Source organism: Ixodes scapularis, unplaced genomic scaffold (assembly GCF_016920785.2).
Source record: "Ixodes scapularis isolate PalLabHiFi unplaced genomic scaffold, ASM1692078v2 PGA_scaffold0__279_contigs__length_252992795, whole genome shotgun sequence".
Classification (NCBI taxonomy): domain Eukaryota; kingdom Metazoa; phylum Arthropoda; class Arachnida; order Ixodida; family Ixodidae; genus Ixodes; species Ixodes scapularis.
The window spans coordinates 106258886-106330974 of record NW_024609835.1 but is presented as its reverse complement, the minus strand read 5'-3'; the positions used below and the strand labels follow the sequence as shown (position 1 = coordinate 106330974).

At 45.5% G+C, this 72089-nt stretch overlaps 1 protein-coding gene and 2 pseudogenes across 1 annotated transcript; 2 read left to right on the top strand and 1 right to left on the bottom strand.

Annotated features, from left to right (window-relative positions):
- Positions 1-14146: 14146 nt before the first annotated feature.
- LOC115310439 lies at positions 14147-21800 on the bottom strand (annotated as a pseudogene).
- A 3440-nt stretch (positions 21801-25240) lies between these two features.
- On the top strand, positions 25241-54517 carry LOC8031074 (trypsin-3-like). The gene is given in 7 exon segments (XM_002404148.5): positions 25241-25298; positions 30099-30220; positions 41078-41187; positions 45157-45425; positions 48841-48980; positions 54315-54480; positions 54483-54517. Coding segments are annotated over 7 exon segments (900 nt in total).
- A 15073-nt stretch (positions 54518-69590) lies between these two features.
- Positions 69591-71410, top strand: LOC120845903 (annotated as a pseudogene).
- Positions 71411-72089: the final 679 nt, after the last annotated feature.

Below are 72089 nucleotides of genomic sequence, written 5' to 3'. Positions count from 1 at the left end.
CGGCAATGGCGAGAGTGGCATTGAAACGAAGGCAAACAGCGATGCGCCGGCGACGTATCCACAAGGATGATTAATCCTAAGCTGGATCGCGCTCCTCGGGAGGCTGTATACATAAAGAGGGGTTTGCTAACCTGCATCTGGATTCGGGCTTCCCATACGTCGTTGCTGTAAATCATTCCGAAGCAAGGTCCCCGCGTTCGAGACTTATCAGATGATGCACAGTCCACATTTATCACGAGTCATATAGGAGAGATACTAAAGGAATAGACATACGTAAGCGGCAGGACGCCCGGTTTTTCGTTTGCATGGTTATATTAATTATTGAGGACTTTTCTTTGTTTCAGGCGGAGTTATGTTACGTATCCTGCTTCATTTGTACGCTTATATAAGGTTAAGACATCTTCCAGAACTTCCGTAAACACGCTTGCGCGTCGAAGCAATTTGACGCAACGTTTTCTTTTGCCGTTGAAAGCAGTTTTACCTCGCTGCGAAAATATGAAAGTACAAAAATCATTGCTGTATTTTTTTTAATATTTTATAATCCTCTCATTTACGATTGCTATTGTTTAAAAAAAAAAGTTCGGAGTAAATTAGTTCCTGCAACCAGGAGTGGTGCGTAATCGATAGTCCCTGACAAGTTAAGAAACGCTGAGCTTGACCTGTCCTATCTCACTCTTATATCTTATTAGATCTTCTTATCCCTCCGCTGTCAATGAGACCATGGCATTGGCCGATAAGAACGCTGAGCAACAGATCACCGAGTAAGCAGCGCGACTGTAAAGACCCACGCCATGCGTTCATTAAACGGTCAATTATTATGCGGTGTGCAAGTTCGTCTGCTTCTTTTGCATGGGTTGTGATGACGTCAAAACGCCGAGCTCTGATTGGCTCTGATTGAAGTGTAGTGGGTAGACCTCGAGGTAGCTTGCTTTGAGGCCTACCCCTATCCTTCAGCCAGAGCCAATCAGAACTGGGCGTTCTGACGTCACCGCAACCCCTGCCAAAAAAAGCAGACGAACTTGCGCTCCGCATGGCGTTGCGTTTAAATAAGGAATAGTTAAACTACGTGTACCGGTCAAGCTTTTGTTATTAATCAAGGAACTAATCGCCTTAACCGGTTTAATGACTACGTTATGTGCAGCCAAATGTCATGCATGATAGTTGGCTGTGCATGATCTGCACAGTCAAACATCACGATGTGCATTCTGTTCATGAAGCGTACGACTGCAATCGTGAAATCATGATGTAACTGATTGCACAACCAAATACCGTCTGTGGTATTTATTTGACCGTGCAAATAATATGCACGATATTTGGGTGCCAATATTTTCAGTTTTTTCTTACCACTACTGAACCAATCGCGCACTGTGAATGCGACGCGATCCTGCACTTTTTTCTTACGCGTGATTGGCTTAGCCCGATGATACCAAACTCATAAAAAACAAAAAAAAAGACCGCCTTTGCGATGGGCTTTTTTTTTTTTTTTTGCTTGATTTACCCCATTCGATCGTAGCGATATGGTCAGCTTTGGAAACGGCGGCAACGTCCCATTTGTATCAGGGTGTATATATATGATATATGGCTGAGTCACGCCATAATGCGACAGTTCAACTTTCTCTTTGTGCGATTTTCAGAAATATGATGCAATCGTCAGCTCAAACGGGAACCAAAAATAACGGACTGCACAAAAATGACGAGCTCTGCTCCAGTGGTGTATTCTCGGCAGTCTTAAATGCGGAAATGAAAGAAAAGTTACGGATTAAAGTTACAATTATTTTATTGAAAAAGCAACTGATTACAGTAAACAATTACTGCATCATAAAAGTAATTGAAAAATTATCAAACAGTAATGAATTACTTTTCAAATTTTCTTTTACTTTTTACTACGAAATTAATAATGCACGCACATGTTTAAGTCATACTGCAATTCAATGCAAAGGTGCAAGCGAGGTGGACAAGAATGACGAAAATAATCCCTGGGGAAGGGGAACAAGAGGGACAAACACAAACAGAAATCCACTGACGCCTAACCTCTCCACTGGAAATGGAGAGGTCCCGGGTTCGACACCAGGAACAGGCGGATTTTTTCGATGGCGCACCAGTCAATTAGCTGTGTTTGGAGATTTGTGTTTGTCCTTTGTCCCTCTTGTTCCCTTCTCCATGGATTGTTTTCGACATGTTTCAAGTGGATACATTTTGTTTCGTTTTTCTCATTCACACCTTGTTAAACTTCAACAGCAGTTGTGGTTCTAAGTTCTCGTCAGTCATCGTCCCATGTTTCCTGGTGAAGATATATTCTGCCGCGACGTTGAAGCCATCTCGACGGATGTGCTTAAGGGAAGAGGCGGTGTTGTAGCGTACAAACACTTCGCGTACCAGTTAGGAGTTGCGCAGTTCTTCAACGGACCCTTTCGGGTCTTCTGGAAGCGAAGCGCATCACTGTTGCGACCTCCTGTTGCGACCGCCGGATTGTAGCGCGACCCGTACACACAAAAAAAAAGAGGCCCTCGACAGGTCGACAGTCAGAACGTCGCTCAGCTCCTGGGTGTAAGATCTATACTCCTTAGGTGAGGACACAGGCGCGAGGAACAGCGAGACGCGATCGACCAGGTAAAGTCCTCTCACGAGCGCATGCGCGCGCCCAACAGCCCGCGGCGAACTAGCGTCGCATGCTAACGAAACAACGCAACTCTACAAAAAAAATAATAATAATAAATAAATAATTTGTCGCGGGCTGTTGGGCGCCCACGTGCGCTCGTGCGATGACTCTATCTGGTCGATCCGCTTCGGGCAGAGTCTTCATTCACCTAAAGAGTATGTCCCACATCGTGCTGAACGCGTTGACGTTCTAGTCCTTCTGGTATCTTGGTATCTACTTCTTATTTTTTTTTATTTAGGGGTCAAAAGACGAGATACGCACGGGCAGATAAAGCGAATATTTACGTAAAAAAAACTTAACTCGACCATTTTAGCTCTTTAGGAAACATATAATTGATTACTTGGAATTGAATAAAAGAAATAATTTAATAACTGGGAACGTTACTGCAGAAAAAAGTAATTGAAGCGTTACAGGTTGCAACAAAATGTAATCGATTACAACTGGTCACTTATTGTAACTCGTTACGTACAAGTCAGGTGCTCAGCAAAAGCTGAATCGCTGATTATACCCTAAGGTACCTGTTGATGATAGCATTGTTAATACACATTTTAATAGGAATCACTCCGTCATTTCATTCAAATGTAATATTCTTTACGAACATATTATGCACCCTTATAACTAGGGTGTGCATTTTCCGGTTTTAACCGAAAAACACCGATAAACATCCGTCGGTGACGAAAATATAAAATCGGTTAAAACCGAAAAACACCGGTGGTTGGTTATTTTCGCCCTGGTTAAAACCGAAAAACACCGATCGTTGCTAGTTTCCGACCTAGCGAAACCCTTTCCCCATAGAGGTTCATCAAACGTGTTATCTCGTGGATCCTGCATTCTTCCAGTGTTTATACATGGCTTGCAGGTGGCGTCAGTCCGCCCTCCTTTCTGGGGGTCAAAAGCGTCTGGTGAACGCAGTGGAAGCTAAGCTCTCACACGCCTTTCCCCTATTGTGTCTCCCATGGCCCCCTTTTGTGGAAAAATTAACACAGTGGAGGGTAGGCTGTCACGTGCCTTTTCCCCACTGTGTCTGGCCAAGTGATGTCGGTGCAAGCCATGTATTCAGAGGTTGCTGTGGTTCCTGGAAGACACTGTCAACGTCCGTGTCGTACAGGAGCGTGCGTTTTCTTAATTGGCGGTTGCGAACCGCAAGGAACGCGCTGCCATGACGGCAGCACGTTCCTTGCGTGTAGATGCAAGCATGAAAGCATGCTTGCATCTACTATAATAACCAAGTGTGAGAAATAGTTGCTTCCTAGAGAAGAAGTGTATTAACTATGTGAATAAAATTGGAACTCTCTGTCTGTGGTCAATCGCTTTTTTTTCACCGATCATCACCGTTTTTAGCCTCGTCGTGAGACGTTCCACCGAAATACACCGGTGTTTTGAAAATAAATAAACACCGAAAAACATCCGCCGATTTTTCTCACAAATAAACACCGGAAAGTACACACCCTACTTATAACAAATATAACACCTTCAATTTTGTTCAAATTTTGAATGAAGGTGCCATAACGATGTCTATTGTTCACTCTCAGAGCCCTCAAATAACATAAAAAGAACTGTTAGTACTGGCACTAACAGTAGTGATACTTCTAGATTGCACTTTTGGAGGTCACGAAACGTCCATATGTTATACTAAAACAAGAGTACAAAAATACAAACGTTTCCACTTGTGTTCTTTTGAAGCTCAAAAGGGGCCGTACCCAAGCGATCTACAACGTGGGGACTTTCCTCGTGGCTGTGTAAACAGCTGCGTTCGGATCGAACCTTGGACGATTTTTTTTTTTTAATACATACGTAGTTTATTTTCTTTCTTTCGATCAGTTTTCTTTATATATATACCGTAACAAAAATTGCAACGATGAATCATAAGAAACGTAAAAGAAAATGGCGACGAAAGTGGTGCTTGTCCAGGGCCGGACAGTGTCATTACTGCCTTTCAATATGCTCTAATCTGTTTTATGGTCAAGTATAATTGCTGAGCAAGAACATATATGCACGTGGTTGTTGAAATATTGATATTTCATAGGTTTAAAAGATAATTAGAACGAACGTTACAAATCTTACTTTAAGAATTTCACACATTGACAATTACTTGTCTGTAAATGCGAGGTCGGTATTCCACCGACAAAACCGATGTAGGTGTAATAAAATTAATCGCTGTTCAAAAATATCTTTAAACACGACTACGTTAACAAAAGTGTCATTATCTCTTTGATAAAAAATCTAAAACAGTCATTTAGCGTGGTCAATGAAATGTATTGTTGCGCCATACAAAACTGTCGCGGGAAACGAAGTCTAAATGAAATTAACAGGCTATACAGTGCTACGCTGGGCGCCTAGTCTAGACCTGTGCATTTTTATGACTATTGAGAGTTAAACACAAACCCTTTTTTTTTAAGTTTGACAACATAATAGCGTTTCAAGACAGGGACGAGTGTAGGAACGAGACAACACAATGCCCTAACTTCAACTGGTTTAATCGTCAGAAAATCAACGGTATAAATACTCTACATCATCACACCATTCAACCAATCCCATGCCACGCCAATGCTCGCAAGAACTGTCTGTTTGTCGCCCAAATAGATCGTCGCCACGCTGACAAATCGATCCCCGTAGTTTTTTTTTTTTTTTTTTTTTCATTTATCAGGTCTGCCTCTATAATTTCTCTTACCGTCTTATCTCTATGTTTTCTAATAAAAGTACACAAATTAAATTTAGGTTTCCACCCAAAGTGATTACCGTGCATTGAAAAATTACCGTCACGCTGTCCGCTCACTTTTTGGTTATGTTCGCGCCAATTTATCATTTAGACATCTTCCCGTCTGTCCCACGTGCTTTTTACCGCACGTCAGCGGGATTTGATAGACAACTCTCTCTGTGCATTCTACTAGATCCCGCTGACGTACGGTAAAAAGTACGAGGGACAGACGGGAATATGTCTAAATGAGAGATTGCGCGAACACAACCAAAAAGTGAGCGGACAGCGTGACGATCATTTGACAATGCACTGCCATGACTATGGGTGCAAAGCTGAATTTAATTTGTGCACTGTTCTTAGAAAACATAGAGATAAGACGGTAAGGGAAATTGTAGAGGCAGACCGGATGAAAAGCTACGGGGATCGAGGTGTCAGCGTGGCGTCGATCGATTTGGGCGACAAAAAGACACAGTTCTTGCGAGCATTGGCGTGGCATGAGAATGGTTGAATGGCGCAGTGATGCAGAGTATTTATACTCTTGATTTTCTGACAACTAAACCAGTTGGAGTTAGCGCATTGTGTTGTCTCGTTCCTACTCTTCGCCCCTGTCGTGACGCGCTATCATGTTCTCCAAGTTTCAGTGCGAACTCGCCCAAGAATCCGCATTACTCAATCTTATTCTGAGACCGACAGTCCCATTGTTATCATTGGCAACTTAAGAGGCGCGGCGAGCCCCGCGCATTCTATTATCGCTCTACAGTCAATGAGATTGTCGCATTAGACACTAGGCACGGCGAAGAATGAACCGCTAACCAGGAAGTATGAACATAAGAAACCACGCCCTGTGCTTCGTAAGCTGTCACGGACTGTAGAAAGTGATTGTACAAAACGTGTTATGATATTAGTAGTCACTATAAAGAACGCTATTTACGAAATACCACGTTATTAACAAATTTAGTTTAACTGGTGTGTCGGTATTTCTATCGGGTTCTAAGTAACGATGCCGGCCTTTGGATCCACCGGACGTAGGATCGAATCTCGGCTAAGGTGCCCGGAAACTGACCGGGGGATATTGGGATGTAAGTGCGTTTAGTCGAGCTTTCAGTTGTGCGCTGAAGATGCCCAGCTATGTCGCCTAAATTGATCCGGAACTTTGCGCTGGGACGTGTCAGATTCGCCCCGTCCCCCTCCCCCCCCCCCCCCCCCCCCCAAAAAAAAAAAAAAAAAATTATGTTTTATAAAGTTTTCGATGAGATATATATTACAGTTGTGGATAGTTTCGTAGTTGTTTTATGTTGTAGACCTCGGACAGCAGTCGTGATCAATAACAGGTAACCAAAAATAATGTTTGAAAGATGAAAACAAACAATAAACTATTAAAACTACGGGTCTTCATTCCAACGAACGAGAGGTAACAAAAAATGGTCCGCCTTGTACAACCAGTGCTGTGCGAAAAAAAATGCTCCCATCTCACGAACTTTCTTTTCTTGTGTATGGATAGCGTTTTTCTACAAACACTCAGCCCAAGGAGATTTATGGCATTTTTAAAACCCCGTAATATGCATACATGATTTCGTGTTTTTCCCCCCTATCGACGCAAGCTGTTTCCGCATCTCTGATGACCTTCAAGTCCTAAACCTGTAAGATGATCCAATTTGCCGAGCTCGAAAATACCGGCATGTAACACCGTTGCTTGTTTCTTAGAACCTAGGGTCCGACCTTTGTAAAGCGACCTTTCTGCGTCTGTGAGATATTTGCACTCCCGCCCTCATACGCGAATATGAAGCCCCTGTCGGGCAGATCGGGCTGGAGGCCGCACAGGCATTAAAATATCATTATGCATCTACTTCCACGCAAGGTCAAGGTCACTCTCTATGAAAATCTGTGTAAAGTTCTATTCAAATAAAAAAAGATAACTTGATAGCGTAGCTTCGCAAGACGTGTCTTTGTACGGCAGTAAAGCTCTTTGTATAGTCACGCTCTTATAAAGCTGCAATGGACTCTTGAGATTAAATATTGAAAACACACGGCCCACTCCTTTCCGCCTTCCAGAGAACATTAATACGTCCCTCCGAGTTCCGGTGATCTTGTACTAAAACGAAGAGTTTGTAAGATTCTGACTCGGGAATATCACTCTAAAATAAGGATACCAGCATTTAGTCCCGCTCACAGCGAGACATCGATTCTCCATTAATATTAGGTTTATTGTATTGAAATGAAGCATCCGAATAGTCAATAATACCAGCTTTCTAAAAAAAAAAAGTTACCAAGCTGCTGGTTCACTTCCCATTGGAACAGATAGAAAGCCAATCAGAGAAATCTCCGAAAGGAACGGTGAAATGCCGGATCTGAAATCTCGGCGAGGAATGTCATCCGTGCAACGATAAAGATGATGGTTTTAGGTGTAATGTATTTTATTCGAGCTAAAACTTACGCGTCACGTTAATCTATTGATTCGCAATTGTCCCATGTGTCATGCCACAAAAAAAGCGCGACTTTGGTGCGGCATAATTTATGAGTATCTATTCTACTGCGTACTTATGGGTACGTATGTGTAACCTCGAAGGTCCACAGGCAGCCTATCGGGGGTGGGGGGAGGCTTTCGGGCCCGGCTTCCGCTGAAAGAGGACAGACACCTGGGCAGTCCGAAGCCATTCCTGGACTCTCTTCTAGGCAGTGCGGAGTTTGAAAACCCACTGTAGAGCCCCTCTAGAGCCCTCAGTGGTGAACAGCCTTTTAACAGTTTGCAGTAATGTCCCCTCTCAAGCTAACGCATCAAGTACCTGTGGACAACGTCATAAAGTTTTTAGATATCAGGATCACACTTTCGGAGCAACATGTGGGTTGGAAATACCAACCGAGAGCAAATAAGCCCCTGTTGTCATTCAATTCATCCCATTCGGAACTCGTTAAGAGAGGAATTGTGAGTTTGTGCTTTGTGAACGCCATCAGAAGGTTGTGTCATCATGCGATGCCTTCAGGTCTGAAGGAGCAGTCGGAACGCTTGGTGGCTGCCGGTTTTCCGGAGACGCTCCTGGTGTCGGTTGCACAAAACGTTTTAAAGAAGCTACGAGTAGTAGCAAGTCCAGACCAAGATATGGCCCAAAAGAAACAAAGAGTAGCGGTTGAGCCTTACGTGCACAAAAGCGCACACAATCTCAAAAAGATAGCAAACCGCGTAAATGCTCGGGTGGTTTTTTTCTGCACCGGAAAAACTTGCCAAGCTGTGCAAACTGACGGACCCTTGCCACAAACCACCTGTTGGCTGCGTGAAAAAGCATCGCGGCCCATTTGTAGAATGCGCAGAAGGAGTTGTCTATCAAATCCCGCTGACGTGCGGCAAAAAGTACGTGGGAGAGACGGGAAGATGTCTAAATGATAAATTGCGCTAACACAACCGAAAAGTGAGCGGACAGCGTGAGGGTCATTTGTCAATGCACTGTCATGACTGTGGGTGCAAACCTGATTTTAATTTGCGCACTGCTATTAAAAAACATAGAGATAAGATGGTAAGGGAAATTATAGAGGCATACCTGATTAAAAACTACGGGGATCGATGTGTCAGCGTGGCGCCGATCGATTTGGGCGACGAAGAGAGACAGTTCTTGCGAGCATTGGCGTGGCATGAGATTGGCTGAATGGCGCGATGATGTAGTGTATTTATACCCTTGATTTTCTGACAATTAAACCTCACCTAGCCAGGCCAGCATGCCTGAGCTAGGCTAACCCAGGTGACGTTTAACCCCAATGATCAACCACCACCACCACCGCAAGTAAACCAATTGAACTTAGGGCATTGTGTAGTCTCGTTCCTACTCTCATCCCAGTCTTGAAGCGCTATTATGCTGTCAAAGTTACAGTTCCAATTAACTCGCCCAAGAATCCGCATTACTCAGATTTTTTAAGGCACATTTTCACAACGGCGCTTGTGTACGCTTGGCCACTAAACGTAGTCAAGCCTATCAAGACGCGCGAATAGACCTCTAACTGTGCGCCACAATGCAGCCGATCAAGAGATTCTTAGTCGTTTTCGTTGCTTACGAAATATGGCGTTAAAGGACCGGAGAACAAAAATTTTTTGCCCTGGACGACATCTTAGACGTCTTTTGCTAAAATGTTTAAGACTTTTAAGGACGTATGGAACACACATTATTTTTTTAGTCTAGAGAGAACGTTTTTCCCTGCAATAGAGTCACAATGTTAACAAAGCGGAGATAAAAAAAATAAAAGATCAGTAAAATTGCCGGATAACGTGTTCGACACACGTTCCTCCTAAGTTTGAGAAAAAGCGCTGCTTCTTAAAACAGGGTTCAAAGCCGCAACTCTACTTCGGTACCTAGTTGTTTGGTTTTTCGGCTTTCTCTTTTTACTGTGAGACGTTCTTTGACTTTTTGTTGTTTTGTTTGTAGTTGCTCCGGATTTTGTAAAGCCGTGACCTGTGACATCACATGACTTCAGTTGCCCCGCTAGATTTAGCGGGAAAATTGACGTCATGTAACGTACACATAAATTCAGTTTACCCGCTAAATTTAGCATGAAAAATGACAAGTGACCGGCCACAGCCCGTCATTCGCCATTTTCTGTGGGCACATGCCGACACGAAGGGGAAAGCCAATGGGGTGGAGAGGAGTGGAGAGACCTGGAGGGTCAGCTCGGACAAGAAATCCCTGGAGGTTACTTTACTTCATTTCAGCGTAAGTCCATACACAGCCGAGGCTACGCGCTAATGGGACCAATGAAGCAGCGTCAAAAGTGCAAGTCGCTGGGTTTTTTATGTTTGTGATTGGTTCAGCAATGATAGAACACGTACCGAAACATGAGGAACACCATAGTGGTGCGCATTTGATGCTGTCTGATTGGTGCTATCAGCTCGTAGCGTTGGCTGGGTCTAAACATGAGGTGAAACGAAGCATAGCGCTAAACCGACAACGTTTCACGTACAACACAATAGACCGATCTCACCAGCCAGTTTGGCTGCGCCTCCGCTGCCGCAATGCATCGAGGGAACTTGAGTCTTTCTGCACGTACGACAACCCCGCTAGAGCTTTGTGCGTGTGGAGCACTAGACGGCACGAGCCCTCGCATGCATGGCCGTCTGCCCCCTGTGAACTACAGTTATGGCTGCGTCACGAACGCTTACCACTCATTCACACTGGAAGCGGATCCGCGTTCGCAAAGCGGTTGTGAACGCGGTTGTATAAAGATCCAGTACAATCGCACGCGCACTTGATGTCATCGAGTGCGCGTGCAATCGCACTGGATCTTTATACAACCGCGTTCGCAACCGCTTTGCGAACGCGGATCCGCTTCCAGTGTGAATGAGCGGTTAGGGAGATGAATCAATTGCAATGCGATTCACCGCCATTTTGTTTTTCCTTTGTTAGCGAATTTGATTAGTTTCATAGATCTTATCATGAGAAACCCGTAAAAAAATGTAAATATAAAAAATAAACGAACTCTACCCGTAACTTCACACTAACCAAGCTGCTGTCAGCCAGAACCACGGTGTAAAGGCCCGTTCACACTCTTGCAACCGAGTACGACCGAGAGAGACAAGACCGGTTTTCAAGCATCTTGCGACCTCTTAGGACCAGCTCCGCTGCATTGCATCCGGTCCTAAGAAGTCGCAAAAAGCTTAAAAACCGGTCTGGTCTCTCTCGGTCTTACTCGGTCGCAACAGTGTGAACGGCGCTTTAGACACACTATTTAAGTGATGACACGGCGGGGTTGAATGCGCGATGCGAGGAATCAAATAGCATTCGTTCAACGGGCATCCGAAAGGCTGTATTATTCCGCGGCCACCCTGCCCGCGGCTGACAGTGTGGCCGGCGGCCAAACGGCGAAGCTGTGCGAGAGCGAAAAAAATGATCTCGTTGCCATGACACCGCGGTACACCGTTGTCTTTCTGCACGAGCGACAACATCGCTGGAGCTCTGCGCGTGTGGAGAATGAGGCGGCACGAGCCGTCTTGTGCACTGCCACGGTGTAAGATACCCTCTTTAGGTGTGGACACGGCGGGGCTGAACGCGGGGCGCGAGAAATCCGATAGTGTTCGTTCGACGGGCATCCGAAAGGCTGCATCATACCGTTGCCACCGTGCCCGCGGCTGACAGTGTCGCCGGCGGCCAAACGGCGAAGCTGTGCGAGAGCGAAAAAAATGATCTCGTTGCCATGACACCGCGGTACACCGTTGTCTTTCTGCACGAGCGACAACCTCGCTGGAGCTCTGCGCGTGAGGAGCATGAGGCGGCACGAGCCGTCTTTGCCGTGCCCACGGGTCGACGAGTCATCTGCCGGCGCCGCTTCAAACCATAGTGAGAGATAGAGAAAGAGAGAGAGTGAAAAGCGAACTTTATCTGCACTGCGCGAGGAGCGCGCTATCCTCACCTGAAGAGTATTATCTTACACCGTGTGCACCACTGCCTGCCTCCTGCGTCTTACACCGTGCCCACGGGTCAACGAGTCATCTGCCGGCACCGCTTGAAATCATAGTGAGAGATAGAGAAAGAGAGAGAGTGAAAAGCGAACTTTATCGGCACGGTCGCGAGGAGCGCGCTGTCCTCACCTGAAGAGTCTTATCTTGCAACCCTACCTACACCGTGGCCAGAACTTTGCTAAGGAATCTATTCTATTGAACGAAGCCGAAAGGTTCCCGTACGCGTATTTGCAAAAACCTTGTGAAGTAAGTCGAGAGGCCAATTTCGGCAATCTGATAGGCGCGTTTCCACGAACGTCACATCCCCTGGTTTATGGTGTGAAAACGGAGGAAAGGGGGAGCAGGCGAGGCTTACGGTGAATTGCGCTTCGCAGTTTTGGAATGCCCCAAAAGCGCCCCTTATTCAATTCACAAATCTGGTTCAAGTGGGTCATCTTCCGCTCGTAGATCTGTGGCAGCGCAAGCTTCGTGGAGCGCTTCCGACCTCGCCGAAACCTCTCCGTCAACTTAGGGAGATCTCCCCGACAGCAGCGCGTCACTGGGAATGCGCGTCGCGGGCCGAGCATACCCGGTCTGGTCCAGTCTGTCATTGATCGGTAGTTTATGCGGGTGGTGACGGGCAGTGCGTGCGGTTTTTTTTTTTTTTTTTTGTTTGTTGGTTCATCGGTTCAACCCAGGAGGGTAAGGCAACTGTGAGCGGGCATTACATCCATACCAAGGGGTCCACAGTGCTTCTATGACAGAAAAAAAAAATAAAAACTTTAAATAACTAAAACCGGAACATAGATAAAGGGATAGCTCCCGTGGGAGAACACAAATCGAGTTAGATTCTACGCAGGTGGGCTTTGACGCTCTTGGTAGATTTCGAAGTGAGGCACTTTCGATTGGTGTTGAACTGGTGACTGGCACGGGGAGGGACCTCCAAAGTGGCACCGTACGGGGTGCGAAGGAGGGCGAGTGACGACGCGTAAGGGTTAAAAGGGGCTGCAGGCATAGAGATCATACATACTAACTCTAGAGGAAAAGGTCCGCCATTTTCCCATGCATTCTGGCTGCCGCAAGCGGCGGAGTATGCAGGCAGACCCTCGGGGTCCCACACATGGTTTCCAACCTGCCTACAATTTCACGAATATAATTATATCATCAGAGCAGTGTCATGAACTTCAACAATCCACGAACTTACCGGTGAAAAGATATTCGCGTTCCTTCCGAAGCTTTCTTTTTGCATAGCGCGCACATGTACGGCCTCCCGCCAAAACTAAACTAAACCAGATAACCGACTTCTTGGGTGGCTGCGCCTGGCCGCGCCCCAGGAATACGAAATTTAGCAACCACCAGATTTCCGAGATTTCAACAGAAGGAAAGTTAATGCAGCGTAATGAGCTATGCTGATTTTTATAAGCGTTAGAATAGCTCAGAATTTAGTTTACAACGTTAAATGATCACTGTCTATATTGATGAGAGTTTGCAGTCTTAGCGATTACCATTGCGACTGCCGTCCTTCAGCTGGCAACGTTGGTCTTTTTCTCTCGTGTTCTGTCGCTCTCTTTCGCGATCTTTTACTCGGGACCCAGGATGTGGGCGCACGCGATTTGCCATGATCAGATAAAATTAGCGCAAACGACAAGAGAAGAGAAAGGTAAGACAGGACAGAGCGCTACTCGCAACTCCTCCTCACCCACCTTTACACCCCTGGCTGCAGGCCACCCGTGCGGGTACGCCGCAGGGAAGAGGCAAAAGGGAGAGAGGAGTCCGGTAGCAGAAAAGTGGTTAGGAGCCGCGTGGTCGCTACTTGACGTCGAAGTTGGAGTGGGTCCCAGCCGACTGAATGGAGATCTCTAGGGTGCAGTTTTCGATAGGATGGTGTCCGGGGGCTAAGTTGGCGCCTCATTATAAGGTAGGCAGCACCGTTGCATTGACTCGACGGAGGCAACAAGATGCTTGTTTACCGGGTCCCAGACCGAGCAACGAAACTCCAGGATGGGCAACACCAGTGCTGTGAACAGTAATCTGGGCACGTCGGGACTGACTCCTCTTGTTCAACGAATGAAGAAACCAAGACGTCGCCTTGCCCTGGACACGACGTTTTGGACATGGCGATGGAAATCAAGGTGCTGGTCGATGATGACATCTAGGAGGTAGATATGCGTTGTTTTTAGGATCTACACTCGGCCCTGAAAAAGTGTTGGAGGTGTCGAAGGTTGGCATGAGGCAATGACGCGCATGGTTGCGCATTTGGTTAAGTTTAGGGGAATTTATCTTTTTACCAGAGAAGAATGCGATCTAGATCAGCTTGTAGGCGTGCGTCATATGAGGGGGATGTAGTGGGGTGGATAAGGGTAAGGGCATCGGCCTATAAAAGTGGGGTGGAAGAGAGGGAAGATGTGAAGTTGTTAATGAAAGTGTTAAACAAGGTGGGATCGAGTACGCTCCCTTCGGGTACTCCCTGGCGTACAGGTGTCGTGGAACAGCGGGCGTTCTGGTAGAAAACATGCTGGCTGCGTCCTGAGAGAAAATCCTGCAGCCAGGCATACAGGTAGCCAGATATTTCCATCTGCTTAAGCTTAGGTACGAGCAGGTTGTACTTTACAGAATGGAAGAACTTTCTGAAGTCTAGTTGCACAACCTCGCAAGGGAGTCGGCTGTCGAGGCTGGAGCTAAGCGTATTGGTGACAGATTCGAGGGCCATCTCACAACTCCTGCCAGGGCGAAAACCATACTGATGTGGGCTGAGAAGGTTCGACTGTGCAAGCTGGGCCAAAAGATGTTTATTTTTTACTCGTTCTATTGTACAGCACATTATTATAATAGTGGAGATTAGCCAGTAGAAGGTGATTTCAGACTTGGGGGGCTTCATGTCCCTTGTGCATGGGTGTTGCTGACGCAACTTTCCAAGAAATAGGCACTGAACAATTTATGAGGAAATTATTGTAGAGACGAGTAAGAACCGAAGAGATGCGACCAGCACAGGCTTTGAGAAAAGCAAGGTGAATGCCATCAGGCCCGGGGCGGTGTGAGGGGTTGAGGCGGGACAGGGCTTCGTAGGTTCCGTTTGGAAGGAAGTCTATGGAGGAGAGCATGGTTTAAGGGTGGTTTGGGTGAGCGATATTTAGGGGAGTGTGGGGGAGGGGTCCGGTGTAGCAGGGTCAGTTAGTGGGGGAGTAAGGAAAAATTGGTGGGAGTAGAGTTCGGCTATGTTGTCGGGTTTAAAGTAGGGTGTGCCATGATGTATGAAGACGGAGGCTTAAACATGTTCTGTTGGCGGTGAAAGTAGGCCTAGAAACGTTTGGGTTACTGGCAGCCTTTGTTGCTAATTGCTGCAGGTGGTTGTTGTGGGAGATGCGGAAAACACGCTTGACTCCCTATTGAAAAGACCAGCACAAGCTGGTCCCAGCAGCCCAGCTTCATGCAGGGTTATTGCCCCAGCATGCCCAGCTTGTGGTGCTGGTCCCAGCGCAAGCTGGTCCCAGCATCCTAGCCTCATGCTGGTCCCAGCATCCCAGCTTCATGCTGGGTTATCGCCCCAGCATGCCCAGCTTGTCGTGTTGGTCGAGCTGGTTGGATGCTGGGTCGTGCTGGGTGAATGCTGGGCAAATGCTGGGCCATGCTGGGTGAACTGCCCATGCTGGTTAGGCTGGCGTACTTCCCCACCATTTTTAACCAGTTTAGATTAATACACACGATAAACAAGTCAAACTCTGCAGAAAAGCCAGCTCGGCATCGACTTTATTATTTTCGTATTTGCGGTCTGCACATGAGCTCAGATGCTATACATTCACTGCGCTGACACAGTACTAACCGGCGCACAGATAGCGGTTCTCGGTGCAAAACAAACAATGCTATTAAAACTAGATTGCTTATCTCTCAACACGAAAAATACTAGACACACGCCAAAAACAGGCAATAACAATAAAAATACTACACGGATGAGAAAAGCGAACCTGGGTCCCACCCGTAATGGGGGCGAAGCGTCCTCTTGCGTAGTCGGCAGAGGCGAGGAAATCCGTGTAGCTTGGATGGCATTGGCGAAACTCCTCGGCACCACGGTATTCGAAGACACGAAACGACGCCTCCGTCGGGGCATCCGATTTCTTCCCGCGCTGAACGGACTGCCGCTCGCCGCCTCCCTAAATCCCGCTTCGCTTGCGCCGCCGTTCAAGTAGTCGTCAAGCAACGCGTACACAGCCGTCCCTTCGAAAATCTGTCCAAGATATTGAATTGAATTGAAGTCTTTATTTCTTTCGGATCAACCGAAAGGGGAACAGAGACTAAAGGCAGAAAATGCCTGACGAAGGTCTCTGTCCCCTTTGCAGTCCGTACATACGGTACACTGTATAGTAAACACTCATGCAGTTGTAGAACAATCAGCAATTCAAATAATGTCATAGCTTCATAATACATCATCATGAGGATCGCAACTAGTAATATAGATTGTGAAAGAAACTTTTTCACAAGTTCAAAAAATAAGAACCATCAAATTGTACATGTATAAAAATGGCTATAAAACAGTGTCACTGCCCACCAAGAGTGTCCTCAGCTCTTTTTTAAATTTAGAAAAGGAGTTATTATCAGCTCTTTTTTAAATTTAGAAAAGGAGTTATTAAAATCCACGAAGGTCCCAATTGAATTTAATAATTTGGTCACCTGATAATCTTTAGTTTGCTTTCCGTAATTTGTTCGAATCTGTGGGGGTCGTCTTAAAGAGTGCCGAAAGGTGTATCTGTGCTCTACATCACTTGTATTTTTATCATAAAGTTTCTCAGTTTTGATACGTTGCATTAACTTGAAATCATAAATTTGGTTAGCCTTGAGTATACCATGTTTTTTAAAGAGTGGCTCAGTTGGAAGGTCTTGCATATTTCCCGTGTAACTTTCAAATAACCGCAAAATTTTCTTCTGTAATTTAAGAATCTTATTGTAGTTTGTGAGCGTGGTGGTGCCCCATACTAAAATACAGTAGCATAACTTTGAGTAAAAAAGAGAGTAATAAATTTGTTTTTTTAACCATGTAGGAATCAGGTTTCTTATTTTATACAAACATCCAACTGCCTGAGAAAGCTCAGCAGTCAACTTATTTACATGTGCATTCCAGCTAAGCTCCTGGTTAAACCAAACGCCTAAAAGTTTTTGTTCGGGGACTTGCTCTATAATCGTGTTTTCGAAATACAGAGTTATTGGAGTATTATCATGTTTGTTTATTGGAGCAAAAATTATATACTTGGCTTTCTTAGAATTTAGTTGCAGTTTATTTCTATTGAGCCACACTGCTAATTCAGCGAGATAGCTATTTGCCATTGACTCTAGGGATGCTTTGGAGGCAGAGGCGAAAAATGCGTTCGTATCATCTGCGTATATAATCAGTTCTGGAGATCTAGGAATAGCAGTAATGTCGTTTATGTAAAGGAGGAACAACAAGGGGCCTAGGATAGAACCTTGGGGACACCATATTTTACTTCCAACGTGGTTGAGAGAGAGTTGTTAACTTTGACAAATTGAAGGCGATTTGTTAGATAATGTTTTATTAAAGCCAAAGCTACTCCTCGTATTCCGTACAGTTGAAGTTTACTTAACAAAATTTGGTGTTGAATCGTGTCGAATGCTTTTTTAAAGTCTAAAAAAACTCCCAGTGTGTATAATTTATTTTCCATGTTATATATTATTTTATCTTTCGTCTCAACAAGTGCCTGCTCTGATGATTTGCCCTTTTGGAAACCATACTGTGATTTGTTTATGACATCATGCTTTATAAAAAACTGATATAATCGGCTTTGTATAACTCCCTCAAATATTTTCGAAAATATTGGCAAGATTGATATAGGTCTATAATTTTGTAGATACGGTTTCCCTCCTTTAAAGACAGGGGTAACTTTAGCAATTTTTAGGGCGTCTGGGAATATACCCGATTCTAGAGTACAGTTTATTATATGGGATAAGATGTTACTTATAATTTTAGAAACATATTTAATGGGAGTGGGTTTTATTTCATCTACGCCAGGGGCTACATTATTTTTTATCTTATTTATAAGACCTTCTATTTCTTGTGGGGTGGTTGGTGATAACATTATCGAATTGGTTATAGAGTGCGTGGTCATCATGCCACCGCGTAAGGGCTCATTGTCGGATTCTAAAGGTGCACCAACATTTACGAAATACTCGTTCATCGAATTACATAGTTCTATACCGCTCACATGATTCCCATCAATAATCACGTGATTTGTATCCCGGGAATGACTATGCTTATTTGTTAAGGTGTTTACGGCTTCCCATATCTTCTTGGGGTCACTCTGAACGAGATAAAACAGGTGCAAGTAGTATTCTTGTTTGACATTTTTTAAATCAGAGGTTAGTTTGTTTCTATATTTCTTGAATGCGGCAAGAAGTTCTTGGTCTCTACACTTAAGAAAGTCGTGGTACATTTTATTTTTTTCTTTAACGCGTGTGTATAAATCGGGAGTCATCCAAGGTTTGCGAAATTTATTTCTCCGCTTGTTAATTTGTCTCAGTGGGAAAGCTCTGTCGTAACAATGTTGAAATTTTTTTAGGAAACTGGCGTACGCAAGATTCGGGTTTTCTTCTAAATATTCACTGTTCCAGTCCATGACAGAAATGTTGTCGTGAAACCTTGTCAACGATTCTTCATCTATTTTCCTGTAACTGAAAGTTTCATTGTAAGAGGCACCTATCTTTCTATGAAGAGCCGAGAGACAAAAAATAGGTAAGTGGTCGCTGAGATCATGTTCAAAAACACCTGATGAGACCTCATTAGTATTTAGATTTGTTATACAAACATCGATAGAGCTACACCGTTCAGAAGTCACTCTGGTAGGCAGTGTCACCGTATTTATACACCCACAAGCAGCCAAGACATTCTTTATTTCAATAGAGTCACTTTCATTTCCAAGTAGATCTATATTTACGTCGCCCATAACAAAAAATGGTTTAGCAGTCGAACCGAGAAAATCAAGAAGGTCTTCAAAAATCGAGAGAAAAACAGACTTACTTCCCGCGGGGGGCCTATACACAACACTAATAAGGACGCTTCCAGCATGAACGACGAGACACTCTACATCTGTGGTGATCATAGAAAACTCATCAAGTACGTACCACGATATATCATCATTAAGGTAAATGGCAACACCACCTCCTCTTTTATTTTTTCTTCCCAAGCTCGCACATTTATAACCAACAAAACCAGGCGGTTCTACATCTTGAGGGACCCAAGTCTCCGTACAAAGAAGGACATCAAAATTTAGACATAATGAATTGAAAAACAAATTAAGGTCATCTTGTTTGTTGATTATACTTCTCGTATTAAAATGAATTAAAGAAAAGGCATTTTTGGTATCTTGAAATGTTCGGTTAAATGATGACTCGTCATAGTAGACACAGCCTTCCGTAAAAGTGGAAGTCATGAGATAAGAGCAACGCTTATCGGAACTGTTTTGGGACAGTCCGATTACGCGATCATTTTTTGAATATCACTTTGGTTCGCGATTCTGATGACAGCCGACGTAACATCTTTCTTTGCATACACTTTCCCCCCCGCTGTCCAGACAAATTTCCATCTAGTCTCGCGCTTGCGGGCGATTGCCGCCCCAAGTAACTGCTTATTCTGCCTCGTCAGGTGCTCGTTTACATACATAGGATTTTCGGATCCCAGTGCATCAATATCTGAGGTCGTCAGTCGCTTTTTTTTTGCATTTTTCAAGCAACGAATTTCGCTTGGATCGCTGAACAAAGCGTACTATGATGTTTTTTTCATTTCTTTGGGTGGGAACCCGATGGCAAATGTCAATATCTGTGTTCTCAACAGGTTCACCCACCAGTTCACCGATTTTCTTTACGATGTCGATTGGGTTGCCCATTACAGGGGCACCTTTGATCTCCAAGTTATTAGATCTCATATACTGTTCTAGCTCTTCCACCTTGCTAGTGAGCTGACGGTTTTCAGTTTGCAACTCCCTGTTTTGCAGTGTTAGGTTTTGTATCTCCCTGCGTAGTTCCCTGACTTCGTCTGGTATTTTCTTCAAATCATCACAAAAGTTGACACTCTCCTTGAGTCCTCTAAGCTCAGCTCGTATTTCCCTACGAAGCTCATCTATGGCTTTAGTAAACTCTTTTACGTCTTTACTCATTTCGGATGGCAAAGTGGCTGAAACAGAGTTTGCACTATAATACCCACAGAACAAACGAATGCTGTGTTCGGCAGCAGTACACAAAAAAGTTTCGGGCAGATACTGACACCGACGTAATGTCGGACTCTCACCTGCACACAGGACGATAAAGTTAGAAGCGATGTCGGCGTGCACCGCTGCCGAACTGGATGAGTTGGGCCTTCGAAGTTCGCCTTTGTAGGTTGATGCGGCTGCAGACGGTGCTGATGTCAAAGACTTCGATTGGTCCTGATGCGACGCACGGCGAAGGACGAAATCGCTCCCGCTCGATGACAAAGGCCCGTCCGATCCGTTGCGTGCGTGGGAAACTTGAGGTTTTATCTGCACACAGGACGATAAAGTTAGAAGCGATGTCGGCGTGCACCGCTGCCGAACTGGATGAGTTGGGCCTTCGAAGTTCGCCTTTGTAGGTTGATGCGGCTGCAGACGGTGCTGATGTCAAAGACTTCGATTGGTCCTGATGCGACGCACGGCGAAGGACGAAATCGCTCCCGCTCGATGACAAAGGCCCGTCCGATCCGTTGCGTGCGTGGGAAACTTGAGGTTTTATCTGCACACAGGACGATAAAGTTAGAAGCGATGTCGGCGTGCACCGCTGCCGAACTGGAGCCAAACGTGTCTCAAATTCTCCGTTCCTACCACTCACTCTCTCTGCTTTCTCGCACACAAAGGAAGCTCGCAGCGTGCCTGAAGCGCCCGGTAGTCCACCAAAAACGAGAGGACAAAGAACAGGACGTGGCATCGTCCCTACCCCTGCCGACCTTGGCGCGCGCGCTCCCGGCAATGCCAGTTCGACAAGCTCTCGCCGACCTTGGCGTGCGCGCTCTCAGCAAGACCGGCTTGAACCAGCTTGGGCCAGATTCAGAACCAGCTTGAACCAGCATGACAAGCTTGAGCCAGCTCAAGTACCAGCTTGCCCATCCGCGATGTCAGCTCGAACCAGCTTGAACCAGCTTGACAAGCTTGAACCAGCTTCAGTACCAGCTCGAACCAGCTTGCCCAGCTGCAGTGCCAGCTCGAACCAGCTTGAACCAGCTTGACCCAGCTTGATTACTACCTAGACCAGCTCAACCAGCTTGAACCAGCACGAACCAGCTCGAACCAGCTTAAAAACCAGCTAAACCAGCTTGCCCAGCTTGAAATCCTTGCTGGTTTCTTCAATAGGGCTTCCCTCCGATTATGGTGGGCTCGGGAAAGATGGGCAGGGTTTTGGCTTTTCTCTGCTTTCTCGAATAGGCACTGCTTATGCCTGATCAGAGCTTCGATTTCGTTTGTCATCCACCGAAGGCTAGCTCGCTTCCGACTGGCACAGACATTCGCCTTGATGTCAGCCATTCAGCACATTCGCGCTGGATGGCTGACAAGATGTCAAGTCAGAGGTAGTAAGCATCATCAGTGGAAGGATCGTCAAACACAATCGACCAGGGAGCAAGATGGATTAGCTGATTAAGATGAGAGAAATCGGTTTGTGCAAACTGCTAGAATTTCTTGGCTTTAAGGATTCGCTTGGGTGCTGAACAGTGATGAGGGCCTTATGGTCGCAGCCCGAGAGGCTGGGGATGACTGTGCAGCGATGTGAAAAGGTAGGATTGTTGGTCAGGGCGAGGTCTAGGAAAGAAGTGGAGACACTACGGGAGGTGTAGAACGGGGTGTCGCAGTGTTGAGTTAGACCAGCTGTTTCGAATACCTCAAGTAACAGGTCGTCTAGTGGGTTGGATGGGAAAGGAGTACCAGGATCGTTCCAGCTGATGTGGCTATTTAAATCCCCGAAGATGAAGAATGCAGAAAACTTACTGCGGTCAATTTGGAGCAGGCTGTCTTGCAGGAGGGCATAAGAGTGTTCCCGGAGCGAAGATGGACAATAAACACAACGAGGAAGTAGCCTACCACGCTTGCTAAAGACTTCGAGACAATTCGCTTCAAGACCCTGTGGGTCAGGTGATATAGGCGTCGGCACGGGTGCTGTTTCGGTATTGCTAGTAGGACGCCACCCCCGGTTGAGGGTCGATCTTGCCGAAAAAGAGTGAATTGTACGGGGTAGATTAATTTTCCATCTAACACAGGGGTATCTCACCATGTTTCGCAAACGGCAAAGATCGTGTTCGGGAGGGAATTCGAGTAGTTTGCTTTTTAGGGAACGTACGTTTGAGAACGATACGGAAATCGCACCGGAAGCTGCGGGAGTGCTACCAACCACAGAAGCATGGTCAGGCGAACTGGGAAGACCGTCGTCGCATTTGTTTTTCTGGGAAGGGTCGGGCCGTTGCTTGGAAGGGCTGATAACCTTATCGGGGGAGGGGGCGGGGGGGGGGGGGGTAGCGGCAGCGTATTGCGTGGAGGGGAACAGGTCGTCAGCCAAGGGTCGCAGCTGACACCCCGCGCAGAGCCACTCTGTTGTTGACGAAGACAGGCGGCAATACGAGGCGAGGGAGATGCCTTCAAATTTGCTGTTTAACCCCAAATCGCAGCGGTCGCATTATATGGCAGCGACATTGTCGGGCGCTGAGCGGGAACAGCGGGGTCAGGTGGGGCGAGGGCCGGGGTTCCGAGGAACACCACCAGCGATAAGTAGCAGCAGAATCAGATGCGGTTGACGGCGTGAGCGGCAGGCAGGAACCGGCCGATCACTAGGCCTCCGATTACTAGGCCTAACACCGGTCGTCCACATCAAGCTTGCGCCACGGACGGCGATGCCTAACGAAGTTACTCCTGACCACGGGTGGGCCACCGAATACTTACTTTTTGTTGAATCTAGAAGACACCTTGTCTAGCACGCTGCTACCTTGCGTGGTTCAGGGGGTGCAGAAGCGGCACTGGAGCGTGGCAAATCGTAAGCTTTGGCATCATCGATCCAAAGAGGAAGAACGAGAAAGAGCAACACAGAAAATCTGAAAAAGAAAGCAGTCGCAAGGCTATAGGCGTGTTCAATTTTCCGAAAGGCGGCGACCGTGCAAGTGATGGTTTGCTACCTCTGTGTGCTTATTAACGTCTTACATACGATCTGATCTCCGTCGCTGGTAGTCACTGCGTGCCCCGCCGTACCAGTGTGGCGAACGCGGATCTATTCCTCCCTGTTCGCGACATGGACCCTTTGGTTTGGCGCTCGACCTGTGTCGGGTATTTCTTCTGCTGGTGGACAGCACCAGTAGTGGTTGGTCTTCGGAAATTTCATTAAGCTCGTCAAGTTACAGCTCAGGCAAGTTCAAGCCGCGGCCATTTTGAACCATCGGCTGTCTCCGGCGGTCGTTCCAAAGATGTGACTCCACTTTCCGCTCGTCGATTCGGAGCGTGTGCCATAAAGTGGTTTTTCTCCTCCTTCGCAGATTTTGGAAACTTGAAGGGATCAAAATATATACAACTGATACGATGGGATCGGTGTGTTCTTTTTTTTTTCTTATTTAATTGCACGCAGGAGCACCTAAAAAATACTAGACGTTTATTTTACATCCCGGTATCACGGTTCGGCCATGCTTGAGGACCACGTGGAACAAGGTAGACGTGGCAAGTTTGATTGCCTAACCTGGTCTTCTCTGATAGTTAAATATTGCCTTTAGCAAAACAAACATACTTCTTCCCAAGCAGCCTAGGAATCCAATACCTGTTGCAGCATAAGATCTGGATGAGAAACCCCGCCTCCAGCATGCGCGCCTTGCCTTCGATTGTGCTTTGGCTGCGCGTGCGCCTAACTGTTATCGAGCATATAAGGGTTGTATCGTATCGATATTTCTTAATATACCGATCAGTTAGAGGTCTCTACATAGGCTCATCCCTTTCACATACTCCCCCTGGAGCCAAGCGCATTTTCTCCATTGCCATACCCTGCTCTAACCACTTTTTTGTAAAATGCATCGCATCTACGACCGGGCAGGTGCTTCTAGTTCATCGATGATCACCAAATGATGTCCTCGCAGCGGTCTTGCAATAGTTTTGAGCGGGTTATAATTACTTGGGGCAAGGCCGGGCAATACAGATTCACGACCAGTAACCCGAAATATCCTACGACGCGTCGCCATGTGACCGAACTCAACAAGGCGCCTATCAAACATGACTTCGCGTGCAATTTCGTGATGTCGTGATTGACCAGCGCCTGGTCGGGTAGCGCCATTTTCCGACCCCTCGTAGGACATCTGGGTGTTTAGCACAGAATCTCGATGCAGAAATACAGATACTCGGATGTATCTCTAAGATGCTATCACAAAATATCTGTATATCGATACTTCCCAGCACCGATAGTACATTCAAAGTAAAGAAGCTTGATTTGAGCTGGCATATGTCGTACCTCCGTATGCATAGCTTTTGTTTCTTGTGTTTTATTGTATTGTCATTTTGTTGTTGTTATTTTTCTTATACTTTGACTCGGTCAACTAAGTGTATTTTTTTCTGGGCTGCAGTCGTTTTACAAAACCAGGTATATATATTGATTATATTTTTTCGTATTCAAACAACTTTTAAGGTTTTTGGTTTTTCAAATAACATATCCAAAAAGCGATAGCTGACGCGCAAATCAAATAAATGAATGAATTGGGTGAACACTGTCATGGCAGCCGTGGCAGCAAGCTACGTTTCACGTGCATTCTACGAAGGTTGTTCAAACCTTCACTGATCTGATATCCCTGCACCATTCAACTCGCAGGTAAGCTAGATATATCTTATATTTTTATAAATTTGCTGCGCTTATCATTGTCTGATATAAATATATAAGTGCATTCCTGAACAAAAATGTGAAACGCATTCGTCAGTGGACCGGGACCCGTGATGAGGTTGACCCGCCAAGAGCGAAGCTTCCGCGGAATGAGTGTCACTTCCCGCATGCCTAAACGATCGCAACCTTGCACTCTAAATATTCAGTGAACAGAAACATATCTCCGGCCCTTCTTCCTAACCCAGCGTAAAAAAAACAAATGCCAAGAGGACGCGGAAGCTCAAGTCATTGAATGATGTCACCCCGACATCGTGTGACGTTCATCTTTTTGAGAACCCTCATTGGATGTTTTGACGTCCGACATGTTTAACCGTGACACGAAAACACAAAAGTCGTCCGCGAATGACGCAAATGTCGAAAGAACGAGGCACAGACAAGCGTGATAAGCGATGCTTGGCAGCAGAGCACCCCACGTTGCCCTTTTCGAGTGCGCGGTAATCTAGATGACGTGAATTCACGTAAATGAATCTGACATTTTGCCATGTACGCGCGCGACTGAGCGGTATATATAGTGAAGCTTTCTGCGAAAAGAAAACGTTTCTCGTCGCATGAAACACACTGACCTCGAAAGATGTGGACACGGCCGTTCATGCTCCTGGGAACATTGGTCATCACAGCGGAAACAATGGGTAAGGGACGCTTTCTTTGTAATGCCACTAGGCTTCGTTATTATCCCCTTTTGCTCCTTTTTCGAGCCACATATTTATCTGGAAGACTTCCGAAGCGTGCCCATTTTATGAAGAAATCACTCGCATATACCTTTCAGTAATGCCTATAACTAGCTAATTATTACTGTATGCGGAGCGCAAGTTCGTATGCTTCTTTTGAAGGAGGGGAGGTGACGTCAGAAAGCCGAGCTCTGATTGGCTCTGAACGAAGGATAGTGCGTAGACCTCAAAGGCAGCTGCCTTTGAAGTCTACCTGCTATCTTTCAACTAGAGCCAATCAGAGCTCGGTGTTCTGACGTCACCTCCACTCCTGCAAAAGAAGCATACGAACTTGATCTCCGCATAGACCAACGCGCGTCTTTGGCGCATAGGTACTGAGGTGGCGCTGTTGTTCGGCACGGCGCATGCGCACGCAGTTCAATCGAATCTGGTTTCTACGCACGCGCCTCGCCCATACCTGCTGTGGTAAAAACGCAGGCTTGTTTGTAAACAACGTGTTGGCGTACAGGAAAGAGGCACCGCAGATGGCGAGGCTATACGATAACGTCGGGGTTCATAAATAGTGTCTGCCTTAATATCTTGAACAGATTAACGTCCTGCTCAATAACCTCTTCCGGAGAGTTTCTCTTTTTAGAGCGCAGCTCTTAGGCGCCCGTTTTCGGCTTGAGCGGCGCCGCCGTCGGCGTAACTGTGCGGTGCATTATGGGATGCGTGACGTCACTGATGACGTCATCAGTGACGATGCCAATGCCAATGACGTCATCAGTGACGATGCCGATGACGATGACGTCATCAGTGACGTCACTGATGACGTCATCAGCGACGATGCCGATGTGATGACATCATCAGTGATGATGACGTCATCACGTTGACGTCACACGTGGCGTCACTGGGGACGTCACTGATGACGTCATCACATCGGCATCGTCACTGATGAAGATGGCGATGTTCCTCCCTCCGAGCCACGGCGACGCCGGTCGGAGGGAGGAATAGCAGACAGAATTAGGAGGTGAGGAGGGAGGAGGAGTACACCCTCCCCTCAGTACCCTTCCCTCCTTTTCCTCAAGAGCTGCGCTCAAATTCGGCGTTACAGCGAGTTGTAAACGTTCTTTTTTTTTTCTTTTTTTTACATTTGCTGGGTTTCGTCTATCAAAACGATGATCCATTTCCGAGTAAAGACTTTAAAGCTATAGAGACATTTGCGCGCACAGCTAAGTCTTATGAGTCGTGTGAACTCTTATTCCAAGACCGTCAGTCCCGTTGTTATCATCGACAACTTAAGAAACACGAGGCATGGCGAGCCTCGTGCATTTTATTGTCGCTCCACAGTCAATGAGATTGTCGCATTAGACACTAGGCACGGCGAAGAATGAACCGCAAACCAGGAAGTGTGAACATGAGAAACCACGCCCTGTGCTTCGTAAGCTGTCACGGACTGTAGAAAGTGATTGTACAAAACGTGTTATGCTATTAGTACTAAGTCACTATAGAAAACGCTATTTACGAAACGTTATTAGCGAATTTAGTTTAACTGGTGCGTCGGTCTTTGTGCCAGGTTCTAAGTAATGATGCCGGCCTATGGATCCACAGGGTGTAGATTATATTTTATAATTTTTTCGACGAGATATGTATTAGAGTTGTGGATAGTTTCGTTGCGGTTTTATTGTTGTAGATCGAGGACAGCAGTTCGTGATCAATAACAGGTAACCAAGAATAATGTTCGAAGGATTGAAGCAAAAAATATTTAATGAAACCACGGATCTCGATTCAAACGAGCGAGTGTTAACAAAAAATACAAACAGTGACTGCGCGAAAAAAAAAATTCCCACCTTACGAACTTTTTTTTTTTTTTTTTTGCGCATGGATAGAGTTTTTTTACAAACACTCAGCCCAAGGAGATTTCCGGCATTTTTAAAACCCCGTAATAAGCATACAGGATTTCATTTTTCGTTCCCCTTTCGACGCAAGCTGTTTCCGCATCTCTGATGACCTTCAAGTCCTAAACCTGTAAGATGATCCAATTTGCCACGCTCTAAAACATGGGCACTTAATACCGTTGCTTGTTCCTTAGAACACCTTTGTAGAGCGACCTTTCCGCCTCTGTGGGAGAGTTACACTCCCGCCTCACACGCGAATACGAAGCCCCTGTCGGGGGGGGGGGGGGGGGGGGGGGCGGATCGGGGTGGAGGCCGCACAGGCGCTAAAATATCATTATGCATCTACTTCCACGCAAGGTCAAGGTCACTCTTTATAAAAAATTGTCTAAAGTCTTAGTCAAATAAAAAAGAACGCGATAGCGTAGCTACGCAAGACGTGTCTTTGTGCGGCAGTAAAGCTCTTTGTATAGTCACGCTCTCATAAAGCTGCAATGGACTCTTGAGATTAAATCTTGACAACAAATGGCCCACTCCTTTCCGCCTTCCAGAGAACATTGATACGTCCCTCCGATTACCGGTGATCTTGTATTAAAGCGAAGAGTTTTTAAGATTCTGACTCGGGAATGTCCCTCTAAAATAAGGTTTCGAGCTTTTCTTTCGTCACGCAGCGAGACATCGATACCCTACGAATATTAGGTTTACTGTATTGAAGTCAAGCATCCGGAGAATAAAAAATACCAACTTTCTGAAAATAGTTCCCAAGCTGCTGGCTCACTTCCCATCGGAACAGATAGAAAGGCAATAAGTGAAATCGGCGAAAGAAACGGTGAAATTCCGGATCTGAAATCTCGGCGAGGAATGTCATCCGTGCAACAATAAAGATGAGGGTTTTAGGTGTGATGTCTTTTATTCGAGCTAAAATTTACGCTTGTCTTTAATTGTTTTTATTGCTTCGTAATAGTTCCAAGCGTCATGGGACAAAAAAACGCGACTTTGGTGCGGCATAATCTATGAGCATCTATTCTACTGCGTACTTATAGGTACGTATGAGTAACCTCGAAGGCCCACAGGCAGCCTACATGGGGAGGGGGGAGGCCTTCGGGCCCGGCTCCCGCTGAAATGGGACGCACACCTGGTCAGTTCGAAGCCATTCCTGTGCTGTCCTCCAGACAGTGCAGAGTTTGAAATCCCACTGTAGAGCCTATTTCCAAACGCAAAGAAAGGCACTTTGTGGAGGAAGAGTAGCCCTTGGTTACCTATTGTCCTGCATCCGGCGTCTCTCCTCGGCTGCACGTGCCCTCGGGTTCACATAAATGTCACAAAATGCAGTGGCACCATCAGGAGGGCAAAAAGATAACCTTTCTGACAGTCCCATGTGGTCCCGAAAACAAAAATAGCCTCCATAAATATCATGTATTATGACAGCCTCACACGTGATGGACGCTTGTATCAAATGCACGAATGACCTTAAGTTTTTTCTGCATAAACCTATATATTTTAATTTCCAATCGTTTTATTCCAACCCAGCATTTGCCACACTTAACTGGGTAATGTGAAGAGTTATAATTAAGACAGTTAGTTTAAACATTTCTTTCCTCCTTATATACGTTACTCAAAAAGAGACGTGAAGAATGCGTATATTCATAATTTAGTATTGAAATAAAAAAAAGTAAGAGACTTTTTTAAGGATTTACCGACTGGTTCAAATATTACCTCCATGTTTCAGTCAACGATCAGGACAAGTTGCGCATCAGAAGCTAAAAGCAAATACTCAGCGGCAGTGAAAGCACCGATGGGTTGTCCCGATGTCTAAAACACAAAATAAAACATCTAAAGGGGACAAAACGGGACTCGATATAAATCGACACCTACATGTAACGAGCGACATAGTGTGGTCAATCCACAATAAACGGTAATGGATAAACGAAAACTAACGGAATTTAGTTCGATTCAACCTTATTACCGTGGGGCAGCTTGAGATCACAACGAGTCGCAAATCCATGTTGGTGATTTTCCGGTTGCACATGTTGCCCCAACACTCGCCATGGTGATTTTTTTTTTAATATTTTGTCTGTATGAGCCAGCCGAGCAAGCCATGTGTTGTTAGTGGCCTCTGTGAAATCATCTATTTTTAGACCGTACCACCTTTATAGGGAATCAAATATGCGCTTAAGAAATAATGTGAGATCCGTTTATAAATCTTAAGTGCTTTAAACATTTTTCAGCCGCACGATGAATGACCATAAAAGTAAATGATCCCCTATTTTGAGATGAAGAGCCTGTGTGGAGATATATTATTAAGCAAGATTCAAGATATGTGCCATGAGTTGGCGTTTCATTGAAAGCATTATGGCCGCTTTTTAGTGTGTTTACTAATGTTTTCTAGTATTTGCATTTTTCTCTCTCAGGTCCACTGAATCCACTGAAGTGATTAAACGTCCATTGCCGCTTCGAGTTTGCTTCTTTTCCTTTCCCGCGCCGCTAAGATTGTACTTAATAATAATTTAAAATAAACGTGTTTTAATTCATGTCGAAAATTCAACAATTCTCAATCGAAGGCTAAATTATTTATTCGGGATTTTCCCAATGTCTCAAGAACCTGTGCAGACCCTGCGTAAAGATGAAAATACAAAGCTGTAACTTTTCAGCGCGCTCACCCGCGACATCACTCGCATGGTGTGAAAGAGTACAGCGTATTGTAAATAAACCTAGAGAAACTGTACGCTATTAAAGGCCACAGATCTTAAACAACACCCGAGATTGATGCAAATATCTCCTCTTTATAACACGGTTCAGCTCAGACATAACTTACCGTTGCCATCGAAAATGTTATGCCATACGTGACTTCAAACACGCGTTTCCTCTGTTCCTGGTGTGGGGCAAGACTTCCCGCCCCTTTCGAGGCCCCTGTACCAGTTCGGCAAGCGGCTCGCCGAAACCAACTTGGACACACCAGCCAGGATTATTGGAGGACGCGACGCCAGACTTGCAGAGTTCCCGTTTCAGGTAGGTTCATGAGCCATAACCAATCCCCGATTGCTTTCCGTGTCCCGCCAGTGAAATGCGGGGACAGCCCAGACCCTGCCCACTACTGGATACAGTTACACGCAGCACTTTAAATTTAGCGGCTTTGCGGAATCCTAAACATAGAGGGCTGTGTTCGCGTGAAACTATGACGTCACCTGACGCCATGACATCGCGTGACATTAAATTTCCGCTAAATTTAACGAAAACAATTTCCCGCTATATTTCGAAAGAAAATTTATCCGCTAAATTTAGTGACACAATTTTACACCATGGGTCATGTCGGCAATCACACTATGACGTCAGAATGTTACGACACTTTGATTTTCAGATTCATTTAGCGAGTCAAGACTAAGGTACACCAAACACATCCGGGATCCGTTGCGAAACCGAGCCATATTCGAAGTTTGAAGTTCACTGGGATTTTCACGGGCCAGGCCCGGTAGCAGCGATTGCCGACAAATGTCGTCACCAAACGAGACCTATAACCCTGGTCTCTCGGTAGATCCAGTTCGTCACAGCGACAAATGGAAGAGACCTGTCACTCCTCGTTTAGTTGACGTTTAAAAAGAACAAGCGAACCCATTCGTGTTGTCTCCGCGTGGCAGGATATCAGCGGTAAAACAAAACAAACGCTGAGTGGGCACACAAGCAAATTAACGCGTGGACAGTCCGGAAAAGATTTGTTTTTGTATTTCCTCTTTTTATTCCTCGACCTAGAATACACGCTGTCGGGGCTCTAAAAAGAAGACACGTCAATCTGGAACAGCCTTCGTTTGTAAAACAATTGACTACACTTTTTTATATTTGTGTCAATGTTCAGTTTGATAGTTTTCAGGGTCCGCAAACCCGGTAACTATGACATGCTATAAGCTTGAGAATGTATATGTGGTAGATGTCGATGTCAACCTAAGTCTTGCTCTTGAAATGGAAGTAGACTTGTTGCTTTCCAAGGACCTTGTTTTGTCCCCAGACTATCTCCACAGTGTCGAGTCTTTCTATCTAAAAACTACATGAGCTTGTATTGGTACCCCACAAAGTTTGTCTGTATTGCGTTAGAACCGTATTGTTTCTTTGATAATCTACAAGCATATAAGCCCCACTGTTTTTCTCGTTTCGCTTTTCAAAATTTAATTTCGAAAGTATTCATGGCCATCTTGCAAAAAAGAGGCGAATTTGAAGTCCAGTATCTATTCAAGAATAACTATAAAAAAGCGTAATTTTTTTATTATTCATTTATTTTTAGTGACTTTTGGGTATTCAAAAGTACCCAGGATACTCCAAAATAAGCCCTATCACATTAGACAGTGCTTTAATACTGTAGGTATTTTGCATCTTTGACCTGGTGAAAAACAATTTAAAACAAAGTATCATCTATAGTGTGGATACTTTCCCATCTTGTTACTTTAAAACTTTCAAACAAATACGATTTGCGCCTATGTTCAGAGAAAGGCTGTAATATGTGGGGGCGTTGCTATTTAACAGCTTAAACAATATTATAGAAAAATTTTCTTTTTTTTAAGCTTTGCCAAATTTTAAGGGACGTACGCACAATTATAATTACTATTATTCTCTTTCTGGACCACTGAAAACTCTAAAAAGCCTAGATCAAAGAAAGTTAATTGTGCTTGCGCTGCGGTTTCTGTAAATTAGATGCCGCAGTGAGTTTTACCAAATTAAAAGAGGCATTTATTTTTAGGGATTTTTTTTCAAAGCTTTCATGTGCGTGTAACTTATACCCATAGTAAAGATATGCCCAGAACGTAGTGGTCTCATCGTGTTCGATAGGTTTCTAAAGTTGAGGCTTGGGCGACTTGGTACATACTTCGGAAATTAAAAACAGCGCGGAAAGACGAGGACCAGACCAGTGACACGGACGCAGCGCTACGTCCGTGTCACTTCTTTGTCTGGTCCTCGTCTTTCCGCGCTGTTTTTAATTTTCGATAGGTTTCGAAATTTTAAAAGACGGTTTAGCGATAACAATCTTGATGAGACTGGCTTACGATAATTAATTTTCAAACAAAAACTGAATTATAACGCTACGTAACGCGTGGTGTTAGGGTTCAATATTTATTAAATGATATGCGTTATCAACGACTGATGTACACTTAAGAGACGATGTTAACATTGGTTCATAATTAAAGTGTGACCTCGTTCCAGCCTCGAGTTGCAATGTCATGGTGGAACCTTTGGTTTCTAATCGACACTACAACTGCGTCCGTTGTGACAGGAGCGACATGAGCGGCCACTCTGCGCCGCGCGTACACACTCTCGCAACCAATCTTTCAAATATGGTGGTCGTCAGTACGGTGGCCACTTTTCCGCCGCCGTCAGCTGTTTTCGCGGTGCCTCTAAAAAGAACAGGGCGCACTGCCACTCACTGGTCGAACAAAAAAAAGTCAGACAGTTTAGAATAGCCTAAGCTTTATTTACTTTTATTTTTTAGAGGATGGGAGTTGCAGGGTTGAGTAGATGAAAAAAGATAAGAAACATGCCGTGCGCCGTCTTGGACAGTCACGACTTTAACACTGGACCTTTTTCGGTAGATATGAGAAGCCACGACCAGCATGTAACGCGTGCGGCCGAGTTGAGCCTTGCTAAACTTTTTCGCTACGTTTTGGAACGAACCGAGCGACCACATCGACAGACCAATCATGGGTCGAGGACGGCTCGGCCCCGCGCGTTGCATGCCGGTCGTGGTTCTTGCTATCTGCTGAAAAACATGGCGTCGGCGGTGATCGTCGACGTGGTCGGCGTGGTGAAAGCTCATAGTTCCGCGTAGAGCGCTGTCCTTGACTGTAAATTGTTGTCGTGTGTCCCGATAATAAACCAACACGTTTTAAAAGAGTTGATCCACCTACACGTGCGGCGATGTCGTGGCGGTATACCCTCGAGACAGGAGAAACGCTCGTGTTGTCGCGTTTGTTTATCTCGACTCCAGTGGTACTTTCTTGGCATTTGAACCCTAGAGCATCGCTTGGATTTCTTATTTCGCGTATTCCATCTGTGTGCTCATGTTCAAGGTACTACTGGTGCGTACTGTTTTTGAAGATGTGTCTTAAGGATGGAAAATTTTACAGGTCTTCATCAACCGAGAAAGATGATTAGTGTTAGCATTCCTGGACGCTTGCAACGTCTATGTGATCACGAAAGAAAAGTCTTCGTTGCTACAGCTAAAATTGAAGCGTCTTCTGTAATCGTACAAAGAGCGTTTGGCAAGATCTGTACTATTGGCAAAATCGTGCGTTGAAGTTGTGATCGTCCAGGACGGCGTACGGCATGTTTATTTTCCTTTTTTCATCTACTCAGCCCCGCGAGCCCGATCCTGTAAAAAATTAAGATAAATAAAGCTTGGTGCTATATAAAACTGTCTGTCCATTTTCTGTTCGACCTGCGAGTCGCAGTGCGTCCCCTTCCTTTGAGAGGCACCGCGAAAACAGCTAACGGCGGCGGTTGTTGTTAGCGTTGTTAGGATGTAGAGAGAAAAGGAGAGAGTCAGTCGTTCACGCGCTCTGCATGGGCAGAAAAAAGGCCGCTGTGCTGACGACCGCCATGTTTGCCATAGTTGCTGCGCTCGTTGCAGTGGTTACAAGAGTGGAACGCGCGGCGCAGAGCGGTCGTTCCAGTCGCTCCGGTCACAACGGACGCAGTCGTAGCTAATGCTTTCGTTGCAGATGTTTGAACAGGCCATAAAACGTTATGGTTCTGGCTGTATCACTATGACATCGCCCTTTTGTTTCTTTGTAGACCACGCATAATTTGTTATCTACGCGTAATTCGACAAATTACAAGTAACGATAAAAGCCTTACAAGGACGTCGCTGTTTATCCGACTCTTCCGTTGGGAACATGGTGCAATGCGTATTTTTAAACACACTCAAATTTAAGATGCGGCTATACTCATGAAACAAAGTACCCAAGAAGCGGAACTACACGTACTCCCTATCAAATGTTCATAGGTTTTGTGGAAACCATTTGTTCCCCGTATCCCTGTCTACGCCTAGCCCGTATATGTCACGGATGCCGCCACAATGGTGGCAACTCGGATGCAAGAGGGGGCCAACCACTGCAATCAAAATGATGAAACCTCATTCGGAGAAATGTGAATACCAACAGAGTCTTTCATTACACAGCGTTTCGCAAGGAACCTAAAACACTATTTTCCTAAAGGTTGTGTTATTCTTTGTTGCTATTTAAAGTTTCTCTGAACGTCTTTATTTCTCGATGAAAAATATATTTAATTACACTGAGAGAAATCTCGGTGAATAAGGAGGCCGAACGCAGGTTTAGACCTAAAAATAAGAACCGCGTCGAGACACTGGCAACGAGGATGCAGACTGATCACTGTCCCCATCGAAGACTTCATTTCTCGATTTCAACGTACGCTTGTTCCCAGCCTTCTCGTTTTCCAGTGGGTTGTTTCTTCGAGTAGCCCGCGGGAAAAAAAAGCGGACGCAGGGACATTTTGGGGAATATAGAGAAACAGTACGAAGGAGGGGGGACGGGGAGGGGGGGGGAGGGGGTTGCTTCTCGCATAGCAGACCTTCCTATTATCGCTCAGCAGTCACTTAAATTGAATAGCATCAACCGATAAGAACACCGTGAACAAATCACGAAGAAGGAAGCGCGAACACAAGCCACTCCCGGCGTTTTTTAAGATGTCGCTTACCAAAGGGTGTGTTCAAATCAGGACAGTCGTAGGAGTGTCCTGTCTACTCTTGATTTTTAATTACTTTTTTTCTACACAAGGTAGGAATACATGTTCACGTGACAGTGCGGGCCTTGTACTTTTGCAAGGTATACTTCCTTGTTTTCGTGAAAAAATGTCGCGTCTGAGAAGAGGGTGGAAACAACCGACTTGACCGACTGCGCTTTGAGGCAACTTTTTATGTACATAATTTGCATACCGCACTCATATTGGCATACTATAATTCGCTATATTTGTTTTATCTGAGCTTACATATGAAAAACTAAATAAATTTGAAAACTTATCTTCTTGAGCATCTCTATCATATTGGGGGAAGGGGGGGGGGGGCGGAAGTCTTATTTTGTTTACCCCCACACCGCACCATGTCTACGCCGTTGCAATACCCTAAGAACGGACCACGCGGCGAAGTTTAGTTTTTCATAGACAGTATTAGTCACATCACCGAAAGAAATAGCTCACGTCATTTTGTATACTGCTTTATGGGTGCCTCGACGTTAATACGACATATTACGGTCACTGAGGTGTGCAGTTCTAAGTACAATTAGTTGGTAAGACGGAAGCAACTTAACAGTAATCAACTGTAATCGGCTAAATTTTTTTCATTAAAATGTGCAACATGGTTAGATTTTATATATATATATATATATATATATATATATATATATATATATATAGATTTGGATATATTTATTTTTAAGATTCCATCGAAGAATTTTTGGAGAAAATAGAGGCTGGTTATTTATTTATTTTTTTTTTTAGTTGGCGCATAAATATTGCATAATTCGTAATTTTTCCATTTCATAAAAAAATTCCGGACGGAAGGCAAAAACAAAACCAGCTACATTTATAGTAGTATAATTCTAAATTTTTTATTTAAAACTGTACAAAGTATAAAATACTCCACAAAAACGTTTCAGCTCAAAGTAGTAATTCTAAAACGCCTTCGAAATTCGACCAACAATGCCTCAGTTCGAAAACTTTGCTCAAGAAGACAAGTTCGTCGTTCTATTTTTGCTCACCATATATACCTAAATAAAATAAACTTAACTAATTCTAGTGGACCAGTTTGCATGCGTTATATATTAAATTATTTATGGTGTAGAATAATTTTTATTCCTGTGATCCTCGAAGCTGCGTCTACGCACAATTGGGAAAGTCGTAGTTTCATCTCATTTAAGCCGGAATTTTTTTCTCGTAAAAACAAGAAAATATCTTGAAAAAAAGATAGGTCCTTCCCTTCGTGTGAACATTTTTGCTACCTCATACAAAAATTAAATTGAAAACAAAGAATAGTCATGGCAATTTGACGTTTCATATCTAAAAACTCCTTTTACTCATTCACTGAGCGCTCTTTCTTATATCATGGAGTTTGTCTCCAATAATTATCTGGAGAAAACGTAACACCGTGGCATTCTTTAGAATGCAAGGCCTGCAAAATATGCGCTTAGTTCAAGTCATTTCACTTTGTACAAGCGGCGCCGCGTGGAGGGTGGACGCGACAACATCGTGCCTTTCTCTCATAACACTCGTCCGGCTTCACACAGCATTCGCTGAATGGCGCTAGCAGTCCGGAGTTGCAAGGGGCATCGGCGACGTGTAGCTCGTACATTTGTTATGTTATGAATTTCGTGAACTCCACAATAAACCCGCCAAGATTTTCCAGTTCGTAGGTTCAATGCCAGTTAGGGTGCGCGAAATCCGAGCCGGCTTGGTAGAAACAGCGTCTCCGCTGAGACTGGGTGAAAGAAAGCACTGTCAACGCCAGCGCACGAGCTGGGTGGGACTCAAACCGCGTCTCAAGACGCCGGCGCGCCCCAGATTTTGCAGTCCATTCTTTCACCCAGTTTCAGCCAAGACGCTGTTCTAGCAAGCCGACCCTGATATAGGCTTCTTACAGTAAATGCGCAGTTTAACAAACATTTAAGTAATTAATTAACTTGTCAATTGATCGATGTATTGACTGATATAATGTATTCTTGATTATATTAATTAATTTATTTATTTATCGATTGATTTATTGGATAATTGATTGATTGATTGATTGATGCCAAAAAAAATAAAGAATGATACGTGAAAAAACAAATAGAAAATATACGAAAACTGCAAGTGTTCCACGTCTACCCGATAGATGGCGTAAGTGCGTTCTCTCGTCGCAAGAAATTCTAAGGGGTCCTACGGCACTCGGTCGTAAGCAGTCGCAAGTGTGTGAGGCAGCCTTAAGAGCTCTGTCTGGCGCTGCTCATTATGGCAAAGCACACTATGGGCACACAAATTACATCTTTCTGGAAAGTGGGTATCTCATTTTCGGGTTGTGTCAGAGGGCCTCAGAACCATAAACTGGGCTCTGCCCACACTCGGCGTCAACTATTTAATGCTGCGTTGTCGAGGCCAGCATAGCTTCCGCAGTGCTCCAACCCTGTCAAGGCTGCTTGTGCGAACGCGTGGAAATGCAAGAGGAAGTCACGTGCACGTGCTCTCGCACATTGAAGCAGTGGGGAAGCTACGCTAGGCTCGACAAAGTGGCAGGAAATAGTTGACACTGGGATAGAACCGTGTGGCTGGAATGAACTCCGTGACAGAATCGTCTCAGTGTTCAATTACTGCGACGTACACAGGAAACTCGGCAAATAAAGAACTCGAAACAAATGACGATGGGTTATTATTTGCACTGACGCGATATACTTCTGAATGGATGGCACGAACTAAAACTTGACACGTTTCTACAGTGGTCAACAGAATGAGTGGGAACGAAAAACAAAAACGTTATTGAGTATTTTTATTTGTCACAATACTAGAATTTCCGGTGATAGCACAACACGTGTGCAAATAATTCACACTAAAGTGTACGAAAGCACCATCATTTCGCTGAGAGCTGTGATGCAGGGACAGCGCCGAAGGTGCCGTAGGTGTTGCCACTACAGTGTGCGACAGGGTACAAGCTTTCTAAGTGTTTCTTTCTTCTACACACATTTGCGTTTCTTGCGTGTACCGCTTCTTCAAATAGTACGGAGCTAAACGAAATATTCCGAAAACGCCTAGAAAAAAGCGCAAAAGAACACGAAAAGGACAAGCGAGTGGACGTTCCAGGACGCTCATAATTTGTCGAAAAACCAATCGCTTATAGTCTTTTGCATCGCTTATAACCCGGGTGAAAATGTTGAGTCACTGAGCTGCGGACGCATGCGCAGGGTCTGATGTACTGTACAGCGGATCAACAGCTCATGCTTAGAAGGCATTTTACAGACCAGCAGACAAAGATGGCAGTGCGCAGAAGGCGATTTTTGCGAGCCGTGGCACTATGATCGGTCATCACTATCGCCGGTACACCCTCAGTTCTAAGAATGTATGTTCTTTTGCCGACAAGGAAATGGACGTGTCATTTAATAAATTGCCGACTTTTTGCTTTGATTTTACAAAAAAAAATATCATTTTTGGAATGGGCGCTACACCGGTAATAGCATTTTGCCATGGCTATATGAGCGATTTTTTTTCTCAATAAATGTTAGTTGCGAATGAGCCCTGCCACGTCCATTCACTTGTCCTTGTGCATTTCCTTCTGTGTGCACCTATGGTGCTCTTGTTCGTTCTTGTTTTATTTAGGTGATCGTGAAGTAACTGGCAGATGTTGACGTTCTAATGCAGTTTATTCCAAAAACGTTGACTGGATATAGACGCTTCAACACACGCCGGTTTGAACCGTCATAGCCAACCTTCTCTTGTCTTACCAAGGTGCCGAACCACTGACGCGGGCGTTGACGATCCTCTACAAAGGCCTATGCTGGGGAGAAGGACAGAGTAGAACCTAAAATGGGTATAACCTGTCTTGCTGTGGTAATGAGGAAGTGAGGTAGATGTAAAAAGAGGGAACAAAAATTGAAGGTCGGTTATGACGGCGCCCATTCACAGCTCCTGCAAAGCGTCTATGGACCCATGTTCGAAATCCTAGCACCCAGCGATAAAAATGGAAAATAATAATCTAAAACGCACGCTCATGTGAAGAGAGGGGCAGCGCATAAAACAAGATTTTTGCTTTTTGCAGCACTCTTGGTATCGCTGTTGTCCGTGAAGCTTCGTGACTATAAGCATTTCCTGGTGTTCTCGCACCACGATATATGCGAGCATTTCTAAAAAAAAATCGGAGTCTCGCAAAAAACGCTTCCCCCTTACTGTGGCATGGCGTCAGCATAAACAAGCATGGCGGTGCCCATGGAGCAGAGCGCCGACGCTGCTCTATAAATAGCCAGTGACAGCATAAAACATGTGGGGCGGAGACATTCCCGCAGGCATGTCATCATCGCTCTGTAGCCAAATCACGAACCAAGAAGTGTGAGCATAATAACTTCATGAGTTTCTGCAGGTGTCAGCGGCTATAGCTGTTCGGCGATCGATGAATGCGCCTGAGGTGCCGGGCCAGGGGACTACTTTAGATGTCAACATTTCACGCGCAAAGAAAGCCCTCGAATGTATGCGCTCCCCGTTACAACGCTTATGTACAGGGTGATTCAAGGAGAGGCCAGGCTCTTTAAATCGACCGCCAAATTCGGTTTCTTAACCTATCGCGCTACGACTTTGTGCAGCGTTGCCCACAGACGGTGTTTTTTTTTTTTTTTTTTTTTTTTTGTAAAATTTGCAAAGAGCGAACTTACCTGAGGAAAAAGTAAAGAAGGAAAAAGGTTTAGTTCCTATGGAAACGCAGCGAAGCCACCGGTCTTCAAACAATACCGCAGATTGCCACTCTTGGACGAGTGGCGATCTGCGGTGAATCTCGCCCCAGCGTTCGACTCTGCGGTTACGCCGACTTCGACGCCCGCGACGCTCTGATGTTATCTTCTGTTTCCTTTTTATTTTTGGGCACAAGTTCGCCCCATTAAACGTTTCCTTTTCCCCAGTTATTATTTGCTTCCTCGCCTGTTCATTCGTGACAATATCCTCCAGGTGACCAGCCGAGGCCCGGTTAAACGTCTTATTCATTCGAAACAGTTTGATTTAGCCGTCGGTAAAAACAAATGCGTTGAATACCACATTTGCTCGAGTGATAGCCTCGCTGCTTATGAACAAAGTCTATGGGTCTACTTTCCCGCGGATCACGGGGATTACGAATCACCGCAATTGGCAGAAAAATTTACGAGATTTACGGGTCAGAGATAATTCCTTCACGAGAAAATGTCACGTGCTCAGATCGGATTGTTAACAGAGAAGCATGTTCTCGACCTCTTTATTTGCTGCGTTTTTTTTTTTTTTTTTAATGAGAATACAATGGTTCGCTGTATGTGTGTTCTCCAGGCAAGTAGAGGCAAGGGCCTCGTTCATAAGAGTGGCTATTAGTACTCGAGCGAATACGGTTTATTTTTTAAAGTAATTAGACTTGTTTCGAACTTGCCTCGTAATAGCATTGCAGAAAACTGATTTTGTAATTTTTCTCAAAACTACTAATGACCTCCAGCATAGGAAGGAACGCTGCGATGGGGCTGAAGAAGCAATGTTGGTATATTTTTAAATTGCAAAGATGGGGGCATATTTACTCGTTCAAACTTTTAGGTTAGTTTATAGCATTATATACTAGGTGATGACTAGGCTAGAAGCAAAACGCAAAAGCGCTCGTACCTTTTTCATCAGCTCTTAGGGACACAGTCACCTTGCAATCCAGCCTTTCCATTCTGTAGAGGTTCCTAAAGTCAAGCGTAACTATGTCACCTCAACCGTAGCTATGCCAACCTAAAATTCGCTATACTGGGGCTAACCGAGATGGAGACATTACAAGGGGCATCGGTGATTTATGTTCATTATAATTAGTAGTAGTAGTAGTAGTAGTAGTAGTAGTAGTAGTAGTAGTAGTAGTAGTAGTACTAGTAGGTATGTATAGTCACTGACAGCATAACAAACGCTGAGTCTGGTTTATTATGTTCAAGCGTCTCGCTTGGTGATTCGTTCTTAGGCATTCTCAGGCAAATGTCACAATTACCATTGGGTCCGGAGATTTAAATGCCCGGTATACTCGCAACGTCAGCAAGTTAGGTTCAAGCGGTCAGCTTAAAAATAAAGAAAAAACATGCCCATATAAAACCCTATAGAACTATAAGAGACAATGGAAAGCGCCAACTGAACACCAATGAGGCTCCTCTTCGATGCCAGGCTGCAGTGACCGAGAAGACCGACGGCACAGGAATGTGGAACAAATTCTTAGCAGGTGGCAGCCTCATCACAGAAAATTACGTCCTGTCCTGTGGACACGGCTTGGCCAGGTGAGTTTGCAAGCTGCTTCGGAAAGAAATATAAACTGGGGAGCCTTCCTGTAAGTATGATCAACAACCTACGTCACACTGTCTGGTCTGAGCAACTTCATCTACACTCTAAAAACGCCTACGCGCTTAGCTTCCAGCGAGAAGTTCCTAAGCATTTTTTGGCTTCTGAGTAACTGGTTGCAGCATATCTTTCGAGTTTATAAACTGCGCATTCAAATGCACAGGAGCAAAAACGTAGCTACGAACATGTCTTTTTTTCTTTTTCTAACCTATACATTTTATCCCCCGTAAAAATGTTTTCAACACTATCGTTGGAATGCAAATTTCTGCTCAATAGGCGGAGGCCTGTCGAGCTGCAATGTGGATTCAAACTTTAAAGTTGTTTACATTGCTTTGTGGAATATTAAGACATACACCAATATTCATGATAAGTGAAACAAAACGATATCTGTAAATTTGAGAGGCCCGTGTTCAAATATAGACGGCGACCACCTAAAATGGCGTTAGTTATCAATTTGACGTATTGTCTTTTTATTAAAACTCACTGGCTTAAATACTGTCGCAACTGGTGTTATAAGATCAAAAATAAATGTTTGACCATTGCTTAACGTCTAAAACAAATCTGGCAAGCATAAAATAAAAGGTCAGAACCACAAATATGTTGGAGATTTCTGCTGGTGTCCACGCAGCAAATATGTACAGCTGTTTGGTCGCGCCGAGAGCATTTCGGGTTATGCACCGGGTTCAGTTTCAGCTTTGATCAACGAGTGGTTTCCAACATATCCGGTGGTAACTTCCAGGCCGATTAAATACCACTCAAATGCTTTTGGGCTCAAAGTCCCTGTTAGTGACTGTTAGTGAGGTTTTGAAAGTGGCAAGTTGCGGAACACGTCAAGTCTAGTTAGATAAAGAAAAACATAAAACCATGATTTGCGGGCCTGGCGCATTTTTTAAAGATCAAACATCTTATAATCTTTATACAGGTTTTTTCTTAGACTTTACATAATCCCGACCGAGGTGTCCGCAATATGACGGAGGCTTATTGCGGAGGAGGCGCCGTGTAACCGAGCTTTCGGTTGCACGTCAAAAGATCCCCAGGTGGTCGAAATTAATCCTCAGTCCTCCGCTGGGGCGTTCCAGATGCCCGTCGTTGGTTTGGCACGTAAAATCCCCAAATTTGACTTTAGACTTTACGTATAGCTTTTTTCCTTTTCTTTTTTTCCAACCGTCGAGCTAAACAATTGTGTTCTATGCAGGTGAGTTATACCTCCAGGGGGACACAAAACAGAGGGCTAATCGTGAAGATAAGTTGGTTAATAAATACCAATTTATAATTAACCTTAGAGTTAGTGGAGATCAACATATGATACCAGCCAGAAACTTGCTGAGCCTCATCAAAAACTTATACATCAGGCAAATTTAGAAAGACTTGGCGCGCGTGGGAAGCACAGCGGGGCTCTAAAGTTCTCCCTCGTGCAACAGGCCATAGACTCTGAGTGCGGAAACGCGACCGCGTGGTTTTTCCGTCTCTTGTCATTCGCGTTTGCCCACCGTCAGCTTTGCGCCTGTTGCAAGAGTGGGACCTTAGCGCACTACCGAAATTTCCATTCGCTCCAACGATTTCTAAGGATATTGGCTTAGCGGTTTTTGATGACGCTCAGCGAGTTTCATATCGAAAGCATATGTTTATTTTCACTAATTAAAAATGAAATTAACCAATTCCAGTTAATTTTTTCGGCTTATCCTGACTCTTAGCTACCAATATTGCGTCCTCTTGAGAAGATACCCCACCTGCTCAGACCGCATTAGTGTAGCTATGACAAATATTTCAAACAAATCTGCGAAGCCTACAAAAACGTCCTGCATAACCTTGAACAGCCATCTACTCCCGGTCAGGTTGACCCATCGAAAAGCAGGTACCTACGCAAAGACAGGCTTTATCCTACATATGAATGCCTATATTTAAAGTCTATAGATGTATCATGACCCCGTCGATGCGTTTTCTGGAGTCCTCGATAAGAAAACGTATCATTCGGGAAAATGTAACAACCCATGACGCTTTTGGGGGCCAATAGGTTAGTTAGAATTAACTCTCACGCGGCTTTTTGTTTAACATATATTTTCATGCCTGTGGAGAGCTATCATGTTTACTTAAATATTGACCGTTATTTGTGTTCTAGCTTTTATTTAAAATGATAGGTCAGTCTATAATTGTAAAACAAATTTGTCAATTTCACTGCAGAACTGCTGTTTTCAAATGCTCTTTTTTCTCGTGGTTCATCGAAGATTGAAGTAACCTGCAGTGACATTGTTGAAACGGCATTGTCAGAGCTTAATTCTTTTTTTTTTAAGGTTCAATGCAGGGATGGGCAAAATACATGGAAAGATGTATCGAAATACAAATACAAAATACTTCAGCAAAAATGTATTTAATTACAAATCTAATTACATTTCCAAAAAAGCATTTAAGTACAAGATACAAATAGAACCAAATGTATTTGGTCTCCTCCAGATACTTTTCCAAATACATTCCTCAAAATTTGCGTCAGCGACTTCAGGGCACCTGCAACGGGTTTCTGGGTATCTCATTTTAATTTTACATCGCACACTCGGGAGTTAGTGGGCGAGGCTCTAGTAACGTAATAGAAATATAATCACAAAGAAATGTAATCCGCTTGGACGTAATAGGTGAAAAAAGTACAGAGCTTCAAGCAGCTTTTTTTTGTCGATTACATTTTGGTATAGACCAACAAAGAACCGAGACGGCCAAGACGCGCAGCACTAGCTAGAGAATTTTTTTATTGTTGCAACTCGCACCAGTTACGAAAATCTGGAGGACCCGTGCATTTAGAACGTAAATCAAGCTGGAAAGCATCACAAGTTGTCACAGGCACTTATTTAACCAGTCTGCCTGCGAACGTCGATTTCGTTACTATTCTTGCCCTGGACTAGCACCGTAACCACAAAGTCACTAAACGCTTGTGCTTGATTGAGAGACACTGCAATCGGCGCAGAACGTAGTTTTCTTCCTGCACTGGACACGTCTTAGGATGAGCGAATTGAGTCGTGACAATAAATTTGAGGGATGTATTTTCGCCCACAAAATTGTATTTAATTACAATTGTATCTGAAATACCCACCTTTTAGTATTTAAATACACACGTCAAATACATTACCCAAGTTGCAATTAAATACAAATGCAAAATACAGAAAGTATTTCAAATACATATTTCAAATACTTGTATTTGAAATACTGCCCATCCCTGGTTCAATGTTACTTCTAACTACCGTTGTATATTATTTACTTCTTGGATGATTGTCTTTCACCTTGTGTTTGTAGTGTACAAATTTGATGTCTGTGCCCCTCCCTACTCTAATCCCTCTTCAGGCGATGTAGGTATGCAAATAAATAAATAAATAAATAACCTGAAGAACGTAGACCAAAGAGAGGTACAGTGTTTCTGGGCCCATGTAGCTAACCAAGCTGCTGCCCCGCGTCAGCCGCTGCTCCTAGCACGCCAGAGCAAGGCGATGAAGCCCGACGCGTGCACCGGTGCAAGATAATGAAATGTCGGAGCGAAACGGAGGGGTGATCTGAAGGTCGCAAACGAAAAGACGTAAAGGAGAGGAGCGGGGAGCTGCGGCCTATCCAAGCGTGCAGAAAAGCCTAGTGGGGCCTGGTGGCCGATATGCGAAAGAGAAGAAAGGCGATTACATGCCCGAGGTTGCGAATAGTGCGACTAGACTCAAGCCTCAATCGCACCGCCAACACATCCTACAAAATCCGTCTGTAGGAATGTTCGAAGCATGCATGTGTGAGAAGCAAGCACGCTTCGAAAATGCTTGATGCCTGTCCGTGGATAATACCCTCATTCATTGTGCCTACGGTGAACACTGTCTTTTGTACGGTATACGAGCAGCGTGAATGCGGCCTGCTGATGTCCCGCGCCTTCGTTTCCATGTGCGCAGTCGGACCGCCGAGGACCTGACAGTGTGGCTGGGCGTGCACCGCATGCCGTTTGCGTCCTACTCCCTGTGGCGCACGTCGCCGTCCGCTCTGCTCATTCACCCGGAGTTCAACGAGGCCACGTTTCTCAACGACATTGCGCTCATCCGACTCAAAGACCGCGTCCCGCTCGAGAGGCTCAACGGATACGTGAACACCATCTGCCTCCCACCCCCCGGGTTCCAGCCGCAAGGCCGGGCGCTGGTGTCCGGTTTTGGATACGTTGCCGAGAGTATGAACAGGCAACTTCGCCTTCCGAAAGAAATCGGCAAACCGACGCGGCCTTGAATCACTGACGCGCGAGAAATCCTGTCTTTTCAAAGTGTCATATTACCATGGCCACTCAATCACTGTGCTCACACGGTAGTGCTAGCGCTGTGGTTCAACAGCCATGGTTCTCGGACCAGTATCTCAAATGGCGCTGAGCCTGCAGTCAAAAATGAAAATCTCGTGCGTCTACAGGCCTTCGCGAAACACGTTGAGAAAAAAATCACCGCAATTAAATTTAAAATCCTAGAAAATGGCGAGGCCAAGCGAGTATTCTTACTTAGAAACAATATTTGCACTTGGACACCGTTTAAAAACCTTTCAGACAAAAACAGTGTTGTAGGCGTTACCGAAAAAAGATAACGAAATACGTTACTCGTTACTTGCAAATAAAAGTAACGCGTTAACGTCCTAAGTTACTTCAAAATAAAATAATCACGTAACCGTTACCGATAAAACGTAACGCGCGTTATTTTTACGGTATTTTTTTTAATTAGGGAGTAACACGTTTTTCTGTTCGGACGTTAGAGGTATTCATAAGCGCCATATTTCAAGAAACATTATGTCCATACAAAAGCTGAACATAATCACTTTATATTTTTTCCGGCTTCGCCATAAATACTCGCAAAAAAAAAAACGCAAAAAGAGGCAAAGAACACTCAAAAGTTCATTTGCCTTGGAGCCTACACCACGAAAAAATTTGAGTGTAACTTTTTTTAAGTCTTGGGAAGAGAAAGTAACGAGTACCGTAAATCCGGTACCCGTTACTCGAAATAAGTAACGTAAGTACGTTACCCGATACAGTTTTAAAAATGTAACGAGTATGTTACATGTTAGCGAAAAAAATAGCGCGTTGCCAGTAACCCCGTTACTTGTAACGCGTTACCGCCAACAATGCCCAGGAAGGACATCTGCACTTGGATACTAATCTAAAACCTATTCAGAGATGATTGCTCCTCTTGGACACTGGTCCAAAACGTTGTTACCCGGAAATGAAATCTGTACTTCGACACCGATATAAAACATTTTACCCAGAAATCATATCTCAACTTGGATACTGATCTGAAACCTTAAGTCTTACTCATCAATGATTTCTGCACTTGGGCAGTGATTAAACCCTTCTAACCCAGAAATGGTATCTGCACTTGGACACTAATTTCAAAATGTTTACCCAGAAATGATATCTGAACTTGGACACTAATATAAAACCTTCTTATCCGTAGATAATATCTGCACTTGGACACTGATCAAAAACATTCTCACCCAAAAAATATATCTTCATTTTGGCACAGAGTAAATAGCTTAAGTTTCAGAAAAATATCTGCCCTTGGAAACGAATCTGAAGTTTTACTTCCCATTTTGAGAGCCTGGTCCTTCCCCGAAGTCCCTGCTTTAATCGCAGTGACGTTGGTGTGTTCTGCAAGAAAGTTGGCGAGCGGACATATTTGTCAGTATGTGGAGAATAGTTCAGAGGTGTGGCGTCGTAATACAACTTCAACTAGGGTTAACCCCGCCCTAGAAGAGAAGCAAAGTGCAATGTGTGCTTTATCTCACAAAAATCAGTGGACAAACGGCGGCAACGAGGAACATACTGCAATGACGATGCCTCTGACGGTTTAAATATTGAATGTCCTTATGCGTTCACACTGATTGCAACACTGTAAACACGGACCAGGAGAAAGCGGCAGGGTAAAAAGCTCGCTGTTCTGAAGCTGGATCATCCGAAACTCTTCCCGGCCGTTCTCATCGTATCAGTGGATATAGTGGCTTTTTTTCGAGGGTAATACGATCCCTTATGTTCCGCCGATTGTCGATGTCTTGTCGTTTATTTGTGTTTTCCAGTCGACAGTCGACAGGGCCAGAGTTAACCGTTCCTAAGTTGACTTCGTCAAAAGCAAAACACGTGACAAGGATTAATACTTTGGTTTGAGCTTGTTGGTTCATGTTCACTTAAAAGTATTAAAATCGCTAAAAACACAAAGACGAAGAAGGCGCACACATACACATGAACGAGCGCTCGTCCAGTTGATTGTTGACTAAGTGCAAAGCTATACTAATTTAAATTAGTAAGCACGGAATTTAGACATTCAGATACCATTTTTTAAAACGTTTTATTTAAAAGTTAACTTCATTATAGACCAAAACCACTGTTTTTAAGGTCCCAATGATAACTCTCAGATCTCTAACATGAACACTTTTTTTTCCGCCACTCTTTTTATTTCTCCATCACCTTCATCAAATTAGTACTACGTATAACAGAAAAGAAATGCGCGTAGTGCGAAGTTTGGACACTTGAAATTGCCTTTTTACTATATCCGGAAACAAGGTAGCAGCTCTTGGTATTTCTAAGGTCTAACTCCGCTGAAAACGCAGAGAAGGAGCAACCGTTAAGCCCTAGAAATTGTCCCCCCTACGTCACTAGGACTGTGAAAAACAACGAGTCATTTATAGATGTTGTTTGAGAAATAACCCGGAGAGCTCATCCAATAAAAAGCACAGGCTAGTTGTCGTATTCTCAAATTGATCTTTCTCTACCTTTTTCAAACTCTCTTCTTCTTTCGTTCCTCATCAGCATCTGAACAATCCACTGGTAGTTGCTCATTTTTCTAAATCTTTATTGTCTTGTATCTTACAGAGATATAATTTTTCAGCATTTTATTTCTGCGGTTATAATACATTTAAAAAAAAAGAATACAGGTCCAGATTTTCTGGTTGATTATCGTACGTTGAAGACTCAAAAATATTAGTCGTGGAGTGATGGTTTCACATCCAAAGTGAGGAGAGTGAAAAGGAATGGTAGCTAAGGATAATTATACTTGAATGAAAACAAACGCACCAAAAACACAATGATAAAGTGGATGGAGTGGGCAAATCTTTTGGCTTTTTTATCGAGTTTGTCAGTCTTTATTTTTTCTTCTTTTTTTTTTTTTTTTGCTGTTTTAGGTTTTATTTATTGTTATGTGCAAACTTGCCCAAATTTCGATTCTTAAGCAAATTATTGAAAATATAGACAAGACGGGCCAAATTCACTCAGCAAGGTCTGCCATAAGAGAGCGTGTACGAAATATTATACCCGAACAGTCACGAAAGCGTTTATAAATAAACACGATGCCTGTTCACTCCGGTGCTCTGCCTTTTATTTCGCCAACTATTTGTTGTCTTTCCTCACGCACTGTTACCGGTTGGTCAAAACGTCTCTCAAAAAGAGGGGGATCTGGTAACGCGCTAACTTCTTCAGAAATTGTCAAATAGAGTAGACAACAATCCAAACAAACTTTATTACATTTGAGGTGTAGAATTCAATATTTTAGATGCTTCTTCCCCACGTTAAGAGGATATACGAATCACCGTCTTTATTTCTTTCTTTTTTTCTACGACAGAAAGTCCACAAGCGGAGGTACTGCAGGTACTAGAGCTTCCTTTGTTCAACCTTAGAAGATGCAAAAAACTGCACCGGCGTCCTGTCAAGGACACCAACCTTTGCGCTGGCTTTGCATTGGGAGGCAAGGATTCCTGCGACGTAAGACTGCTACTAACTTTTCGCGGTGATAGGAATTATGGTCACTGCACAGCTTATGAGGCACAGAGCGTGGCTTCTTATGTTCACGCTTCTTGCTTCGTGATTGACTCTTCGGCGTCTTCATCGGGTGATGCGGCAATCTCATTGGCTGTATGGCGATAATAGGATTAAAAAAAGTCGCCACATCCTCCGTTTTTTTTTTTTTTTTTCTTTTTAAAGTTGTTAGAAACTATTACACTTCCTTTACCTTAAAATCCAGAACCAGCCGACGGTCCGAGCTGAGGGAACCAATCAGACAGCTTCAAAAGCGCGCCGTCGTGGTGCTCGTAATGTTTCCATACGTGTTCTATCATCGTTGAACTAATCATAAATCAAAACGGCCCAGTGTCTTGCACTTTTGACGCTGCTTGAATGGTCCCATCACCTCGTAGCGTTCGCCCGCAATTAATTTGTGACATCGCTTGGTCCCAATTATATTCAACACTCCCTCCTCAAGTGGTCCGTAAACCCAATCATAATTTTTTTTGCTCATTCTCTCTGTTGCTGAGACGAGAAATTTTTATTCTAAATATACGTAGCGTTGTTAGGGACAAACACGTCTGCTAAGCTTTATCTGGCCGATTTCGATTTTAAAATAACCTCTTAACCCATACGGAATACTCATCTCGGAAAAGAATTTCCTGTGACACAGCCTCAGGTGAACTGAACCTTTAGGTCAGTTGATTTAATTTGTCGTGATGAAATCACCAGCAAAATAGTTACTAAAGTAACTGACAGCTTAAAAAACGCAGGGCTGTCTTGCACGTGAAGTCATCTTGCAAGGCTGGCGGCCATTCCCACTCGTTCTTGAGGAGAAAACGGAATTCGCTGGTGCCAAATGGATGCTGCTGCCTACTAGCGAATATGTAATTTCATCAAAGTTCGTGCATGCCGAGAACGTTTCCCCCAACGGATGGGCAAAAACCTAGATGAATTTGCTAAACCGCCAGTCGATGAGAGTGTGAGGGAAACCGCCTTCATATATATCAAAGGATCATTCAAGATACGAAATTTACTCAAATAGGACGGGTCCTTGTCTACGGATGTTTTATCAAATACAATATGTTAATTCGGTAAAACTTTCGTTTAATTTTATTTCGTTTTATATCTTAACCATGTCGTAGTGACAGTAAAACACATCTCAGTCGTTTGAGAAAACAATAAGCTGTTCGCTGGAGAGAAGATGCAGAATTTAACATCTACACCTGTCGACAATTACATGTTCTGAATGCGTCGAAATACTAATTCTGGAGTTGGAAATAGCCTGCTACGGTATACATATACAACCGTCCCTGTTATTTTCAAAATGTTACCCCCAAACCAACGCTGTCAATTTGTGATATCGTTCAGGCCAAGAAAGAAGACGACGAGCGGACGACCTAATACTATTTCGCACATCATCACACCAGGGTATGGTGAATGATTACACCGGAGTAAACAACCTGTTTTCCTAACATAAGCTCTCCTACATTTGATTTGAAACTCCAAGGTACGAAGCCTTTACTGGAGGTCCAACCAAGTAAATGTTTTTTTTTAGCACAGCCGTTGTTCAGCGTCCATGAGCAACGCGAGCGAACGCGGCAATGCACTGCCGTGACGCGACCTACTAATATCTAAATTAGCTCACAACTGGCACTGCCCGGAACTTGGAATCCATGGGGCGGGAGGTGCGCGCACCCAGTTACAAAAAAGGCTCTTCCGTTTCATGAATTACGGCATTAAGTAGTAATGTTATTAAAAGGGCTTGACCTAAATGTTGGTAAGACGTTGATGTCAACCCGTTAATGTCATACCGTTCATGTCGAAAACACAGGCAATGTTGAACATGCTGCCACCCAATTTAAAAGGTTTAGTCACAAAGACGCCTTCATCCGGAAACAGAGGCCAAAGTTACGAAACGATCCTACGCCAAAAATATGCGTAGGACAAAACTTGAGAACAGATTCATATTCACAAAACGAAGTTATCGCTAGTTTTGCGCAGGTTACGATGGAATCCCACGACATCTCCGAAGCTGTCTTACGCACTTCTTTACGATCCAATCAACATGGCCGACAGCGTCGCAAAGTTGCTTGGTCGAGACGAGCAGCAGACATTTATTTGTCTACGTGCTCATGTCTCGCGTTCCCACTTCAAGTAGCAAGAAAAAAGAAAGTACTCTAAACCGACCACGACGAACCTGGACCTTGACCTATAGGGTGATTCAAGGAGAGGCCAGGCTCTTTAAATCGACCGCAAAATTCGGTTTCCTAACCTATCGCGCTACGACTTTGTGCAGCGTTGCCTACAGATGGTGCTTTTTTTTTTTCTTTTTTTATAAAATTTGCAAATTTTGCAGTTGGCGGCAGTTGGCGTTGCGACCGCAAGCGGTCGCGACACCAACTTCCGCCAACGAACGAGCATACGACGCCGAGAACCGGCGTCTTTAGCAGACAAGGAACTGCAGTTTCTTGTTGTTACCGCGCCTGTTTTTGTTTCTGCGACTGTCGCCGCCTGCCGAACGCGCGCCGCTTTTGAGTCGAAAAGATTGTCTGCTAAAGACGCCGGCTCTCGGCGCCGTATGCTCGTTCGTTGGCGGCGTTCGTTGCGCCATCTCTTGTGTCCCGTGCGAAACGGCGCCGTGTTGTTTGAAGACCGGTGGCGTCGCTGCGTTTCCATAGGAGCTAAGCCTTTTTCTTTCTTTACTTTTTCCTTAGGTGAGTTCGCTCTTTGCAAATTTTACAAAACAAAATGCACTATCTGTGAACAACGCTGCACAAAATCGTTGCGCGATGAGTTAAGAAACCGAATTTTGCTGTCAATTTAAAGGGCCTGGAATCTCTTTGAATCACCCTGTACATTCTGCCGAGCTCGGCGACCTCGGCAGAATATAGATCTATGGAAGGCACTTCGACGTGCTGCAACGCAGAGTTTCTTCGACGGACCCTGGCCGAAATCGTCTGCCCACGACCGGCTGGCTTTCTGAACGCATTCTGCCCTCGCTACCCTAATGGGCCCTTCCTGTATGAATAATTTGATCGCTGCCCTTAATTTTAGATAAAGAAGACAAGCTTTCCCCTTGTCATCCAATTGTTTCTTGAGGCAGCGGTGAAGGACGTGTTCGTCACGGCTGCCTCGATGAGATTCCCTTTTCCACGAAGGCTTTCGTCGAAAAGGAACTCTCATCGATTTTATCATTTTTTTTTGTATGATCCAGAGCTCATATAAACGCCGTATGGATTATCAAGCTGCGCAACATATGATATGTACACTTTTTTATTAGTATGCCATTTTTGTTTGGACACGCCGGTAAGTCAACACTGTCGAGCTAGAACAGTTCATGGGAGGTACGCGATGCCGGTCCAACCTTCTTTTGCCGAGTGTCAGGTCACCATCGAGTAGCAATCGTAAAATATCGGTCCCAAAGCGGTTACCAAGACGCGGTCCAACAGCGCGAATCCAGCACTTCGACCAAACGCGCGCGTCCACTCCGAATGTAAACGGGTATTTACGTGGCTCTTGCTGACACTCTAGTTCTAACCTGGGTTGGGCAGTATAGCGATAGCGTTTCAAAATGCATAATGTATTTACATTTCTGTATCGCTATACAATTTTTCAACTGTGATTTGATATTTCTGCATCGAAATACTTTTTCGGGTGCATTTTCGTACCGCGACCAAGTTTCGTCAGGGAAGTTTTGTGTCTCTGACCGCACGTGACTCTCTTCTTTATTGTGCAAAAGTTGTGGTCGGCTTGGCTTGCTGCATAACCGATTCAGAGTTTTAACACAGAGCCAGCGGTTTCAACTGCATGCATTTAATTGAACATGGACGAGACGATCAATACTCTAACGCCTTTACCGGCGGAGCTTGAGTGTCCGGGCAGCGACTGCCTCTGCGCCGCCTCTCATCCGCCTTATGAAGGCGGCGCGCGCAATGTGCGCATGGCCGGCTTGACTCCGCCGCCACGCGGGAAAGTTGGCCCCCTGGGCCCCGTAGTCGGGCATCTGGGCCGAGGAGCCGCCAGAGTTCAGGAGGACAACTATTCCAGATTATTGCAAAAGTTGAAAGCTCTGTCGGCGCACCCAACTAACATATAAAAGGATACGGGATCCTTAAGCTTCATTATACGGTAACGTTATAAGGTCACTGCTGAAAGAGGCATCCGGACGGGACCTAAATATAGTGATTTCTCGAGGTTGTTTCTGAAAACATAAAATTTATTTAAATGACCCTGAGATTTTGTCTTAGAAAAATAAGAGATGCCGAAATAAAATTGCGCTCGAGCTATGGAGAAAAAATCACTTGCTTCCCTCACTACTTTCCAAAATACAAGATGTTAATTCAGTGGTACATTTGATTGAGCTTAATTCAGGCTCAAACTTGCAGTGAGAACACGCGTTCTTGTTTAAAAACAAAATCTAGTATTCTAGAACATGCTTCTTTTGATCTTCGTATGCTCCAAGGAGTGCACACCAAATTATATAAAATAATATTTTTATAACAATGTAATTTAAAGCCTCTGTTCAGCCCCACCAAAGTATATTCATGTATTTCTATCTCTAAACACTTTTCTATTCTTCAAATGTATTACTGATACGTATCGCGCAACAGTTTTATGAATGTCTTTCAGCAAGAGTATTTTAGCGGCTTTTGTCATGCATCCCAGTATGTGTATTTCCAAATTTTTTTTAGAGTATTTCTGCCCAACCCTGGTCCAAACGTATCTTGGACGTCGGCTCGCTCCCGCATGTCTGGAGCCACGAAAAACGGTGCAGAGATTTGTTTATTTACGCCCCTTTGCAAACGACCGGCGCGGCCGGCAGTCTTCTTTTAGCAACGATGACACTTGTGTTCACTTCGTAGCGATCGAGTTCGTAGCAGTCGACGAAGGCGGTTATTACGGCCACGGCATTTGACAACATTTGGGCCCGTTCAAATGGTGTTAGCGTCGACATTCCACTGCGCGGACACGAACCCCGAATTCGCGTTGGCGGAAAGGCCGCCTGCGTTTGTTATTCAAAATCGAGGTGCTCTGAACCATGCCGGGCTCTCAGATTGGGTATTCGTGTTGCCAAAGATACCGTCGCCATAGCAACAGCCCGCTGTCACGGGGATCGGGAGCTTGCAGGACTCCACAAGTTATAGTTTTTCTGTACAAGAACGTCGCGTTCGTGCTCTCACTTAGAACGCATTAGTGAATACAGACGTCTCCACTTACGATGCTCTTAACTTTCGAACTTCTTATGTTGACGTAACCTAAGAAACTCTTCGTGAATCTGGCCTCAAGACTATAGCTGGTCTCATGTTTCTACAGGGCGACTCCGGGGGCCCCCTCTTCCAAATCCTGAATGACACAGCCGTTCAGATCGGCATCGTGTCCTGGGGTCACTTCTGCGCCCTTCCCAACAGGCCCGGAGTGTACACCAACGTGGTGCCTTACCTGTCCTGGATCCACAGCATCCTGGCGGCAGACAACGCGAGCAGTGGCGTCCGGCGTCAAGTCAACCGGGGTGCTAAATGCTACCACCCGCTTTCCTTCACAAGAGCGCAAACCGGATCCGTCGTGCTTGGAAAATAGAAGAAAGCTGTATATAAAACAAGCGACCCACAGGAGTAATAAAGAACAGAGAAAGACATAGAATAGAAGAGTTGGGAAGCTTCCTTTAGCTGATGCGGTGCGCTGACAGACGCGGCGCATCCAGTGACCTTCGAACATGCTTTCCTGGCGAGTGCTTTAGTGGAAACAAACAATGTTGTCCAGCTGCGCGCTCTCGCGTCCGTGCCTTTGATAGCCCGGAAAATGTGCATGGGCCCGGTCATAAGAAATCACATATTTTGTTTATTTATTTCGTTCACTTCACTTCGTTACACGAAAGATTATTACGTTTATCCCCTTCAAGAATGCCGTCTTCGCATATGGAGTTCCGTCATCATCGGTTTTGCTTGTTCAAGATCCGAATGATGCAGTGGAAAGTCGGCAATGTTCGCTTTAATAGGGCAAAAATTTCTCCTAAATATCATGCGTGTTTCAAATGAAGCTCCTCGAGAGAGCGACAGCAATTTTGGGCGCGAGCCCCTCTGCTGCGCCCGTCTTTCCACCCCATCCCGCAGGTATTTTTATGGTGGATGTTATGTTTTCACCTGCTTAGCATTTGCTAGAACCTTGCCACATGACCCACAAAAGTAGATAACATGACGATTAAAAAAAATTGAATCACAACAAACACGAGACCATGCTACTGAATCTAGAACTTGATGTAAACACGTCGAGGGCTAGCTCAAACCAGGCTGGCAAACCTAGCACGAGCGCTATTGGTTTGCTGTGGCGTCTGAACAGGAGACAAGGAATCCCCCCTTCCTCCCCGACATTTAAAGAATAAAAAAAAAATATGTGACAAGTTCCTTCCCCCCCCCACCTCCTCCTCCCCCCCCCCCCCCCCCCCCCCCCCCGCGGCCCTTTCCCCAAAAAATTCCGACGCCACTGTCTGTTGGCAGTCGAGTGGTCGTCAACGTACATCCCCACGAAAATTGAGCTTGTTTTAACCTCTTCAATGATTCAAGTAGAGCAGAAAGCTTGTTTGAAGCTTCTTGTGGTGCGTATAAATTTCACAAGCGAGATTGCGCTCGGTGAGCGAATATTACTGCACGTGTTAACCGGACTCAAGTGGTCTGCGACGCAATTCTGGCTCCTCCGTCACGCTGGGTGGTCTCCAAGAAATCTGAGATATGGTTTACCTTTGTGACACGATCATACCCAATCGAAGTCAACATAAGTGCGTGTCTGCGTGTTTGTATGCTTTATCTCTCGTCCTGCTAGCCCATTTGCTCTGTTACTAAATTTTTTTTTTTCTCGACAACCAGCAAATCAGCACATAATTATTTGCCGACAACCTTTGTGTTATTGTGAATAATGGCCAACGATTCCGCTAATTAAATCTTTTGCGAAGTGGTTCACACATTTTTCATAACCACGTCTGATACTAATCTTGTCGACAAGCTGTCATACAATTCAAGAACTACGAAAATTAGGCACACGTGCTTTTAAGAACAGCTCCGAAGCGACCTCATGAAGAACGGCGCAAAATCAAATCACCGCCTCCTGATTGACTCGTAATCTACAGTGGTAATTTGCTTTGCAACTATATTGTAAACAATAAGTCGTAAGTTTCTTTGCTTTCACGCACGTACGTCACGTCGCTGTTAAGTGTCGTATTTCGTTCACTTATTGTGTGAAGCCAATCTCGAATCTGGGAGACGTCGCGGATCAGTCATCGTACACTCTTTAAAAAAAAAAAAGTCACTATGACTCCCTTTGGGGGGTATTTGCGCGCTACAGATATGACTCCTCCATGACTCCAGTTTGTAGAGTCACTTGCCTTTATTTAAAAAGAGTCCTGCGACTCTCATCACACTGGAGTCATGGTAGTGTATGGGCTACTCCAGGTGACGTAGTCAACTACGACTCTTTAATGACTCTTATCCAACGGAGAAAAAGAGTCACAGGACTCTTTCCTGGTAATCCCCGTGACACTGTAACAAGAGTTGTGAGGACCGTCCTTATATGAAGAGTCCCCCGACTCCTATCGCAAAAGAGTCATGGAAGTGTATGAGCGACTCTCCGAAAGATAGTCAGTGCTGGCTGTCACTTTGTCTGGAGTATAGCAGCCCTGTCAAGTGTCAGTTTGTTTTAAAAAAAGAGGCATTGTGATCGTTAGGAGACTTCTTACCGCTTGCGAGCTTCAACTTGAATTTCCCTAAAAAAAGAATAGTAACATCAACTGTGTGAAAGTATAAAAGTTGAAATGGAAACTTCGATTCCACCTAAAAGAAGCGGTAACATCAATTGTCTGCAAGAGTAAACGTCAAAATGCAGAACTAATATCTTGCAATTTTCTTTAATGAAACAGGAAAAAATAAATGATGATGGTCTTAACGATGCTGAACTGAATGCTGCTCTAAAATTTATCATGAAACACAAAAAATGCTTTCAGGACACCATTCTTTTGTTACATTGCAATTTGTACACAACAGAAAAAAGTGAAAGGCTTTTTTTAATCGGCAGCTTAACTTTCCATTAGTTTGATTACACTTATCATTTACAATAGCTTGTATTTTTTTTTATCAGACATCGACTATTGGCATGAGACTGGTGTGAACCAGCATGTTCTGTTGCTACATGCCTGCTTTGAGTGGACAGGTGGGTGGCAATAAATTGAAGGAATCTTCATATTTAACAACAAAGATAGCTGTTTTGTCTCAGCTCATACCACTGCCATTTGTGCACATGCAACTTCATAAGTCCTACCATGCAGGTACAGCAAAACAAATCACAAGTATTTAAAACAATGACTTTATTAGAAACTAATGTGATACATATTGGCTCAAAAGCCTGTTTCGGCTTATCGCAGGTGTTTTATCACAATAACTAAACAAATAACATCATATGAAATAATACTAATACACAAAACTGGTTTAATTATTAGACAAGAATGAAAATAAATTACAATGACAAGTTTTGTGAAGGCTTGCTTTGCCTGCTTGGTGTTGCAGGATTAAGTTAGAGTAAAAATAAATTACAAAAAGTTTCCTAAAGGCTTGTTTTGCCTACTTGCTGTTTCTTTTAAGCTTTGCTTTTCTTTCTGCAGTTTCTTCTTTTATGGTTCGGATCCTCAGATCAACAGATGCACAAAAAAAAATCTAACGGAAGTTTGGATACACAATGGAACACACAAACCTTTGTATTATAGCTTACTACCACCGCTACTACTACTACTACTACTACTACTGCTACTATACTATTACTCAGACCGTTTATTTATCGTGTGATCAAGAACGCCGTTTACTACAGGTACCTTCAGCTGAGGGACCTAAGCTAAATGTACCTTTACGCTGCTTTGTGAATTGGGTATAAAACAAATTGGTGATGAAAGTGGTGCTTGTGCAGTTCCGGACAGTATCATTACCGTCTTTCAATACGTTCTAATCTGTTCTATGGTCAAGTATAGTTGCTGAGCAAGAACATATATACAGGTAGTTGTCGAAATATTAATATTTCATAGGTTTAAAAGATAATGAAAGCGAACATTACAAATCTTACTTTAAGAATTTCACACAGTAACGATTCCTTGTCTGTAAATGCGAGGTCGGTATTCCGCCAACGAAACCCATGTAGGTGCAATAGAATTAATCGCTGTTCAAAGAAATCTTCAAACGCGATGACGTTAACAGAAGTGTCATCATCTCTTAGGGAGAAAAAAATATAAAACAGTCATTTAGCGTGGTCAATGAAGTGTATTGTTGCGCCATACAAAACTGTCACGGTGTGAGGGGTGCGGGCTATGCGTGCGACGGCTATGCAAAGAACATAGGCGCTCGCGCGCCACACACCGTGCTGGGCACGGAGTTCATGCCCTGCCCAACGGGTGGCACATCAAGGCATTGTTGCTCACGGGGGACAATGCGATGGGACAGCAGAGCGTGCGCCAGGCCGGACACGAGCGAGAAGAAGGAAGTTAGGACTCAAACAGTTGGAAAATAGCTCGGTGGAGTGAATTTATGTAGAATAAACCCCTAGACCCTAACAAGTGGGGGCTCGTCCTAAGGAATTACGAGTCGACATGGAAGCCAACGGAAATGTAAGCACGCCTTCCGGACAAACGACGCCAGGCAATGTTGTTCAGGAACTCCTAGCCCTGACAAGCGGGTCCACAATGGACCGCGAACGGATGGCTGTACAAGTACGGGACTTGCTCATGAACACGCCGGTAGCATCTCTGGAAGATCGTGCTTCCCAGCAAGGATGCATGCCGTGGAAGTGCCTAAATTTATCACTCCCGAAATTCATCGGCTACGAAGATACGCAAACGCCTAAAGAATTCCTGGAGAAGCTAGAGATGTTTTGTTCGCTAACTGGGGTACCTCAGGACAAGTGCCTGCGCCAAGTGGTGCCCGCTGCACTCGAGGGAACTGCCAAGTTATGGTGAAAATTCACGGGGGGATTCGACAACTGGGAGTCTTTTGTCCAAGAGTTCCAGTCGGAGTTCGCTTCAGTGGACTACAAACATAGACTGAAAGAAGAGCTTGAGAGACGAACCCAACACCCGCAAGAAAATCTGAAACACTTCATTCACGTGATTGCAGAATTTTACGATCGCATTGGAAAGCCAGTGCCCGATTATGAAAAGGTGCAAAGAGTACGCAGACAAATGCATCCGAAGTTTCAAGATCTCTCGGAAGACATGGTCTTCGCAAATCTCCAAGAGATGGCAAAAGCGGCAAGATCTATCATGGAGCGCGCTTGGCATCGCCTCCGGTACGTTCCGCTACCAACCAATGGAGATCAGGCTGCCAAGGACCTGGCTTTCGTAGAACACCATGACCCTTCCACCAAAGGTTTAGCAGTACACTGTACACAGACTGCTGTAACCGCAACACCGGGTGCCCAACAAGAATGGCCCCTCCACCCCACAGCAGTACTCGGATCATACCGAGATCAGGCAGTACTGACAGCCCCGACTTTAAACCCGTGGTCAACTCCGTGGTCCCCGCCTGTGGAGCCAGTACCTACGTGGCCACATTCCGCCGGGAAAGGATGCCAGCGCTGCGGCGGCGTCGGGCATGCCGCACGTCACTGCGCCACAGGAAGACCTCGTAACCAGCGCCGGTGCTACAGATGTAACCAGAGGGGCCAAATACAAGCCAACTGTCCGGGAAACGGACAATCGTAGAGGTTGCCTCGGCCAATCTGTACGAAACCACGCTGCAAGTGGCAGCAAGCGCCGGAGGGAAGGAGCCACTGCTCGAAGTCACCATCGGTGACAGGGTGTTTTACGCCCTCCTGGATACTGGGTCTAGCACTAGTCTGCTGGGAGATACAGCAATGGAAGCTGCCAAATCAACAGGGGTTTCGACACGTGAAGCGACTCATTCCCTTCGGCTGGCCACAGGATGGTCACAAACAACCGCGTCTGTGAGATGCAGAGTACGTTGGTCTGGTGGGTCCCGCAAACAGCGCTTCCTGCACATGTCGGGTTTGTGCCGAGACGTTGTACTGGGCCGGGACTTTCTGACGGCTACGGGCATCTCTGTTCATGTGGGCTTGGGTGGCTAGACAATAGGAGTGGAACGACAAGAGGTTGTTCGATTCGACAGGGTGCCACGAAAGAGTCTATTGAACAAGACAAACGACGGACCCATCTATTCGTTGGAGGCACTGTTTGCCGAACCACCTGGCAGCAACACTTTAGACATGACTACAGTCTCCGTTATAGAGACACCTGGGAATATGTCTGAAAGTGACCCAGGCATAGCAAGCTTGCTCGACAGTTATAAGCACATTTTCTGTGCAAAGCCTGGTTGCACTTTCTTGACGGAGCACAAAATAAACACTGGCACCAACTCTCCAGTTCGCTGTAAACTGAGGCCGACGAATGCTCAGAAGAGAGCGATAATCGATCAATGTGTAGACGATCTTCTAAACCAAGGCCTGTTAGAACCATGTCAAAGCTCGTGGGCCAGTGCACTTGTATTGGTGGCCAAGAAAACCGGAGGGTATCGCTTAGCTATTGATTATCGACCTTTGAACTCTCGGACAGACATCCCAGTGTATCCCATGCCTCAGACGGACTGGGTACTGGCTCAGCTGGGCAAGGCTAGGTGGTTCACTAGCTTGGGTTTATCGCAAGGGTTCTTTCAAATCCCAGTGGCAAAAGAAGACATCCACAAAACGGCATTTATTTGCCATAAAGGTATGTTCCAGTTCAAGCGTATGCCTTTTGGCGTGGCAGGAGGTCCGGCCACATTCCAGGCCTTAATGGACAAGGTGCTGGAAGGGATAAAGCACACATACTGCATGGCCTTTCTAGACGACGTCCTCATCTACTCCGAGTCCTTTGATGAACATATCGAGCACATGGGAGAGGTCCTGAACCGAATCTCTAATGCAGGCCTTACAATAAACCCCACCAAAGTACAGCTGTGTAAGCGTTCCCTGAAGTTTCTAGGCCACATCATTGCTCCCGGGGAGTGTCGCCCAGATCCCGAAAAGGCAAAAGCTGTGACAGCCTTCCCAGAACCAACTTCAGTGAAGCAGCTTCAGGCCTTTCTCGGACTGGTGGGATATTACCGGACATTTATTCCTCGATTCTCGGATGCGGCCAAGCCCCTTACGTTGCTGCTGAGAAAGAATGTCCGCTGGAGTTGGAAACTCCCTCAACAGGCCGCCTTTGACTGCCTAAAAGCCCAGCTGACAACCAATGCAGTGGTTGCCCTTCCGGACCTGAACAAGCCCTTTGTGATTGAGACAGATGCCAGGGGTGTGGGAAGCGGCGCTGTGCTACTTCAAGAAACCGAAGGACAGCTCAGACCCGTCTCATTCATTAGCCGGACTTTGACCCCTGCAGAGCAAAACTACACAGTCCAAGAGTGGGAGTGATTAGCAGTCGTCTGGGCACTCGATAGGTTTCGTCCATATATAGAGTTCACCCACTTCGAGATTTACTGCGACCACGCATCACTTTCATGGATGTTCAGCACTGAGCAGACATCTAGTAGGGTGAGAAGATGGGTTCTTCGGCTCCAGGGTTTTAACTGCACCATCAAGCACCGCCGAGGAAAGGCCAATATTCCTGCCGATGCACTGAGCCGATTCCCAGTGGTGACTGCCAGTTCTTCCTCCCAGTGTGTCGCCGAAGACTGCTTTCCTATCGACGCAGAAGAACCGGAGCAGTCGATCCATTTCGAAGAGACTGCAGTGACACAAGAGGATGACATCTCCCAACTAAGTGACGGCACCAGATTGGTTGCAGAGCAAATGCAAGACTCGTTATTGAGTAACATACTCTTGTACCTGAAAAACAACTGTTTACCGGCTGATGCCGGTGAAGCACGTCAGGTGCAAGACCTTGCTGGTGACAGTGAGATCGACAACACCGGGGTACTCATGTACATCAAAGGAGAAAAGAGAGTGCCATGGCTGCCTACGCATTTGCGTAATCTGGTTTTAAGGTTATCTCACGACCATCCTCTAAGCGCCCACGCCGGCTTCTTTAAAACAATGCGACGTACCCAAGACCAATTTTTCTGGTTGGGTATGAGAGCAGATATCTCTCGGTACGTTCGCTCCTGCCGCCAGTGCCAAACTCTGAAGCCACGGCGACAAAAACCGATGGCCTAATGGACAGTACTTGGGCTACAGAGCCCATGCAGCAACTCAGTGTCGACCAGATCGGACCCCTACCAACAACAGCCAAGCAAAACAGGCATATTCTAGTTGTGATCTTCAAATTTACGAAGTACATAGAGTTATTCCCCATCCGTGCCCCAACGTCAAGGACTATAGTAGACAAAATGGTGGAAGTTTTTGTCGGCACGGAGTTCCACAGAGCATCTCGAGTGACAACGGCAAAACCTTCGTCAGCGCCCTGTGGAAAGGTGTTTTACGTCACTGGGGTATCGTTGACCGGCACACAACGCCATACCGACCATCGGGACAATCGGTAGAACGCCACAATGCCACCGTCAAGCAAGCAATAATGGCATACTGAGCGGCACATCGTGACTGGGACAAACCACTTCCCGAAATAGCTTTTGCCATGAGAACCAGCGAAAGTGTAGTGACAGGTTGCACGCCAGCCTTCTTATGCTATGGTCGAGAGCTCCGCACTCCGTGGGACTCAACATCTGCCCAGGACACTGAGGCCTCGTCCTCTGCACCCCACGCCTTTGCAGCGGAACTCGACCAGCGCCTACAGGATGCCCTAGCCTTTGCGAGAGGGCACCAAAACAAAGCCCAGGAAATTCAGCGACGACAATACAACTCGACCCGACAACCAGGCCACTTTGATGTGGGTGATTTGGTCCTAAAAGACTTGCATACTCTGAGCAATGCTAGCAAGGGATCATGTCGTATTACACCTGAGACTGCGGTGGAAGAAATCGGAAGAACTTTCAGTAGAAGGAACAGACACAGAGAACGTCTCGTTCTCTGTGTCTGTTCCTTCTACTGAAAGTTCTTCCGATTTCTTCCACCGCAGTCTCAGGTGTAATACGACATGATTAGCTACCACCAGCTCGCCTGCACTCTCACCGTCTTTTCGCTAGCAAGGGAATTGCCGCAAAGCTTGCTCCTAAGCGATCTGGACCCTTCACTGTTACAGCTCGAGTCGGCCAGAATGTCTATAAGCTGAAGAACACATCCACAGGAAGAGCATGCGGTTTGGCTAATGCAGACCAACTTGCCCTCTTCCACAAGCCTTGGGTCCCCTTCACAGAATAAGGAGGGGGGTGTTGTGAGGGGTGCGGGCTATGCGTGTGACGGCTATGCAAAGAACATAGGCGCTCGCGCGCCACACACCGTTCTGGGCACGGAGTTCATGCCCTGCCCAACGGGTGGCACATCAAGGCATTGTTGCTCACGGGGGACAATGCGATGGGACAACAGAGCGTGCGCCAGGCCGGACATGAGCGAGAAGAAGGAAGTTAGGACTAAAACGGTTGGAAAATAGCTCGGTGGAGTGAATTTATGTAGAATAAACCCCTAGACCCTAACAACGGGAAACGAAGTCTAAATCAAAGTAACACGCTATACAGTAAAACGCTGTGCGCCTAGTCTAGACCTGTGCATTTCTCTCACTCTTTATTGAGAGTTAAACATAAATGCTTTTTTAAGGCACATTTTCACAATGGCACTTGTGAACGCTTGGCCACGGAACGTAGTCAAACCTATCAAAACGCGCAAATAGACCTCTAACTGTCCACCACAATGCAGATCGCCAATTAAGAGATTCTTAGTCGTTTTCGTTGCTTACGAAATATGACGTCAAAGAACCGGAGAACAAAAAGCTCCTCCCCTGGACGACGTCTTCGCTGGGAGAAGTTTTTTGCTAAAAGATTGAAGAAGACTTTTATAGGACGTACGGAACACTCATTCTTTTTTAGCCTGGAGAGAACGTTCTTCCCTGCAATAGAATCACAATGTGAACAAAGCGGAAGTAAAAAAAACAAAAAATCAATAAACATTGCCGGATAACGTATTCAACACACGTCGCTCCTAAGTTCGAGAAAAAGCGTTGCTTCTTAAAACAGGGTTCAAAGCCGCAACTCTACTTCGGTACCTAGATTTTTCCGGCTTTTTCTTTTTACCTTAAGACGTTCTTTGGCCTTTTGTTTTGTTTTGTTTATAGTTGCTCCGGGTTTCGTGAAGCCGTGACCTGTGACATCACCTGACTTCCGTTTCCCCGATAGATTTAGCGTGATAATTGACGTCACGTGACCTCACCAATTCAGTTACCCCCTAAATTTAGCAGGGAAAATGACGTCACATAACATCATGTCACATGACCTATAGACGAATTCAACTTCCCCGCTAAATTTAGCGGAAAAATTGACGTCGTGTGACATGATGTCACGTAACGTGTACTCAATTTAAGTTTCCACACTAGATTTAGCGGGTAAATTGACGTCACAGGACATACACGTAAGTTACGTTTACCCGCCAAATTTAACGAGAAAATTGACACGTCACCGGCCGCAGCCCGACATTCGCCAAACTCTGTGGACACGGGCCGACGCGACGGGAAAGATCAATGGGGTGGAGAGGACTGGAAAGATCTGGAGGCACAGCTCGACAAGAAAGGCCTGGAGGTTACTATACTTCGTTTCAGCGTAAGTGCATACACAGCTGACGCTACGAGCTTATGGGACCAATAAAGAAGCGTCAAAAGTGTAAGTCACTGGGCCTTTTATGTTTATGATTGGTTCAGTGACGATAGAACACGTGCAGAAACATGACGAACATCATAGTGGTGCGCATTTGATGCTGTCTGATTGGTGCTACCAGCTCGTAGCGTCGGGTTGCGTCTGGACTGTTGGTGAAACGAAGTATAGTGCTAAACCAAGAACGTTTCACGTAGCAACACGATATACCGATCTTACCTGCCAGTCTGGCTACGCCGCCGCTGCCGCAATGCATCGAGGGAACTTCGGTCTTTCTGCACGTGCGACAACACCGCTGGAGCTCTGCGAGTCTGGAGCACGAGGCGGCACGAGCCCTCGCATGCACGGCCGCCTGCCCCCTGTGAACTAAAGTTCCTGCGGCATCACGCACGCGCCCAGCGCATTGTGGTGGTGGTGGAAAACCTCTTTATTGGTCCTGCGGAGACCCCTACCCCTCCGTCACCCCTTCACCAACACACCTACGCACAGTCTGCCGGTGAAGCAAGCGCCGGGTTCGCTGGACGAAACCCCTTTGTCCCTCCAAGTCCACACACATCACACCATCCTTGAAGTCCTCCGGCCAGTCCTGGGTCCCCGATGCCTCATGCCCCCGTTGTTCACAGTCCCACACAATATGCTGCAGCGTTGCCCGACTGTCCTTACATACCCTGCACAAGTCACTCTCAAAATTCCCTGGGTCCAAATGTCTCCCCAACACCGGGGTATACACACACATCACCTGCAACTGCCTAAAAAGCACCGCATCCTCCCGACACAAATCCTTGTGAGGTTCCGGGAACCTCCTCCTATCCCGTCTGCAACATTCAAGATACTCTCCATAACCCACCGGCACATACGACCCCTCCTGCGAAGCCCGGCCTAAGAGTCCTCGGGCGCAGCAGTCGGCCATATCATTCCCCACCTCATGTGCAGGGCTCCATATTAGTTCCACTTGTCCCTTCACACTGATCAACCTCTTAGCCCTCTCACTCACCGTTCCATTCATGAAGCGCCTGACAACCCCCATTGCATCACTAAATACCTTCCTTACACCCTCGATAGAAATTGCCATTGCAACCGCCACCTCCTCAACTTCTTCCGCACTGTCACATCTCAATCCCGACGCTGTAACCACCCTACCATCTTTACCCGCCACAACCACAGCCACCCCCCGGTCCCCATCAAAAGCTCCGTCCACATAAACACTACCCTCCTCCTTCCCATACAGCCTATACAGCGCCTGCGCCCTTGAATGCCTACGCCCCTTATCCCGTTCCGGATGCATGTGCCTCGGCACCGGCCTAACCCTCAACCTCCTCATGTCCTCATCCTTAATCCTTTCCAATCCCCCCCTGCCAGCCTCAGCACCCACCCCCACCCTGCTCAACACCCTACGCCCCACCGCAGACCCCCTCAACCTCTCCGTCTGCGAGATCCTCTGCGCTTCTATCACCTCTTCCAATGTATTATGCACACCCAATCGCTCCATCATCTCCGTGCTAGTACATGCCAGCAACCCAATCGCCGCCTTATATATCCTACGTGTTTAATTTGGTCATGGCAAAGGTGGGGAAGAGGTTAACGAGAGAAGGGATCGGTCACTCCATTTATGCGGATGACTTGACGTTGTGGTGTGTTGGTAAGGGCGTGGAGGAGACTAGAGATACGTTGCAACGAGGGATTGATGCTATTGAGGAAGAGTTGGCGGGTACAGGGTTGGAGTGCAATCATGAGAAGTCGGCGTATGTTGTGGTGGGGCCGAGGAGTAGGAGATGGCAGGATGTGGAGTTGAGGGCGAATGGGGGAATGATACCTAGAGTTAAGGAGCTGAGAGTGTTGGGACTGTGGTTACAGGAGGCTAGGGGTAATGGCGTGATGTTGGATAAGTTGCAAAGGAAGGTCGGGGCAGCGATGCAGATGGTTAGGAGGGTGGCTAGTAGGAGGAGGGGTATGAAGGAGGAGAGTGTTTTGAGGCTGGTGCAGGCTTTTGGGATGAGCCACATCGCGTATGTGGCTGGGTATCTGAAGTGGGGGGTGACGGAGAAAGGGAAGATTAATGCTCTGATACGTAGGATATATAAGGCGGCGATTGGGTTGCCAGCGCTTTGTGAGGTTGGTCTATTGCAACGCGATTCCCCGTAATTTTTTTCTTTGTTAGCGAATCCAATTAGTTTAAAAATTTGAACATGAAAAACTTGTAAAAAATTATATAAATAAACTAACTCAACCCTGAACTACACACAAAACAAACGGTCGCCTGCCGGAACTTTGCTACGGGAATTATACCATTGAACGAAGTCGAAAGGTTCCCGTACGCGTTTTCGCAAAAATCTTGTGAAGTGAATCAAGAGGCCGATATCAGCACTCTGATAAATGCGCGTTTTCATGAACGTTACATCCCCTGTTTTATAGTGTCAAAGAGGAGGATAGGGGGGCAGGCAAGGGCTTATGGTGAACTCCACTCGCAGATTTGGAGCGCTCCAAAAGCGCCCCTTATTCTATTCACAAATCTGGCTCAAGTGGGTCACCTTCCGCTCGTAGGTTTGTGGCAGCGCAAGCTTCGTGGAGAGCTTCCGACCGCACCGAAACCGCTCCGTCAGCTGCAGGTGATCTCCATGGAAGTCGACAGCAGCACGTCACTGAGCATGCGCGTCGCGGGCCGAGCATCACCTGTCTGGTCCGGTCTGTCAGTGGTCGGTTGTTTACGGGGGTGGTGACGGGCAGTGCGTGTGGTGTATGCAGTTCGTCTCATACGCTGCCACCTCGCATGGTTCAGGGGGTGCAGAAGCGGGACTGGAACGTGGCGAATCGTTAGCTTTGGCATCATTGATCCCGAGAGGAAGATACAGAAAGAGCACGACAGAAAATCCGAAGAAGGAACAAGACGCAAAGTTAGGCGTGTTCATTTTGCCGATACTGATTGTTTACCTTTTCACACTGCATGCCGCCGGTGTCTTTTGGCGCAATAAAGCAAGAACAGAGTAGACAACAGTGTTGCGGAGATGTCACTCCAGAATTGGAATGTTTCCAGAATCATTCTGCACTTTCGCGACCCCGGAATGGGATGGGAATGGAAGGGTGGCAGCGCTGGGGGAATGGAATGGGAATGGAAATATATGCCTTCTGCTCGGAACGGAGTGGGAATGGAATGGGCTCGACTCTTATGCAAGCTGTGTCGATTTTCCTGTAGGGCTATACGAGCTGATGGCGCAATTCGCTAGGGCATGGTAAGTGGCTCTTGAAACAGCCTCATTGCACTGGACGTGTCTGACGGCTTGATTGTCTCACTGGTGTATGCTCCATCGAGGATGAAAATCGAGCGCCGTCAGTGAAGCAACCAAAACTGAATGGTTGTAGACGGACAGTGTGTCTTTCCTGGCTCCGCGAGACGCCACAAAGCGGCTGTTGTAATCATGCGCGATTAGCATGTAGCTGTTACTAGGGTGTCGAACCGAACCGAAAGCCGGAGCAAGGCCGTTATTGTTAATTGAACCGGAACAAGACTCTAACCGAAATCAAACATTTGATATTGAACCCAAACCGGAATGGAACCTTGATATCATGTGGCGGTTACCGATTCATTGGCAACGGTTCGGCGTTATGAAATGTGAGCCGCGCCTTGTTGCGGGTGGCGGGGCGAAGTCAATTCAATATTCGCGACGGTGGCGTCAGAGGCTCATTTTTGAATTAATAGACGGCAGCGACGACATGGATAAAGCTCAATAATAATGCAACAATTGGGTATCTTCCACGTCTATGTACAGCACGAATAGACCTATTGCTAAATTACCCAAGCATCAAGGAGAATGCCGGGAATGGTGTTCCACGCACCACACGCGCACGCCGTAACCATATAAAAGATTCGAAGTAAATAACCAAAAGAAAGCGTTGACGAACGCGCGTGCATGATGCCATTTGTTTTAGGCATTTGATTTATAAAAATCACTGCTGCTGACGTCAGCACGTGCGGCGCATGGAACACCATTCCCTGCATTCTTCTTGGTGCTTGGGTAGTTCAGCAATAGGTCTATTGGCGTCGGCAAGTCGGTGTGGAGGTGTACACTTGTATTCTTTATTCTTTATTCTTTATTCAAGGAACTCCTGCAGAGCCTAGAAGGCATTATTGCAGGGGGCGAATAATAACGAAATGAACGTATCAGCATTTGAAGCACAAACTATACGTTCCTGTAAAGCGTTACAGTCCTTGACCGTCCTCACAAAAAAAAAAAACGAATTTTCGCAGAGCTCCATCCTAGTACAGTATCCGCGTATCTTGTACACATGAACATTACGTCTGAAAAAATAATTTGGTTTTAAGAGGTAGCTATTAATACCAGTAGCCTCACTTGGTTTCACGTTATGATGAACCGCAAAGGACGCTACGAGCCACCGGAGTCAATTAATAGCTCGGAGGGTGTCACGTGTCCTTTCTGCTGGGCGGAGCGACGCGGAGAGCGGGAAGTCACCAGACAAACTACGAACTAGAAATGGGCTTGTGTGGCTCGTAGCGTCCGTCGCAGTACATCATATAGGTGAGAAACGGAGTATATCTGACTATACCGAGAGCACGGTGGCCTAGAGGCTAAAAGCCGCGTGTACTTGAATGCGACTTAGTCGCATCGAATCCAGTTGTCGTATTCAATGCGGTCATGTAAACGCAACAATGCGCTAAGAAATCGCATCGCATTCAAGTAGCTAGACGGAGGTGGATCGAGACGGCGAGTACGCATGCATTCAGCCCATGTAAACGGAGGACGCGTCGCATTTTGGAACTGGGAGGATTATGGGAACGTGCTCGCTGGTGGGACCGCCGTTTGCTGCAGGATTAGCGTAGAACATGGCGGCGGCGGAGAGCGGTCTTGCGTCTTTCCGCGTTGTTTTCTCACGCGAAGCAACTCGAACTTTTCTCACGATTCTAAGCGAGCTAAATGCCGCGGATCTACTTGACTCGCGGCGACAGCGAAATCATGCCGTCTTTTGGAGAGTTGAGGAGGCTATGGAGCAGCTGGGGTTCCGCAGGATGTGGCAGCAGCTTTGAACCCACTGGAAGAATCTCAAAGGAAAATACAATAAGGTGCGTTTCGAGTATTTTTTCTTTGGCATTAACTGTTAGTCATTAAGTAATTCGTTCTTGCTCAGCAAAGCCACATCGCCGCAGAAATGTACCACAAAGCTGATCTCTCGTTTTCATCGTGAAATGCGCGGGAAACTGCACTGACTCTAGCAACCGTGTTCGTGAGGGCTTCGCAATTGCGGTTAGGGCGTATGAACCCCTTCTGTGTCGTCGCAGCTCGAGAAGTCCAATTAATTTATCCACTTATGGAACTGTGCAATACTGTCCTTTCATCTCTAAACAAGTGACACTTTCTTTTATTGTATGCCTAAGAATGGTATTTTTGTGTGCATCAGGAAAGAGACGCACAAAACAAAAGTGGAGTGGCGCCATCCACCTGGCTGTGGTATGAAGAAATGAACGCCCTGCTTGCTCACCGCCCGATGACTCAGGCAGGAGAGTACGGTGTGGACAGCGAGGCAGACGAGGACTGGGATGACATCACAGTAGGTGAGAAACTCAGTACCAAAATTTATGTACCTTGGAAACTGCCTGGCATCTGACTAATTTCAGTTTATTAATTGCTGGAAATATATATTAAGCAACTACAAAAATAAACGGATTTGTTGTTCCTCATTTGCATGCTTAAGTAAGTCATGTCCTCGCACGACTTCAGGTAAACACCGAGAGTGCAAAAGCTGAGCACCATCACACTAATATCATTTTTTCTTCTCCACTTGCAGAGGATATTGAGCTGAGAGACGACGATCAAGACTCCTTACCAGGCACCTTATCGTGTAAGTTAATATTTTGGTTCCATAAGTATCTATAGATAAGTTCTCGTGATCCACGCTTCCCTTATGGCTGCAAGTTAAAATGTGAATGCGTAAAATGTTTGGGGAACCGGGGATTAAAGCGTTGGACCAGGTGGCCCGCATGCCAGATCGTCCGTAGTAATTTCCACCGTGATGGGCCAAGTGCATTTAGCCACGCGAGCGGCACTCCACCGATGATAAAAGGCAGTCGCAGCGTATTGGCGGGGGTTCTTGGGGTTGCGTCGTATATGTGTTGTTGAACCAGTGTGTTTTGTCACACTCGAGACGGGAAGCAGGAAGGTAATCCCTACAAATATAAAATGTTAATCTTTTTAAAAAGCTTAGTGAGATCCGAGTTATGTAATATTGATTGTTTTTACACTTTGTTCTGTGCTCATTTGCAGCAACTGATGCCAATCTGGGCCACAGCCAAAGCGGCCAAAACGTGGCAAAAACACCGACCTCGGAGAGCTTCTAGCAGAGCAGTATATGCACAACGCTGAATTGCTCAAAGAAAACTCAGAGGTACTATTTCAGCAGCAAAAAGAACTGCTAGAAATTAAAAAAAAAAAAAAGATTCAAGAAATTATGACAAGCATTACCCCCTCGTTCCTGCAAGGCACACAGGCAATGATGTCACAACTGCTAACTCAGGAAAGTTTCTTTCATTTTCCTCATCTGCAACCTGCCTTCCCGGCAAGCTTTCCCTCCCCGGCTCAGGGAAATGTATCCCCCCTTCAAGCTAACTTTGTGCCTCCAGGTCAGGCCAATGCTTCCTCGGGTCAGGCCGATCGGTTGCTCCCAAGTCAGCCGCAACGAGATGCCTAAGTATCACAGCTGGAACGGTTTGATCTGGGTGTCGATATCTTTTACTTTTTTGTTCTTTCATACTTTATTTAGAACTAGCTGGTAGTACAGCGGTTCAAGTCGAATGGATCATTCACCCTTTGAAAGAACTGCTTCAAAGTGGCTTGCAAGTTACCGTACAAATTCTCCACAAATGTGTGGTTATACGCTGTTGCAGGTTAAGAGAAGTATGACAAGTGCCTCCGGAGAAGTCCTCCACTTTTCTCACTTTAGCAGAGTAAATGCTGGAGAGCAGGCAAGGGAGCGAACGCTCTCGCCTCATTTCCAGCATTTTCTCTGCTAAAGTGGAAAGAGTTGAGGATTTCGATAGAGGCTTTTTTGTCATGCTTCTCTTAACCTGCAACAGCGTATAACCACACATTTGTGGAGAATTTGTACGGTAACTTGCAAGCCTCGTTAACTCTTTGCAATATTGTTACACGGTGTAGATGAGAAATTTTGCTGGTGTAGTACGACTGCTTATCTGGGTCTCTTACATACATCACACAGTAGTGATACACTACCACACGCTAGTGCAATTCTTGTTCAGATCAAAACAGGCAGGGATGGGTAATAAACTGGGGATCCCTGGGTTCTGTATCACGAGCCTTCGCTACACATGTTCCGGTCTGTGGTGCAGTAACACACTCGACCACCAATC